Here is a 58,806-nt window from a genome sequence, read left to right as displayed (position 1 = left end):
ACACACACACTAGTGAGAATCCTCATATCGGCGTGGTGTTGTCGGCACCAGTTTTGCACCCTGGACATTAGTTTTGTGGGTGTGGTGGGTGAGCATTTTAGAAGTTAAAACACTTTGTGAAGAATTTGCTGTTAAATGAGATGAAAAAAAAAAGATTATTTTATACATGGCCTGCTGATTTTTGGTACAGTGTTTTCTAGCTAAATTATTTTGTCATGCACATATAAACATTTATTATGCACTACTTTTCTAAATATTTTTTTTTCTTTTTCCAACAGTCATTTTAGGCACATTTTTCACAAATGGGGAAACTCCTTTTTGCAATACCTCAATTTTTCACATTGTGAAAGGTAGCTTTTGTACTTTTGTTACTGAGAGATCTGCATATATGGAAATGTTCATTTTAGGAAAAACAAAAAAAAGTTGAGTGATTTCAATATATATTATTTTCAATTATGCTTTTTATACATTTCAGTGCTGAGGAATCTTTACAACTAAGTGCGCACTTGTGTTGATGCGACTTCAGATGTGCAGAGGAGAGACCAAAGAGTATCGCTCTCTTGGTCTTAGCTTTTCTTACACTAGATGTTTTCCAGTCGATCTGGTCAATAAGAGCATGGCGAGAAAAAAAAGGAAAGAAAGAAATATAATTTGGGATTGATGTTAATGTGTCTAAAAATGGCTATACTAGTTGGAAATGGTAACTTCTGTCTTGGTTTCCTCTCCATAGATGGAGCATAACTTATTATATAAGGAGAATGCAAAATTTGGTTCACGCTTAACGCTGAATCTCGTATCACAAGAATGGATGTTTGGTGTTTAGATATTTTAATATTTGAAAAAAAAAAGTATATATATATATTCTTGAACTTGCCAACTAGCACCTATTGTAATCCTTAGCATGCATGACAAAAAAAAAAGAAAATGACAAGTACAATGAATTAGCTATTACAATTAATTGTTGTGGTGTGCACCAAATGTTTCTCAACTATTAAGTTAAGGACACCCTGAACCCGCTCTCACCTCACCCCTCTTCCCCTGTTCCCGCCCCACGTGTCGATTTCCTCGCTTCCCCATTCGCAGACCTCTGCAGGATGCACGTGACAGAGAGATAAAAGAAACCTACCTTTGAATTGATTTGGCAGTGCAGGACTTTGAGCATCCTTTATATAGAGAACACTGTTTAAAAAGACTTGAGAACCTATCCCCGCTGTCTGTCGAGGTGATCTTACATAGACCTATCTGGAGGAAAGGGGAGCTTAAAGACTTGAATGTGGTAAATGTTGCAAGTTAACTTCAAGTTGTTATGTGCAATACTTCTTTTGAACCTTTTTCCAGATAAAGACTCTTTGCAATGTAATTCTTTAATGCCATTTTTAATTGCAGACATTTAATTAAAGAAGATGTTAATATGTTTTTCACAGTCATTTTCTACTGTTATTGTAATCCTTTTCATGCTGGTGTTTGTAAAAAAGAAAAGAAATCAAACTATTTGTACTAATATAAATAATTGAAGTTATTTTTAAAACATTAAAGGTTTTGTGCTCATTTGCTTATTTTGTTTATTTTAAGCTACTGTGATTGATTGCATTGTAATTATTAGGTCAACAATGTATTTAGCTGTTTATTGGTATATTTTTAATTGGAATGTATAATTGATTTTTATAATTTTGATCAGATTTTTGTTATATTTTTGAGGTGAAGCTTTTAATATGTTAAAGTGTCTAGTTTTTACTAATTGCTATATTGTGCTCCACAATATATGGTTCACATTTTCTGAAGGAAAATAAATATTTAAATATTTGTCTGTTAATGATGTTACTTAATGGCAAGATTTCAATAGTTTTTAACTGTGTATGGGAAGGTTGTTGTATTTATTAATAGCATTTTTTTACTTAAGATATCACCTTAATTTTTATTGTCATTTCACTTTATAAGTTCCTATTTTTGTATTTTCCTTTCTAATTAAGTTATGTAATACGGATATGTCCATATTTCTAGGAGTTGGTCTGTAGAAGTGCTAGTGAAACGAAAAAGAAAAATCTAATGTTATTTAATTGTTTGCAGCCAACTATTTATAACAGTATGCATAATTTTTAAATATTTGTAATGTGAAATGTTGAATGAAATAAATCTTAACTGTGATGAAAGCCTGTGTGTGATGTGATTATTTATGACTGTTGTGTTGTCAGCAGCGTGTCTGAGTCACAGCTTTAAACCTTCAGTGTTCAAATCTGGCTGAAAGTTGAATAATTAAAGAGTAGTGTCGATGCCTTCTCTGGCAAAAGGCATCCGCTGTCCGCCTGATCTTCTACAATTCACAAGAATTACCACTCCTAGAGAAAACTGCACACGACAGTCATCTGATGGCATTAGGCCGTATTTGTTGTTTTATGGGATTTTTCTCGACGACAAGAAAACTTTTGACTTTCTTTCAGTTTTTCACGCATTCAACAACTGAGAAGAAGAATGAGCTGAATGAGAGAATATTGTTTTCCTTCTTAATTTTTTTTTTTTATATTAAACAAAGATAACTGGAGAAATTCAACATGCAGGATTTTATTTGTTAAGGGAACAAAGTTGTCTAAACCTACCTGGCTCTGTGTGATAAAGTAATTACCCCCTAAACCTAATAGATGGTTGTTCCTTCCTTGGCAACATGAACTGCAATCATGGCTTTCAGTAACTGGTAATGAGTCTTTCACATCACTGTGGAGGAATTTTGGTCCACTCTTTTTTGCAGTGTTTTTTTTTGTTTGTTTGTTTGTTTGTTTTTAAATTCAGCCACATTGGAGAGTTTTCCAGCATAAATGGTTTTCACACCAGATGTAACTGGTGTAAAAGTTATACTTTTGTCCCATCAGTCCACAGAATATTTTCTCCAGAGTCTTGAGGATCATGAAGATGTTGTTTTTTTTTTTTGTTTTTTTTTAATATATATTTATTTATACAAGACGAGCCTTTGTGCTCTTTTTGGTCAGCAGTGATTTATTTCAAACTCTCCCATGGAGGCCATTTTTGCCCAGTTTCTTTCTTATTGTTGAATCGTGACCTTAACTGAGGAAAGTGAGGGCTGTAGTGCTTTAGATGTTGTACTGGCTCCTTAGAGATCGCCTGGATGAGCCGCTAGTGCTCTCCTGGAGTAATTTTGGTAGGTCGGCCACTCCTGGGAAGGTTCACCACAGTTCCAGGTTTTGTCCATTTGTGGGTAATGGCTTCTTCACTGTGGATTTCTTGTGATCAAAAGCCTTAGAAATGGCTTTGTAACCCCTTATAGACTTATAGATATCAATGACTTTGTTCATCATCTACTCTTATGTTTCTTTAGTTTGTAGGATGATGCAGGAAGGTTTGTATAATTTTGTTCCCTTAATGAATGAAATCATCATTTTCCTTCCATGATCTTTGTCTAATATTCAACGTTTGTTTGATTACCTAAAACATATAAGTGTGGCAAATAGAAAAAAATAAATCAGGAATTTTGTTCACACCTCTCTGTGTCTGGTATGACCTGTCAACATTTCTCCACTTTTCAACCTTGTAGTTCATGTTTGAGTATAAAAGGAGCCGGTCTACACTTTTTCTTTGTGAGTTCATTAATACCAATCTAATAACCCAGGCACGACTGGTTCTTTTGTTTTCTGAATATGTGTGACAGCTCGGTAACACCACCAGCTGGCTGCATCTTACTCTGATTTGTAACAGAAGCCCTCTTTCCATGTAAGGTGTGATTTTTGGTCAAAGAAATGTAAACTTTGTAGAGTAATAACTGTTTGACGTTTGATACAGTTAGGCCATAAATATTTGCACAGAAACAACTTTTTCTAATTTTGGTTCTGTACATTACCACAATTAATTTTAAATGAAAGGACTCAGATGCAGTTGAAATGCAGACTTAAAATAACTAAAAACAAAATGTTCATCTCTAATACTTTGTTGAAAGCCCTTTGGTGCCAATGACAGGTCTTGACAAGTCTTGAACATGGACACCACCAGATGCTGGGTTTCCTCCTTTTTAACGCTCTGCCAGGCCTTTACTGCAGCGACTTTCAGTTGCTGTTTGTTTGTTTGTGGGTGTTGCTGTCCAAAGTTTAGTCTTCAATAAGTGAAATGCATACCCAACTGGGTTACGGTCAGGTGACTGACTTGGCCAGTCAAGAATATTCAATTTCGTTGCATTAATAAACTCCTGGGTTGCTTTGCCGTATGTGTTGGGTCATTGTCCATCTGTATTATGAAACGCCGCCCAATCAATTTGACTGCATTAGCTGGATCTGAAAAGAGTGTATGTCTCTGTCTCATTTGGCTTCTGTCCTGTGTCACATCATCAACAAACAGTAGTGTCCCAGTGCCACTGGCAGCCATGCACACCCAAGCCATCACACTGCCTCTGCCGTGCTTCACAGATGATGTGGTATGCTTTGGATCATGAGCTGTTCCACAGCTTCTCCATACTTTTTTCTTGCCATCATTCTGGTAGAGGTTGATTTTGGTTTCATCTGTCGAAATAATTTTTTTCCAGAACTGTGCTAGGGTTTTGTTTTTTTAGAAGTTTTTATTTATTTATTTATTTTTTGAGCAAAGTCCAATCTAGCCTTTTTATTCTTGAGGCTTATGAGTGGCTTGCACTTTGCAGTGAACTCTCTGTATTTACTATCATGCAGTCTTCTCTTTACAGTAGACTTGGATATTGATACGCATACCTCCTGGAGAGTGTTGTTCACTTGGGTGATGTTGTGAGGTGGTTTCCCTTAACTGTGGAAATGATACTGCGATCATCCACCATTGTTGTCTTCCATGGACGTCCAAGTGTTTTTGCATTGCTGAGTTCACCAGTGCTTTCTTTCTTTGGATGTACCAAACTGTAGATTTTGCCACTGTTATTGTAGCAATTTCTCTGATGTTTTTTTTTTTTTTCTGTTTTCATAGCTGAAGGATAGCTTTGTTCACCTGCATGGAAAACTCCTTTGACCACATGTTGTCTTTTCACAGCAAAATCTTCTAAATGCAAGCACCACACCTCAATCAACCCCAGGCCTTTTGTCTGCATAACTGATAATGACTTTTAGTTAATTGTCCAATTACTTTTGGTCCCCTTCATCCAATTTGAATGTGGATACGCTCAAATGAAAGCTGAGAAACTACACATTCTGTCCATTATATAACTATAATTGGAATATGTTTGGATAAGCAGGTAAAAAAACAAAACTTGTGTCAATGTCCAAATATAATATGGAGCTAACTGTAGTTGTTAGTGTGATACAGCCTACCTTTTCAGGTGAGACTTGGCACCATTTTCTTTGAAGGAAGGGGAGGAAAGAACATGTTGTTATCAGGAAGACAAGTTTAGAATAACATAAAACATATCTCGTCCACACCCAGTAATATGAATATAACAAGATGACTGCAGTATTAAACTATCCTGGTGCTCGGCTTATAGGCTAAAAATCAATAAGTCATCATCTGATTCCCATGGACAAACAAACGGAGCTTGTTAGATTGTGTCAGGAAATTGTATGAAGAAATAATTTGTATTACCTCATACCACAGGGCAGCTGGAGGATGATATTTCTCCACTGCAAACAGAGCTCCAGCTTTGAGGTTCTCACAAAAGGAAATGATGTAATGGTTGAAAAAAATGTCTGCAAAATCACTTTAGGTGTATTGTGTCTCGCTTACAGTCAATTATCCCATTTTAGTCGGTTCCCTGAGAACCATAAAGGAGCTGCTTCCTAAACCTGAGAGGACGCAGTAGGAACATTACAGTAAGTATACAGAAACAGGCATCAGATTATATCTCTGTTCAGCAGCTGAATAATCAGGTAATCACCCATCACAAAAGGATGAAAGATGGTCATGCTCAGCTAAACTTCTAAATACTTATCCAATATGTTTGACGGCAGGGAAATAAATGGAAGCTCATCTTTAATCATCTGATGTGCTATAAAAAATATTATATTTGATCCATGGAGGAGTTAGGTGTTTATGTCAGCTGACTTGACAACCTCAGGAAAATCTGCAAGCACAGCAATGAAGCAGAAAAGTGCGTAAAAGAATAAAAGTTTCCCCTGTTGTGCCTCTATAGAAACGTGCTTGCTGGCCAGGAGGGTAGAGGAGGTGGTTAAACCACGGAGAAGGTGAAAAAGCATGAAAAAGTCACCACCTCTGTGAAATATGGCTGCCTACATACCGACTCTTGGGTTCCAAATGTCCCGTTAACGCTGCATACAGGTTACACGTCCCCACAAACCTGTGAAATATGATTATGATTATTATTAAAAATATTAATGATTAAATAATAGTGAATACCATTATTATTAGTTGTATTATTTGCAGCATTTGTACCTTTCCAGTTGTCTCCAGCAGCATTAGTAGTAATATTATTATTTTCGTTGGTAGGATTAGTAGAAGCAGTGATTATTTGCAATAGTGCTAGTTTTAGTAGTAATAGTAATAGTTAGTAATAGTAATAATAAGTCAGATTAAGTAATAGTAATACCTTTTGCAGTATTTATATCTTGTCAGTTGTCTCCAGCAGTATTAGTACAGGTGTTCTGGGAATCCATCCTACCTGAAAAAACATCCTACCTAATGTTTCTGCGCAGACGCGGCGCATGCGCACAAAACCAATGCCGAATTAACTTCTTTTTCTCTCACCCATCCGGAATACTTCTTAAGGTTATGGTTAGGGGTAGGGTTAGGTTTAGTCGCAAGTCACCGTCAAATTATAATACGGGTAGGACGTTTTGTCAGAGTAGGATGGTTTCTCAGAACACCGGCACTGATATTTTTGCCAGCAGGATGAGAAGAAATACTTACAGTAGTGTTTTAGAAGTAATAGTAGTATCATTTTCAGAATTTGTACCCTGCCAATTGTCACCAGCAGTAATGCTAGTAGTATTGGTATTTTTATTGGTAGGATTAGTAGAAGCAGTGATTATTTACAGTAGTGCTAGTTTTAGTAGTAACAGGATAGAATGGCGCTTTATTGTTATTTTATATGTACAATGAAATTAGTAGTATTACTTGCAGTATTTGTAGCTTGCCAGTTGTCTCCAGCGGTATTAGTATTATTCATATGATTAGCAATTGTATTTGATGTAGTGTTAGTTTTAGTAGTATCAGCAGTAGTAGTGTTTCTACCTTGTGCAGCCTCCAGCTGATAAATTATTACGGACACACCCTCTTTTGAAATATCAGCTGCACTGTTACACTGGCTGCGTGTCACTTGTTAAACCGCCAGGTGGCGCTGTAGGACCAAAGAAACCAGTTTGAGTCCCGCATGTTTCATGCTGCCTTCACGTGATGCGGGTAATGTTGCTTCTTTATGGAAAATGTCAGTTTTAAAACTGGGGAAATGAGAATTTTAAGCAACTTCTAAGTGATCGGGATGTCATATTCAGGGTGGAGAGCAAAATCAATCCGCCCCAAGCAGTCCACTTTTATTCTTCGGGTTAGATCTGTGTATTCACAACGCTACATTCCGACCCGCTTTAATTCATTTAACAAACAAAAGTGACCAAAATACTCTAAAATATGTTGCTGAAAAATCGGTCTTTACCAGGTAACTTGAAAGGCAGCGACAGTCCTGTTTACACTTTGGCAAAACAAACGAGACTCTTAAAGGAGGAAAAAAAACCCAAAACATCCCCCTAGTGGCAACTCCAGCGGCTTGGCGTTAGCAGCTCGGAGAGGAAGAGGCTGTTTGGATTAAGGGGGTTGGGCTGCCTGCTGGTAGGAAACCTGCCGCCAGACATCCAGTTTGTCTCCGGCGGTGCAGCGCAGCTTTCCCGCAGCATCAGCAGCAGCGACGCCGCAGAGCATCTTCCAGCCTCACCTGCTCCTCATCTGCGCTCCCTCCGCCTCTGTCCACACAAACAGTGCCGCAGCACGGAGGAAACGGGCGGACAAGGACGAGCAGCTGTAAGTATCAGCCTATTTTTTACGCGTTATTCGTTCATTTTCTGACTGTTGTGATGGAGAGAAGGTGCTGAAGACAGAATGCATATTTCCTATTTTCCCCCTCCTTGTTTTTCGGTAGTTTTCACTCAGATACATGTTTCAGTGCAAACGAAAAAAATTCCACTCCCTCCGATTTCCTGTTTTTACTCTAATCATTCACTAATCAATCATTCAAGCATTATTTGAGCACTTTTTTGTGCGTAAGCTGCCTCACAGCTACACTCCGCTTAATTCAACATTTTTATTCACCGTTTCATTAAAAATCTTCCCCCATCAATCAACCTGCGTTTGCCAGCTTTCATTGACTTGAGAGGCTGTAAAGGTGCAAAACTTCCTCTTTTCAGAAGCAGGCTTTGGGGAAATAAAGGAATACTAAAGGCTGAAGATGGTGAAACTGGGGAGTAATCTGCAGGACAAAGGCGCCAAACCTGTGAGCGTGGAGGACGGCTTTCAGAATGTGCCCCTCATCACTCCACTGGATGTTGGCAGCCTCCAGAGCCAAGCACCTGACAAGGTGAGAGACTGCCCACCAGCTTCTGTGCATCTTCTTCCCAAATCTGCCTTCGCTGCCATTGCCTCAGTGCTTTTGACCTGTGCCATCCTCCCACACACAGACAAACACAGCAAAGGAAAAAAAAGTGATATGATGGCTCTGTTAAGCTGTGGGAGGCATTTTGCTGTTATTGTTTGAAACCACTTGTCCCCCCCCACCCTCTTGAGGGGAGGATCACTGCAGATCAATACAAAGTTGATGTGAGTGTTCACCTTTATCTGGTGAGGAAGTATTTCACTCCTGATGGAGGTGGTCTCCTGTTATCCCAGGATTGCAGGACCTCATATTTGTAGTTCACAATGGGTCACTAAATGTCTCAAAATCACGTTGATTTATATTATGTCGATTTTTACTTTTATTTGCCATCCATATATGTGTGTGTGTGTGTGTATTATGTTTTCTTTCTCCATTTATTCACACATTCATTCATCTCATCTGTCTCCCAGCCATGTCCTTTGTCTTCCAGCTGAGATTAGGAGACAGATTTGGTGCCAGACAGACTGTCATTTGTCATCTTGACATCCCATAGTAACTGCGCCGCCGCTCGTTAATCCAGTTACCATGGTGGCAGTGCAGCGCCGATTGGTGTATGTGCCGGGTTGGAAGAGAGAGCAGCACTGATTGCGCATTATAAGAATTAATGGAATTAGGCAGCAAGGCGAGCTCATTGTCACTTTTTGCACACATGAAAGCTTTATTGTCGATTGTTTGTTTCGCTGTTTGGATGTGAGGATGAACATTTTCAGCTATATTAATCCATATTTCTCCTCTCACCAAGTGACCAATGAATTGTAGAAGTAAAACAAATCAAATTAGATACATTTTGTGAAATAAATCCATAATTTTGGACTGTAACTCCATATTTTTGTATTTTATTGGAGTTGGTAAACCAACAGAGAGCTATCAGCTTCATCTGTAGCTGTAAGGAGCTTTATGGCATGATTAATCCCCCCTATTTAGTTGCTGTTTAGCTGTTTTTAGTGAAAAGCCTCTAACAACCAAATGTACTTTATTCACATCACTGAATGACAGACACGAAGCAACTAGCTGGTGGTAGAGTGGAGCATTTAGGAGCTGGATATTTCCCTCTGGAGAACATCTGAGCTCAGAGAGAGTCAATATTGGAGCTACACAGCCAGAAATGGCCAGAAATACGACGACAAATGAATGAAAGTGTTGCTGCATAACAGCTGACGATGTTAATAAGTGTTTGGCTTCCATAGCTGGAATATTCCCATTAAGGGAGATGTCATTTCTCCGGACGTTTATACTGTATGTGGCAAATTTAAGAGGCTTATGCTGTGCGTTTAAATTTGAAGTTTAGCTGTGGTTGTGTTCTTCATATCATGGTCACCCCGTCTTTTGAAAAATGCGTTAACAAAGGATTTAAATTTTTGAGCGTACACACACAAAACTCCTCCGGGTGAAACGAGCTCCTGTTTGGCCTGCTGCGCAGAGAAACAGATAGCACAGCGCGGATTCTGCTGAGGGAAGCACAGTCGCTTTCCATTTCATTTACCTGTTAACTCAGGAGACCTGCCATTCACTGAGCTAATACACACACATGCGCACACACTTGCAATTTCATTCACGGTTGTGCTTGCGGGAATTCTAGCAGCGCATACTTACAACAAAGGCGGCACGTGCGTGCACGTGTGCGTGAGTGACAGGTCGTCTCTGTCACCAGTTTGTGAAATGACGTTCTTAGTAGAGCTGTCAGTCATTTTACTCTGATTAAATCAGTCCCAGCAGATTCACCAACACTGCTACGTACTGTAGATGAAGCTGCCTTTGCACTGTACTGTGTGACTACACAAATATGTCTTATGTTGATTACCTGAAAAGGGAGACTGACAGAGAGAATAACCTGAGTTGAGTATAAGTCCCCATCCAGTGACTTATTGCTGTTGACATTTAAGAGGAAAAGAGGTCAAACAGGATGGCTTGCAGTTTTTTTTTTTTTTTTTTAAATGTAATTTTTTTTCTGTTTGGCTTTGTTTTTGAATTTTTACATGCCTCAGGAGATGCATCCACAAAGATTGCATTTGCTTGCTGCTTTTGGATAAATCTGCTGACAGCTGATGCAGATTTTGCCGGCTTGCTCCCAGGACTGGGAAATTGTTAGTTCAGCCCCTCCGTGTGCTCATTTATTTTGTGCTCATTTGTGCATTCGGACACTAAGCAAACAAAACCGTGGCAAGTTTTTTTTTTGTGTGTGTGTGTTGCTTTTAATCTGTCACTATGCAAATGAAAATGGATCCATTTGTTAACAGTCAGGACAGTGTGGGAGTTGGAAAGGTCAATTTGCTGCTTAATCTTAGCATTTGTTTGGAGCTGTAAGTGTGAGAATTTTCCTCCTGGTAAGTGATGCATGAATGCAAGAGAGGCCAAGAAATAATGAAATCTTTAATTAGACATCAGATTTTATGGGGGGGTGTTGATGATTGCTAACGCAGTTAATTTAATTAAAGTTCTACATACAGCAGGTTAGCCTATATTATAAGCTTATTTGATGAAATCTCTAGAAAATTCATCTGTTTATATTTTAAGCTCTTATGCAACAACTTTATAATTCATTTGGAGTCCCTTTTCTTTGGAGTTCCTGATTTGCATAAAGCCACCAATCTTGCACATGAGAGCCAAAGCAGTCAAACTGTGGGTCAGACTGATAACATTAAGCTGAATCTATGCTATTCAGCTTTGGAAAGCACTGAGGACCAGACAGCTTGTTTCTCATTGTTATCACCAGTGTTGGGTGTAATAGATTACAAAGTAATCACATTGCTATTTTTTTCAGTACCACACGTTGATTAAATAACATTACGTTATTTCATTATTTGCACACAAATACATCAAATGTGCCCTTTTCTTCCTGCACACCTGCACTATAATCGGCTTTTTCCAGTTTAGCAGGGAGGAAGAAAAGGGTGGTGCAGCGTTTGGCTTTTGAGGAGTATAGGTCTGTACAAAAATACCAGAGCACGGTGGTAAAATGTAAGCTGGTGGTAAAATTGAAGCTGCACTCAGGACAGGAAAGAACCCAAAGTGACATTAAAGCTGAGGGTATGCGGAGTCTAGCCCAGCAGCCAGAGCCTGATCATAAACAACAGCACTGATGAGAAGTCTGACTTGTAGCCATGTAGCATCCATTTCTACCTTTTTTTGGACAGTAGAGTCATTGTAGCAATCACTTAAAAGTCTCTTTAGGCTGATTTTCAATGTTGTGTTGTTGACTTTGGTTTAACAGTTAAACAATCAAAGACAGACCACGTGTATGTTCTCATTAGGATAGGGATTTGTACCAGCATGTCATGCTGTAGTCTACAGTTTATATTGTTAACACACCAAGTGTGCTGCAAAAAAGCAACATAAAATTCTGAATGTTTCAGATCCAAACTTGTTGTGTAAAGTATACAACACATTGTGCTTCAGAAGGAAATTCGACCTCAAAAAATGCATTGTGAATAAAAGAACATCAAAAACAAGCCATATTGAGCTGGTTCTGATGTTTCTGAACAAGAAAAGGAAGAAACTGAGATTCTGGGTTCATTTAATTCTCACGAGAAGGCAGCAACATTGAGAATTTCATGGTTTTGTCCAAGAGTTGAAGCCGAATCACGGTCGCTTTCATGCATATTTCAGGATGTCAGTGGGGCAGTTTGAACTCTTGTTGGCAGAGCTGAGACCACATTTTAGGAGGCAGAAAAAAGATTTCAGAGAGCTGATTGATCCGGAGCAACGTCCAGCTATGAGTTTGAGGCAAAATTGTGTTATTTTACTATTTCCATGTCTCCAAGTCTGAGGCCATGATCTTCAGCCAGAAAAGGGTGGAGTGGACTCTATGTCCGAGATCTCGATTTAACGGTCGTTCTACGTTCTTACCTTCACCTATGGTCACGAGCTTTGGGTAGTGACTGAAAGAACGAGGTCGTAGATACAAGTGGCGGAAATGAGCTTTCTCCAAAGGGTGGCTGGCCTCGCCCTTAGAGACAGGGTGTGGAGTTCGGCCATCCAGCACTCACATTAGAACCGCTACTGCTCCACATCAAAAGGAGCCAGTTGAGGTGGTTTGAGCATCTGACAAGGTGTTCCGGGCATGTCCCACTCGGAGGAGGTACCGAGGCAGACCCAGGACACGCTGGAGAGATTATATCTCTTGGCTGGCCTGGGAGTGCCTTACACCTGGTGTTGTTGGAGGATGTGGCTAGGGAGAGGGAGGTCTGGGCTTCTCTGCTTAGGCTGCTGCCCATGCGAATAAGCAGAAGAAAATAGATGGATAGATGGATGAATATTCAATACTGGTGTCATGAGGTATGACTACACATGTTCCCAAATGCAGTGGTCTGATTGGTCAGATCTGTTTATTTTGATCTGAAAAATCAGAAAAATCGAGCTATAAATGCTGTAAATTTGTGCTGTGGATTTATGCAGTTGATGTGAATGACTTCATTAATAATAAAATATTCACAAAGATTTAAAGGCCTTAATCCACAGTAATGCAACAAGTAGTGTAAAGAATTACATTATTCAGGGAGTCATTAGGTAACGTAAAGTTAAAAAAAATGACAGGAATATGCAATACATCACCTTTTTTGAGTAAGGAACCTATACTGGTAATCATTTTGTTATTTGACGTTGATTATATCTGTAGGAAAACATTCCTTTGTCTAAATCAGAAACTGTAGACTCGACGCGGTGACAGGCTTCATAATCTCACTGAATATTGGGTTGCTGTTTTTGCCACTTGCCCTATCCAGAAAGAGTTCACTGGTAATCAGCTTTTATCAGTCGCTCAAAATCTGATCTGAGACCAGTTTTGTTCTCTTTGTCCTTTAAAGCCAAAGCGAGTTTTTAGTAGGTCATGCGACCCGACTAGTACCTCACATCAGCGTTGCAGTTGTGAGCGGCTTTACAAATACGAGTCCAGCTGTTTTCCCCCTGATCCCTGTCTGATGAGTATGTGACCTCGCCGGCTACAGGGTTACTCTGGGATATTTGCAGATATTTGCAGGGGCGGGGTAACTTTATGACAGTAAAGTTCATACACTTACAGGCACACCAACGCATGGGAGGAAAATGCTGCTGAGGCATTAGAAAAGCATTAGATTTGATTTCATTTGGGCAGAGATGCATCACGGCCTCTGCTGGGCCACCAATATCTTGATTGGATTTCTGGTAGTTTGAAAGAAAATCAACAACAACAACCAGAGGAGGGTGGCAAGAGGTGGACTGACTCTGAGAGAGACATGCACATCGTTTCTGTTTATCATTCCTCTAAGAACAAAGCTAAGCTACCAAGACTGGCTTCAAAGGCAGTAAGAGACTTACAATCACTCTCATCCTGTTTAACACACATCCTCATTCTTTTATTGTTCTCACTTCCCTCAGTTACTTCAGAGACGCTTTCAAGTCTTGTTCTTTCTTTTTACGATTCTTTGTTCTTATCCTCATAAATTAAAGAGGAATTCCTGGTATTGAGAACCCTCCATCAGGCAGTCAAATCAGTAATGGATCAGCGGATGATTTCTTATGCGTTGTGACGGCTTTGGGCCTCCTAACCAGATGAACCATCGCTCATGTTAATTTGCCAAATCGCCACAGATTATAAATACATTTTTTACACGTTCATCTGGCTGGATGTGCACAGAGGCTGTAGGCCAGATCAGATGAAACGCAAAGCCTACACAGTCTGTGTTTTTTGCTTAACAGTTTGAATAGCGAGCTTTAGCGGGGGATCATTTAGATATCTTTTTTTGTTTATGATTAGATTTAGATTCCATATAGAGTATTTCCCACTTGAAGAAATTAATCGTTTTGTCAATCATCTGTCATAACATGTTGGGAAACATGCATAAAAAAGGGTGACAGTCAGTTTACCATCACTATAGAGTGAACAGCTGGTACTGCTTTGACTGAACACTAGTTAGTTGATGAATACCTTAAGGATACCTAAGGATCATTAAATTAATGCAAAATAATAAACAGTGTCAGTTTATCTTCAGTATTTAAATGAATGAAATACATGTATGCATGTTCAGCCTTCAACAGTTTTGTGTTTATTTTATACTGTAGCAGCCATTCAGGGCTCATGCTTTCTTTCCACTGTGTAATCCAACAGTACTGCAGTGCTGCTGGTTGGTTGGACTGTTGCCCCTCCCGATTTAAAGCCCTGCTGGTTTATATTCTGTCTGTGTAACCACAGATTGATTTCTACCTCAGATGCTGGGGAATGCAAATAACTGTTCTTACTTTCCTGATAAGAGGACCAGCAGTACTCACTCTGACAGGCTAACAGAGACTTTCAGGATTGAGCCCCAGTAATTGTTGGGTCATGGTAATGGTGCAAAGTTTTTCTTTCATAGTTCGCCATGATTAAGATTTTTATTTTCATATGAACATATGAACTAAACAGCTGTGGTGATAAAAGGGTGGACATGGTCCGCAATAGTGCTCAGGTAGACTGTGGTGTTAAAACCATGCTCAGTTGGTAGTAAGTGTGCCAAGAACATATCCCCCACGCCATTACACCATGAGCCTGAATTGTTTATAAAAGGCATGATCCATGCTCGTTACCCGCCAATTCAGATGACCCTACCATCGTCACAGCAGAAATTGTGACTCTTTAAACCAGGCAACATTTTTACATTCTTCTGTTGTTTAATTTTGATGAGGCTGTGTGAATTGTAGCCTCAGTTTTCTGTTTTAAGCTGACAGGAACAGCACCTGGTGTGATCTTGTCCTTCCGCTTCAGGGTTCAATGTGTTGTGCGTTCATAGACGTTCTTCTGCATATCTTGGTTGTAGGGTCACAATACCAGAAATTGAGTAGTTAGTACCAAAACTAGTTGAATTACTGGACAGCCAATTCAATATCAAAAGAAAATTAGTATCCCACATACTTAAAGATGAACTTCTTGAAGTTCTTTTAAAAACACTAACATGGTGCCGGGTCATTTATTTTAAATCTTAACATTACATTTTGTTGACAAGACACTGACTGAAATATTAGAATATTTGCCATGTAGCATACTAATGTTAGAGTTACATCACATTATTATAAGCATTTAATATCGCATGGAACAAAGCTGATTTCACAATGTTAGCAGTCAATCTAAATAGCAGTGTGCATTTCAGGATAACAAAAAAAAGATAACACTTTGGATACTTTTAATTTAAACTGAAACTCACTCACCTTCAATTCTCTGAACAGATCTGGATGCCGGTCTTTTAGCTGCCTTTTGTCAATTAATTGTTCTTCTTCAGCAAGTAAGCATAGAGTAGAACACTTATAGCTGTATGCTGTATCAGTATCAGTAAGTATCAGTTCTGATGACATCCCTACATGGTTGTAACAAGCGGTTATTTGAGTTACTGTTGCCTTTTTATTAACTTGAAGTAGTCTGGCTTTTCTCTGTTGACCTTGGACATCAATAAGGCTTTTTCACCCAGAGAAATACTGCTCACTTTTTCTCTATTTTTGGATCGTTCTCCATAAACCTTCGAGATGATCGTGTAGGAAAATCCCTAACAATCACAAGTTTCTGAAAAACTCAGCCAAGCCTGTTAGGCACCAACAACCATGTTTACAGTCACTTAAATCACCTTTGTTCCCTATTAATTCCCTTAATTCAGTTAAAATTTCAGCAGGTTGTCTTGACCGTGTCTTGAATTCTTATATACTTGAATTCCTGCTGTGTGATTCGCTGAATACATTTTTGCATTAGCCAGGACTTGGACAGTTTTAAGTAACGAAGTGCATTGTAGTATGAAGTACTCAGATTTGATTTGCAGAGATCCCTGTATTTATGTGTTGAAGGCCATTATTAAAAAGGAAATGTAAATAGATTTTAAGATAATATAGGCTAATCTCCTCCTCCAGCAGGTGAAAAAGAAAAGTAACGTTATAACAGATTTACCTTATTTTAACTACTTAAGATAAAAAATGTGCTCACGTTAATGTCTGCTGTCATTTAAATTAAATATTAATCGACTTGATTTTAACATCAGTTCATCCTGTTATAACTCATGTTGTACAAATGTACTTCTCTATTTTTAATGGTTTTCATTCATTATTTTTATCACAAGGAATCACGAAGAATCAAAGGTGTCAAAAATGTATCTACAGCTGCTTTCCACGCTAAACTTCACCAAAGACCAACTCTCTCCCACAGCTCAGTTTTTAGGGATGAAAAACGAAACAGCATTCACTGTGATAACAGGTCTCACATACTGGGAAGATGGGCAAAGAAGAAATGTACTGACAGCTTTTCCACAGGGGATATCAAATCTGAAAAAAAGAAAAAAAAAATAATACTGTGACTGGAGATGGAACGATGGAGAGACACAAAGAGAGATTGGCAGGCTGAGTTTGACGAGCTTAAGCCATCTTTTCTGAAATGCACTTCATATACTTCTTCGTGCCTTATTCAATCACTTGCGCCTTCACTCAAATATAGAAATGTGTGTTTTTAAAAAACCCCACATATCTATAAATTCTGTTGGCAACCAAAGTGTCCATCGTCACATTGTGAGGCAGTCATCAGCTTACTGCACAGAGATATATTACAGATCTAAAAGTGACTCTTGAGTCAGACACAGAAGTATTAAAAGGTCACAGTGAAACAGGATGTTTACATAAAATATACATGACTAATTCAATATCTGTAAATAGATTCTCAAAGGAAATTGCTGGAGAGGCTGTACCCATGTAGGTGGGGGAATCATTAACCCGCCTCTTCCAGATATAGAAACGCCTGCCAGTGATATATTAAAGCAGTGCTACAGAAAACTCATGGTGATGTATTTTTAATACGGGTGGTTTAATTTGAAGTTTTATTCACAGATGCAGTAGAAGGAATGAAATATTAATAGCTAAAATAAATATTTTTTCATATAAAAACTGATAAATAAGACTCAAAATTTGGATAAAACTGTGTTAACGTGCAACGCTGGTATTCTGGAAATTAAAATTGTGTTTTCACACTTACAGGAGTGTGTTACCAAAACTGCAGGATGTGCTGCACCACTGCTGAGACAGAGAAGTACCATCATGAACAGTAATAATAGTACAATAGTACAACTACAAGGGACTAAATGGGTTGTGTGATCTCCCACTGAATACGTGTTTTCATGTACAAGCTACCTGTACCAAGTATTTGACCCCTTCCTGATTTCTAAGTCACACTTAAATGACTTTGATAATAAAAGAATAATAATAATAGAGGTTAATCTGAGTGAATACAAAAAATCCTGGCCATATGTGAAAAAGTAATTGCCCTCTCTTGTTAAATCATGAATTAATTGCATAGCTGAGTTCAATGTCATGAGCCATGTCCAGCTCTGCTTATTGCCAGACCTGTTGAATCAAGAAATCCCTTAAATAGGCTGAAAGAGCAACAGATCGTAATATGATTTAAAGAAACAAAGTCACCGACTTCCATTACTCTGGAAAGGGTTTCAAAGCCAGTTCTAAGGCTTTGGGACTCTATAGTGAAAGCCTTTATCCACAAAAGGAGAAAACTTGGAACAGTGAACACCTTCCCAAGACAGCCTACCGAAATTTATCAAGTCATGTAAAGAACTGCAGGCCTCACTTGCCTCAGTTAAGGTCAGTGTTCTTAGTTTAATGTAAGAAAGAGACTGGGCAAAAATGGCATACATGGAAGAGATCCAAGGCAAAAGCCACTGCTGACCAAAAAAGAACACAAAGGCTCGTCTCACATGTGCTAATAAACATCCCGATGATCCCAGAGACTTTTGGAAACTGACCAGACAGACGCTGAACATTCTGTTATGTTGTGAGTCCCGTAGATTCTGGCATAAAACTAACAGAAAAAGGAACATCATAGCAACACTCAAACATGGTGGTAGTGTGATGGTGTGAGCCTGCTTTGCTGCTTCAGGACCTGGAAGACTTGTTGCAAGTGATGAAACCATTAATTCCACTCTCTACCAGAAACTCCTGAAGGACAATGTCTGATCATCAGTTCGTGCCCTGATGCTAAAGTTCACTTGGGTTATGCAGCAGGACAGTCCACCTCGGAATGGTTCTTTGATTGTTGAAACATCTTCTGATAAGCATCTCTACAGCATTTTGTGGCGTTACACTTAATAGCTGTCATATTTATTTCTTCAAATGTAAAAAAAAGAGGAAAAGTCAAGGCATCACCAAAGCCACACTGGTTTATGTGCTGGGTAACTAAAATAGCTTTAGCAGCCTTTCATGAAAATCTGATATTTGCTAAGATATTTAATTTTGGCCACCTACCTGACTTTCACTGCTATCACAAACACTTCACTGCAGGCTATGCCAAAAAAGTGCACAATCATACTACTAACATAAAGAAATAAAAGGCCGCTCATGCACAATGATAATAATGCAAGCTGCAATTGCTCAATTGCTTTTTTCTCAGTCTTCATATCACATCTGCATTATTTATACACATTTACATCCAGTGTTAGTAATAAGAGTTTTCTGTTCATAAATTTAAGGTTTCCCAAAGAGTATTTAGACCTGTCTAATCAGAGATGGTGCCACTTTGTTCAGGGGATATCTACGAGCTGGCTGATAGCTAACAGCTGTGTAAATGAGGCAACGTTGATTGATGGCCACTTCATTAGGTAATATGAAATAAGGGAGTGAGATTTAGAGGAGGGGAAAGAGTAATGAAGCAAAATAAAGCGCTGGTGTGTTTGAGCCTAGGGGCCGCGAGCATGTTATTGTGAAATGAGTTGGAGAATGGGAAAGTTGAGCCAAAATTGAGACATTAGTTACAACTATAGCAAGCCTGACGTCTGGTGTTACTGCGCAGAAAGCCTTGGGGCACCAGCGCCTCAGGGGTCCAATCAAATGCACAGTATTCAGTACACCTACTGCGGCCTTCAACTGTTAGATAAGAGGCTTCTACAGCCAACTGACAGCTTTGTTATTCAGATAGTGGAGCCAGTTTGTGTGCGCAGCAGTTTCTGGCTTTGTCTCAAAGTGACGGAGAGCCGCTCAGAGGCAGCACAATTAGCCTCAAGGACACTGAGACATTGTTCTTGTTCTTTTTTTTCCTCTCCATCCAGCTCTCCTCTGCTCTGTCATTTGTACTCTATTCCCTGCCCTGTCTTCTGTGCATTAGTATACAGGAAACGCACAAAAACAGTAGGGACACTTTGTCTTTTTAGTAATTGCATTGGTGAAGTGCATGCAACCTGGTAAAAGCACTTCTTTTGTTGTTCATTTACACCAGGGCCACAAAAAGCACCACAGAGGAATCAAAACTAGCAAGAGGGGACTGTGCAAATATAGCCTCCAGACAATGTTAAGAACTGCTTATACATGTGCATGCAGCCAGACACTACTGCAGAAGTGCGACTTGCAATGCAAACTGTGTTTTTTATGTTTGAGTGTGCGTGGGTTGATATCTTCATCAAGAGAAGCTCAGCTGTAATTCCTGTTACTAAGGAAATCCCATCTGCTTTCTCCTCCCACGTGTTTTGAACGTGGACCTCCTACAACACAACTGGAAGTCAGAAAGCAAACCAGAGTTTTGAAGACTCTGTGTTTGGACTACAGCTCCAAACCTGTTTACTTGAGGAGTGCAAAATTGACACTACTGGGACAGTTTTTTGTTTCTTTTGTTTTGCTCTAGCTGCCAGCAGAAAGCAGCAAGACAGCTTAGTAAGCGGTAACAGGTGTCTGATATGAGCTTTCCAAATCCAAGGTTTAATTCAGCGCCAAAATAAGAGCGCTAACATTGTTGCCTTAGAATATAATTTTTGAACAGTTGACTGATGTGCTGTCATCTCATACACTGTCTAATATCAGCCTGCACTCTTGACCCCAACCAGTCACGGCAGATGGCTGTCCCTCCGTGAGCCTGGTTCTGCTGGAGGTTTCTTCCTGTTAAAAGGGAGTTTTTCCTTCCCACTGTCACCAAAGTGCTTGCTCATAGTGAGTCATATCATTGTTGGGTTTTTCTCTGTATGTATTATTGTAGGATCTACCCTACAATGTAAAGCGCATTGAGGCGACTGTTGTTGTGATTTGGCGCTGTATAAATAAAATTGAACTGAACTGAATTTTCTAACCCTTAAACCTGCTGCTAGTTAGAAAGATGTGGTCTTGTCCAAACATCCTATGACAATTATGCCTTTTACAGAGAAAACATAACTTGGGGTGGGGGGGTGACCTCTTTGTCATATCTTTATACAGGAATAGGAATTGTTTGTAGAGGAAGCGCTAAGCACAATATTATAATGTTATTACCATAAGATTTGTTACTTTATGACCAAGAAAATGTCTCTGTCAAAATATCTCAGAAGAGCTTCTGAATTTTGTGTTTTACACTGACCAGCCACAACATTAAAACTACCTGTCTAATATTGAGTAGGTCTTCCTTATGCCTTTAAACAGCTCAGATCTGGTAAGGCATGGGCACTGGATATTGGGCAATAAATGGTCCTGGGTCCTTTACTTTGGGTCCTTTGAGTTTTCCTTCTGGGGGCGGCTGCTGCTGCTGGAGAGTGACGTTGCCATGAGGGGAGTGCTTACATCCCATTTATGCTTCAGTGGGAAATCTATGCCGTAACGTAAAACATAACCTGCTCACACCTCCTGAGAAATGTAACTGCATGATGCTTCAACGCAGCCCCCAACTACTGTGATTGGCCTGTTCAGCACAGTTGATTCCTCATGTGCATTTCTGACTACCTTTTTGCCACAGTTTTTGAATTTATCAGTGAGAGAATAACAATCATCAGCCCAGTATAAGTAATATAAACAACAGCATTAATATTGGGACTCACAAATGTCTGTAGATTCCTGGAGGGAGATTGCTGAAACTATCAGAATGGATGTGAGGAACTGAACAAAGACGTGGAAAAAAACACAAAGGACAAATATCTTTACCCCTAAAAGAAAAAGAAAACTGACCACAACAAACAGTAGGGACCCGGCATTTTATTTTTGTCTGCTGGTTGGCACCACGTATGACGCATCAGGACATGACCACACGGTAATGAACATGTAATGCACCTGCGCAAACATAAACAACGTCGACCACTTACAGAGGTTACATTGTAGACTCTACAAAGATTCCCCACAGAAGTCTGAATCAGGCCTGCAGCAATATTGAAGGGGGTGCTACGTGTCCTGTTAATATGCAGATGAATTTCAGGACCAAAGACAGGTACAACACTGCATTGTAATTAGATGATCAATGATATTCACGCCATCTGTCAGCTGTTTGCTCATGCGGCCAAAGGACTGATGAACTTTTGCTATGTCAAGGCATCACCACTCCTCCTACAGCGTTGATCGTATTTTAGTGAAGTGACATTAATTTAATAGCATTGATCCTCGACTTTTCAAGTCTCCTTGACTTCTTTAATTCTCATTAGTTTGTGCAACAAAACCAACCACTAGTAAGAAAACACAACTTTCTTTCTGCACGCTACATTGTAGCTGAATACTTTGAATTCAGCTACAATGTTACTGACCTTCTGGTTTCAATTGGTTTTAATTTTGAAGGCAGTGGGAAACAAACAGAATATTAGTAAATGAAGAATGTTTCCTACTGGCTATTGCACATTTTTTCTAGACAAAATTTTTCATAATGTACATTACAGTCTACTGAATGTGGATATGTTTTGATACAGATTATTAACTAAGGATGATTCTGCACTTTGGCCCATTGTTTATTAAGCCAACATGTTTCCTCCGTCACCTTTTTTTTGCACTTGACCTGAATGAACTGATTATCTCAGGTGAAACCTCCTGCCATTTAATGCAGTTTGTAAGACCTTTGTGGCAAGACGCTAAACGTAAATTAACCTTTCCCTTCCACGGTAATACCCATCAATCCTTCACTGCCTTCAGCATCTTTGAGTATTTAACTGCTTTAATTTAGACTCTTCTTCTTCTTCCAGGTGGTGGTGAAAACTCGCACGGAGTACCAGACAGAGAAGAAACGGCTGAAGGTGCCCAAAGTGGAGGAGTTCACCATCAGTTTTACTGATGGAGTGTCTGAGAGACTTAAGGTAAGAATTTATATAATAGAAACTCACAGCGTGCTTAATTATCTTCGGGGTCTGTGATGCAGAAATAACAATTCTAATAATGGGTGTCCTGTGGGTTCTTTATCATCGCAGCTATAATTGCATGGAGAATATTGATTCATCTAACATGTTCCCCTTTGGCCTACCCAAATGAAATTCATGTGACCAGTTTGAACTGCTCGTTACATTTAGAAATGCAGCTGCAGTTGTAGTGTAAATACTCAGGAGGTAGACAAACAAATGAATGAATCTGGGTTATGATCAGCTCATGCAGACATGAGACTCCTGCTCTTTCAACAATCTTTCTCACTCACTGGCATGCAAACTCACAGTCTTCCCCGGTGACTGAAATAACAAGTTAGGTTCTATAAGCCAAAGTTTAAAAAGAAATTGTGTATATCGTGCAACAAGCTATACAGGCTTCATACAGTACATTAACATGAAATTGATTTAGCCACAGCTGCATCCGTGCTATCCACAACACTCAGGATAGTCATTTATTTCTTGCTTGCATAGCTGTAACTCTGCCTACCAACCACTACAAAAACACACAGATGTTCCAGGACAATAAAGTAACAGGTAACAGGATGCAATTCCTGTTCTGTCATTAATCTTTGCCAATACTGGTATTTGGTGAATTTGCGTTTATTATTATATTTGCAAAATACCACAGTTTTTGTCTTGGTCATATCATTTTATTTAGTTGTATTTATCCGCGACACCTTAAAGGCCGGTCCGTGAAAATATTGTCGGACATTAAAGCGGTCCGTGGCGCAAAAAAGGTTGGGGACCGCTGCTTTAAAGTATTCGTATGTAATTTATTGTCTTTGCAGAGTAGGCACTTCTGGATTATTTTTGGATAAGTGTCTCTTCCTGCAGGGCATTGCACCACCAAACCAAACTAAGGGATGTTTACAGACACTCTAATTGTGGAATAATTATAAACTTAGCACAAAAATTAAGGACATTTGTGTTTGGTTGATTATTTCTTATATCTTATACTGCTGGAAAGTCTCTTTATTCCCCCTTAAATGGTGCCACATTTATCAGGAAAATGTATTTGTAGGTTGAGCAGCAGAGTAGAGTGCGTGGGTTGTGTCCATGAAAATCTTCTCTGCCGATGCCAGACAGCTTATTCTGCTACTGACTAGAGCAGGGCAATATGGCCAAAAATATTTATCACGATATATATTTGAAAATTTGCAATAATGATATAATTGACGCGAGACAAAATACTTTACAACGCCTCAACTTTATTAGTGCAAAAAAACCCCCATCAATGTATTTTCACTTAAACAAGCAGCTGTTTTTTATGTGCATTAAAGCTATATAAAAATTTAACAGTGCAAATGCAAATTCCTTGCTGACAGTTTAACCAAAAGGCATTTCCAGTGGAAATTGGCCAACATATCCTGAGCATAACCATGTATAATATCCACAAAACTTAAAAAGAGGTTATACACACACAATACGGTAATATTATGTTGAAGCACGTTACGTATCACTCCGCGAGGCTCCTGCCTACGGTAGCCATAATGCTCCGACAATCCGTTAAGCGGTGCAGCTTCGTAGCTTACCAAAGTTGTACTAAAACATTTTTGACAGATTTTTTAACCGTGTATCACATAAAATCAGTTCAACGTCAGTAAGCACAACCAGAATTCATACATAAGGCACACCGGATTATAAGGGGCACTGTCGATTTTTCATAAAATCAAAGGATTGATTTTAAGTGTGCCTTATTTTCCGAAAAACACAGTAATAACGACGGCCCGCTAGCATGCTCTACCAAAAATAGTGCTTTGTTGTGTGTCTGACGGACGAAAGCTAAACCAGTTCCTCACCACTGAAGTTGCAGCATTTTTACAAACCAATTCTGGTTCATCGGTTTCATTCAAGGATCCGCTTTCGCCCTTCTCATTCTCCGTCGCCGCCATGCTTTTTCCGCCATGTGCGTATGAAAACAAAGGCACATGCGCGTTTTACCCATATTCTATTGCGATATTTCACTTTCTTATCATTGCCTAACATTATACCGGTATTACCATGAACGGTATGATATGGCCCAGTCCTACTACTGACTCCTGTTTTAAGATGGTTGAAGAATGGGATGCCATCCCACAGCATTGTGTGACCAAGCTGGTGACCAGCATGAGCAGGATGTGCCAGGCTGTTGTGGTTGTGTTTGGTTCTTTCATGTATTCCTGAGGTCCCTGTTTGTTAAATAAATAAATAGGGAAATTACCAACATGTCTTGTTTCTTTAGACTTCGATCATCCAGTCTAGTAACGACACCAAAAAAAGTCAAAAACAGAATAAGCTATTTGGTATTGGCAGAGATGATTTACCACACTTTCATGAGTGCAGCTCACATACTCAACTCTGCTGCTCAACCCACAAATTCATTTTCCTTACACATGTGGCACCATTTAAGGGGGGATAAACAGATTTTCCAGTAGTATAAGATTTATTGTCAAGAAGCATTGTTACAAGAAAGAAGTAATCGACCAAACCCAAATTTCCTTATGTACATAAGCTTAGAATTGGAAGGCCAAAGTCTACAGTAATAGGTAGATCTTTGAAAAGATGAGAGTAAAGCTGAGAGGAGGTGGGGGACTGTATTTTCTCACTATGCTGATGTTATTATGTTGATGTCATTTTAGATTTTTTTTTCTAATGTTCCCAATGTTATATCCTAGCCAAGCCTTAAATCCAGTGCTTCTGGTCGGGGCTTTATGTCACGTTTCTGAAATATAGGTGTCAGCATTTATAACGAAAACAGACTTACTTTCCATCGCAGAGAAGATTTGCCTTCATTTACATTTATCAATAATCTAATAATCCAGACGATTTATTGAAGTTGGTAACCACTAGACAAACTGCCTGGCTGTTTGCATTTTTTCTCCCTTTAATCTATATATACCAGTGCACAGTCAGAACGTAGAAAGCACACTATTTCATACAGCAATGACATGACATATGAAATCCTCAACAAAAACAACAACGGCCTTTCAAGAAAGAAAAACAACCACATGCAAATTATTCCACCGAAAAGCAGCCCTTTGAAGGTGGAAGCTACCCGAGCTGACAGGTACAGAGGTACGATTTACCCAGTAATGCTTTACAGGTATAGATATTATATTCAATGTTAATATAACCAGCTAAGGCATAACAGTCTACAGTGCCTACACAGTGTGCATTAAAATCTAATAGGACACATTTTCTGGCAAAGTGAGGACCTTTACTTGAATATTCAAGTACAAATAATTGATAATTCTTCATCTTCGGTTTTATTGGCATTTTAATCTAAGCGAGGGAGCTGTGTGCATCTTCCACCACCACCCTTCTTTGCCACAGGGTAGAACAGGTGACTTGAGCAGCACGAGTGTGAATCACAGCGCTCCAAAATCATCCACGGGCGCTGTCTGCTCTGTTTCGCTGTCGTTAGGGGAGACCAGAGAGATCTCATGTTGTCATGGCAGCAAAGAAAACCTCCCTCCATGGCAACCCTGACAGGGAGCAAGAGAGGAGGAAAAAGTGCACGAGCAGAGGTGTGTGCATGTTTAGGTGTAGGTGAGGGTGTGTAAATGAGGTGTAATACTGGTCTGAGATGTCCTTCGAAGCAGGAGAGAAGAGAATCGGATCCTGGAAAACATGAGATATGCTGTATGTTCAGACTGTACTGAAGCTGTGAAGTTTGAGCAGAAAAATGTGTCTTTAGATTATCCCATACCACATGGGGTGAGCTCGGTGACTTGGTAGAACATCAGACATAAGTTTTGTTCATGATATCGACTGAGTGCAGCTGCCTCTGGTTTCCCTTACTAGTTCCCAAGACGCCAATTAAAGGGCTTGATGCCTTTTGTGAGTCGCGTTTTAAGTGCTTATTGGCTAAGCATGTTTAGGAGGTGGTTTGAATAAATTTTGTGTGTCAATATAGTCTATACAGGATGCCATTTTTGTTAAAATGCTCTCTGTCTACATATAGCATACAGCACATTTTAGGAATTTCATTGAGAAACACTTTAAATGTGAGACGACCAAACAGACCCATCTAAGTATCTTTCAATTACAAGTAATTACCTTCCTTAACAACTCTTTGAGGAGGGAAGTTTTTAGGGCTCTGAATACATTACAATTGAATGTTGTATAAAAAGGTTAAGGACTGTTTTTATTGCATCACTGGTAACAAAATAACGTTTTTAGCATGGTTGTCCATTGATTTTCCTACACTTACCAATTCACAGTTGCGGGTGGGGGCCTGAGCCTATCCTAGCTGCCATAGAGTGAGATCCTGGATGGGTCACCAGTCTATCACAGGACTAACACAGAGAAACAGACGATTATGGCAATTTAGATTTAGCAATCAGCCTAATTGCCTACTAAATTTGTGTTTTTGGCCTGTTGGAGGAAGCCGGAGTACTGGGCGAGAAAGCCATACAGACACAGGGGCAACATGCAAACTCTACACAGAGGGGCCCAGCCAGATGTTGGAGTCAAATCCAGAACCTTCTTGCTGTGAGGCAACAGTGTTAACCACCATACTGGACTTTTACCATATTCCAAAATCATAGTTTAACCATGGCAGACCTACAAAAATAACATCTACAGTTACATAATTATGCAACCTAGTGAAATTCCCTGAACAGCCCTGTTTTATTTTCATTTGGAATTCCTTGGAATTCTCATTCACAGCTTTCCTTGACCTTATGATATCTTTTATCAAGTACAAGGAAAAGTGTGGTTTTAATATCACACTGGGTAGGTCTTTTGCACACGTTCCAATGTGTGGCCCCTTGTCGTATAGAGGAAACTCAAAAATGTACACAGTGAGATTGTTGCTCCTCTGAGCTGGCCAGAATGCTGCGGCAGACTCTACAGTCATCCCTGGCTTACCACACTACGTCAGCTTTTGTTAGCTAGATATGCGTTTCAGTCAGTGGGATTTTTATGGGATGTCGGGTAGTTTTGGGTGCTCAACTGAACCGACTCGCTTTGTTTGACTGACAGAGCCGATTCTGCAGCCGGGCACACATGCATATATGCAGAACAGAGTGCTGCACGCTGTGCAGTGCAGAGCAAACATTTCTAGATGAAAAGCTTGCACATCTCTTCCCTCTTCAAAGCTCTGCAGATTTTGTTGATGGATGAAGAGCTCAGAGTGTAAAATGCTCTCTAATCTGTCCCCCCCCCCACCGCCTTGTTTCTGCTTACCACTCACCATCCTGCTCCTGCTTCTTTATTTCCTCTCCTTGCCTCTTTCTGCTCGCAGCACTGATTTTGTTTTCTGGGTGGATTTAAAAAAGCTTTTATTTATTTTAGAAATTTGAAAGTGTTACTTGCCTGGACAGTGAATGAAAGATAGTCGACCTGAAAAAGTGAGTCGAAAGAATAGTTGATTCTTTTGTTACCTAAAAAGAAAAAAAAGCATAAAATAAATTTCATTATTTTTTGTGTCATGAGCATTACAACAGATACGTTTAGTAATTACTTTATTTTCCCATTATGCTTTCTCCTTGTCTGTGTCATTCTTTCCATCCTCCTTTTTCTTAAACATCCATCACTTTAGAACGCGTTCATGTGACATTGATTCCCGTTTCCTCGCCTTCTTCCCTCCCTCCTACTCTTGTTCTGTCCCTCGCCGTCTGTCTTTTACCCTCCTCCCTCCCTCATTTTTCCTGTCTTCCTGATTACTCACAGTAGAGATGAGCTGCAGTGTATTCCCTGTAGTTGTTTTGTTCCATGAATGAACCGAGGAGGGCACCTTTCCCACCTCATTAGCTATAATGAAGACGGACAATAGGTTTCTGAATTTCACTGCATGCCCCTGCTAGGTAGAGAAGGAAGATTAAAGTTGATACTACAGTTAGAGAAAGAGCTCATCATATTTCAGTATATCCAAGTATATTCCAAAAAATAAAACATACAAAGTACAAGTAAAGTATTGGGCCACACCTTTAATTTTAGGTGTTTTAGGTATATAAAATATCAAGCACCTAGCCAGCTTCTGTCGGTGTAATGTATAGGTGGCCCAGTATACATATTTCTTCCTATAGTAAGGAAGCCAGCTCCTGTATTGTGTTATGGTATAATGGAATATATTTCGTGTTTTTTTTTAATCATTTAAACAACATCAATCATCAAGTACTAATTGATGCCGTCTTAAAGGCTACTGTGCAATCACTTTAAAGCAAGAGAAAAGTTAAAATCCTTAGTTAGTAGTGTTTTACTTTGGTTGTTGTGGATCTTTGGTCTGGCTTCCAGTTTGCCCACTTACTCCCAGAATGACTGTGGAAAATTATGACATCCAACCAGTCTGTTTAGCATATTTGTTTAAATTAGAATCCAATAATGGAAATTTTCTCAGGAAGTGATTTTGTCACAGTTCAAATTCAAATTCACACTGAATTTTATATGCATGGAATGGTAGTTTATTAAAGCCTAATGTTTTAAGATCATCTATTGTGTGAGTTATTTCTATATATTACTCTTCTTAAATGCATTTTTAAATAATTTGCACATTAGCTCCTACTATACTAATTAGGAGTTGTACATTTTATGGTAATATACTGTCTATGGAGATTAGTAGATACATAACAGCTGATCAGACACTATTACTATGGGCTGTTGTTCTTGCTATGCTTTGCAATACTATGACGAATATCTGTGCAGTACTATACCTGTCTGACTAAGATAGGCGTACAGTGGATTTAAAAGTGTAGTGAAATATCTCATCTGATGCACAGTTTTAAGTAAAAGTGATGATTGACGGGATCATACAGCCTTAGACAGGGCTTCTTTTATAGCACATGACACAGTAACATGACCACATTAACAGAGATTTGTACACAGAAACAAACGCCTGCGGTCAAGAGGGTGGTTTGCGAATTTAAAAATGTATTTACAGCGTTTTGGATTTGAATTCACCTTACAGCCCTTGCTCCAAAAGATCTATCATTCTCAGCCACAAGACTGTCTCATAAAATGATAGTACGGAGATCATCTCTGGCAGTGTGGATTGGAAGAGGGGAAAAGATTAGTCTGGCACAGCAGGGCAGGGATTGAGAGATACAGGTGTATAGATTGATGAAGGGGAGAGTTGTGTTGTCCAGCTTGGTTTCTGGCTCGCTTGTTATTCAGAAAACATGGTGTAGTTGGCCAGCTTTTTTCCTCTTTACACACACTTCAAACCCACTCACATACATCAAGTGCTGACACACTCACACACCCAGATAAATGCCAACACAAACCCGCTCGTGCGCAAGCATACACGTGCATAGACACGGATAACATGGCGGTGCCACGACTGCCAAGCCGAACACGCTCTGTGCCAGCAGAATTTAGCAGGCCCGCGCAGGTAGCAGTGGGAGAGGCAGCTATCGTCCAGAACAATTATCCAGTTATTACCTCCATTTCGCCTTCAGATAAAAGCTTTGCTGCATTCTGCCGCCTCCACAGAAGGCCTTCACTGTTTGTCAGGTTGGAAGTAATTACTGCTGTGGTTTGACGCCTTACATGGCCTCCTGTTCCACGTATTGCTCTTCCTTGTTTTGTACGGATGACTAATAGTGCACTGATTGTAGGGAGTATTTGCAGCCTTCTTTTGATTAAACACCCACATTCATGCACACGCGCACATTCGAACGCCAAACCTTAAACGCCGGACCTTTAGTACTGTTTAAGCAAAAAAAAAAAAGAAAAACAAGAGGGAGGGAGGCAGGCCAGATGCTTTTTTGTTGATTAGGGAGAAATTTTCCAAAGCACACTTAATATTGTGTAGAATCATCAAAAATATCTGCAGCACAGCTGAGGCCAGAAATTCACATACACTTGTCATGGGGATGAATTTCTTGGTCATTTGGGGCTTTTAATGATTTTTTTCATGATTGTGCAGCGTACACCTTTAAATGAATTTAAAAAACACGAGTCGGGTGCACAAATTTGAATTTATTTTCGATTGTCTCCAATCCACACAGAGTCAAACATATACACACACTCTCTTAAATATTTTAAGCGAGTAAGTCGTGCTGAAGGTTTTACAATGTCTTTTAACTTCACAAGGCCTATTAACGTCTGGTTAGTGATCACGATTGATGGATTAGAACAATGGGAAAGTCCAAGGAGGTCAGTAAAGATCTATGATGAAGAATTAAGTAATTGTCAGGTACACAGTTCCTCCCCCCACTGACACCTGAAGTAGTTAACATGACACTGAAGGACACTTTAGGAGGAACTTAAAAAAGGGCACTGACGTCTTAAACAGTTAGAAATCTTACCTTGGCCAACGTACACGTTAGCATTAGCAACTTAATTATTAGCACTTACCCGTTAGCCGCCTTAGCCACCTGTTATCATAAACCTAGCGGCTAGCGGACTGACCGCACATATAATATTGAGCTGCAACGGAGCAAATTATGGACACATGGAGAACCGGGCGGGTTCCTGGCTGTGCAGAGCCAATTACTTTTTCTACTTTTACAATAATTTATTTTTAATAATTTGTTTCTTATTTTGTTGTTGCTGCTGTTTGCTGCTCCGTTTTTCTTTATTTTAGCAAAACTATACCACACATTATCCAAAGTTCATTTTTAACATTTTCATAATGGCCTTCTGTATTAATTAAACTATTTATTTTGTTTATTTATTAGTAGGTAATAAGCTGTTTGGCATTGGCAGAGAAGAGTTGGCATGTTTTTCATGGGTGCAATTCAAATACTCTGCTGCTCACACACATTTTCTTTACAACTGTGGCAACACTTAAGGGGAAATAAACAGGCTTTCCAAAAGTATTTATTACAGAGGAGCATTGTTTTAACAAACCAAACATATATTTCCTTAGTTTCTGGGCTAAGTTTATATGATACGGATGAGTCTACTCATCCTTGCTAAGTCGGGACTCCGCTACTGGCTCCACATTTAGGCTCCAAAAACACCTCAGAATTTCAGGCTTTTTTTTAAAACATATATATAGAGGCAGACTAGGAGTTTTTGCTCTTGTCCTTTGTTTGCCTCCCTACACCAACTTCCTCTTTTTTCTCCCCTTTCCATCGTTTCATAGCTAACCAACCACTGGCACCAGTGTGCTCACACTCTCAGCAAACTCTATGCTGGGAAGTAATTTTCACCAGTTCTAACACAACCACACTCACACTTCTAACTATGCCAGTTCCCACTGGCAGAATATCACAGACACATTATTATTTCAAAACTGGCTTCTGATAAAATAAGCCAGATGTGATACCTAGATCTTTAGTAGACACACATACACACACACACCTGAAGTACTTACACTCTGTCATTGTTAAATTATGAATTGGATCATGCTGTTGTATTCACTTTGGACCTGAAATGAATGTCTGATTGTTGTATTAGGTTAATGTGAGCTGAAAAGTCAGTTATTAGTAGGGATGGGTATCGTTTAGGTTTTATCCGATACCGGTGCCAAACCGGTACTTTTGAAACGGTGCCGGTGCTTAAACGGTGCTCAAACCGGTGCTTAAAGAATGGAGAACACAGAATTGGTCCAAAAACCTCTCATGTTCAGCTGTTTTTTTTGGGGTTTTTTTGTAAAAAGATAACAATGTTAGCCTTTTCTGCAGCTATAGGGCATATATGGTATCACTCTTGGTTGGAAGCAGTGCTTAATCAATGGAAAAAACACAAACTTTGTCCAAAAACCTCTCATGTTTAGCTGTTTTTTTGTGAAAAGATAACAATGTAAGCCTTTTCTTCAGCTATAGGGCATATATGGTATCACTCTTGGCTGGAAGCAGTGCTTAAACAATGGAAAAAAACACAAACTTTGTCCAAAAATCTCTCATGTTTAACTGTTTTCCACTTTTTCTTTGGTCATTTTAGCCTTTTTGGCCAGGGTGAAGGGAGTATCTGCCATCAAACAAGAAGACAGCCGCATGTAACTACTACGGTGTTTGCTAGTTCACCTTACGTGCATTAATGTAATAACGTGGTTAGCCTACTCAACGTAAATTACACACGAACAACATTAAGCTACTCACGCAGAGAAGAACGGCTGCTGCTGCCATCATCATCCTCATCATTTCTGCTACACTGGCAGGGCTCGGGGCCAGGACTCTACTCTTCGGGTTTTTGGGGGATGTTGCTAACTCCGGGTCCGATAACAGGCACCACACCCGCAGTAGATGTGCCGGTGTGAGGTCTCACAGCAAGCTATCAAACACGGCGCATTTCTCGGCTTTAAAAAAAACCGCTATGCGTCGCCAGGTGTTTCATCGGATTCGAGGTGTTACCTCCTTTGACAGTATCACAGTACCAGCTTAAAGCACTTGTTGCAGGCTGCTGAGTTTGCATCTTTTGCTGTGAAGTACAGCCAGACTTTGACCGCTTCGCCTTGGGCATTTTTAATCTGTAGCTCTGCTCTAAAAGAACGTACGTACCTGGACCCGCCTACTATCCTCGGAAACGTAAAATGATTGGCTAGAATTGGCTCAGGAAAAAAAAAGCACCGAAATAAAGCACCGAAATGTGCGCTGCTTTTCGGTCTGGTTACTACCGTTTATGTCAGAACCGGTACCCATCCCTAGTTATTAGTGTAAAATAGTTTGGTTACCTCTTTATGTCTAACCTTTTCACAGGGGTGTACGTAAGTCTTCATACGCCACTGATCAGGTCAGTCTGCTGTCTCAAAGGCCTCAAAGTCGACTTGAGTATGAGTCAGTTGTCACTGCAAGTACTGTAGGTCCCCTGTGTCAGCTACCATATGAGAGACTGACAAACAGGCTGGACAGACAGACAACTCCACGTCTGTAAGGGAGCAGCAACGAAAGGAAGACAGCCACGTAATGGACAGACATCGCTGCCCTGTGAGTGGTATTTAGGATGATTTAGAGGTCCAGATGGCTTCCCTTGTGCTCTACTTCTAGTTTCAGTTCCCATATCAATCAGTACCTCAAGGGAAGGTATACTTCAAATGCTGTCTCCCTATCAATTTCAGCAGATATAAGTATATATATACATAAATCATCTCTCTTATTTAATCAGTATACAAGGAATCAAAATTCAAAGTGCGTGTCCTTTTTTTATCTTAAAGGTCAAGGCGAAGAATTAATCCAATTTGAGAATGCAGAAAGCAAAAGTGAATCCATCCAACTTTGACCATCCTGTCTTGTTTTTATTCAAGGCTGCAGAGGCGGCTGCATTCATACTCTGTTGTTGGACATAATAACTCAGTTGTAAGGGGATGCCAAGACGAAAAAGGATGTCTGAGGCTGATCGATGGCCAACAAGTGCATGCAGTCTGACACTAACAAATCTCTTGGCATTCATATTGCGGTTTCAGCCTGACTTGTTTAAATGTTCTGTATCAGTTGGTTTTGTTTTTTAAGTCCACCACGGTACAAAAACGGCAGGAAATCCACGAGTTCATCGCTATGAAATCTTCCGATTCAGTTTTAGATGTAAAAGTTTCTTTAGGCCTAATTGGTTGGTTAGAGATTGCCTGCGAATGCAATTAGCATCTATCTCCTTTGTTTTGATAAATGGGAAAATGTGTCAGAGTATTATAACAAAATTTGGTTGAAAATGATTCCATTGCCCCAGGAAAAGTCCTCAGTTTTTGGCGCTGATCGAGTGGTTTAAAGGATTTCTTTGTATGGCAAAAAAGATGGCATTCTTTTAAAACCATGAATCTAAATCTGCATCTGAGTGTAAAATTTAAGATTAGTAAGTCAGATTTTTAACTGCCAGTGCAAACAGCCACTAATGCCTCAGAACTATGCAAAAGCAATTAAAGGTGAGCATCAAATACATTTTTAATGTAGCAGATTTATCCCCAAAAGAGTAATTTGATGAGGATACACAGTTGTTCCTAAAGGATTTGCTCACAACCCTGGCTTCCTCTTACCGAGACCATGTTATTTTGGTGCTTAAATTAAACCACACATTTACCATAATGCCATCAGATCAGAAAATCTTTTAAATTAGCTGCAGGAATTTGTTTGAGTTCTTATCTTTCACAAGAAATGCCAGATTTTAATGTAATCTTTACAATCAGGAATACAAGGCCTGTAAGACTCCTCCAGCGATCGCATTTCTGCTGCCTCTTAACTTCTCAGTGGCAGCTGATCGAGTTCACGGGCTGCCAATTTCTGCACATTGTGCAGCGTTAAAAACTTAAAAAAGATTAAATTGGAGAAAAAGCCAGGCTTTGATGTTTCCATGTTGGGGAGGCGAAAAAAAAATCAAGTGGAGGAAAAAAGTGAGTGGCCAGTGTGCTCCCTGTCCTCAGCCTGAGTCGTCCTCCTGGCTGCTGGTGTTCTGACAAGCTGAGCCATGGGAGCAATTAGGAGACAGACAGACTGCGGATGACTAGTCTGACCCTCCACTTTATACTTCTCTGTTGCTTCCTCTCACTTTAACATCTGTCCTCCAAATCGATCCACCTCTTACTTCCTTATGTTTTCCTCGTGGTGTTTTCAGACTACAGACACCAGTGGTATCACTCTTATTGCATCATCGCTGTAGGACACACAGGACTGTAAACTACAAGTGAGGAAGTAATTATTTGCTATTATTCTCTGGTAAAATATTTCTTAAGATAAGATAAGCAGAGCTCTGTGTAATAACAAAATTATTATAGTATGGGAGATATATAATAAAAATCCTACTGCTACTACAGCTCATAGATTTATATACTGCTGCTGAAAAATTAGGGCAGTGACTTTTTACAAGAGATGTAGAGAATTCAATTTAGGTTTATTTATGCAGCACTAAATTGTAACAGCAGTCACCTTAAGGCACACTATATATCGCCAGGTAAAGACCTACAGTATTCTGGAGAAAACCCTTAAAGTCAAACTGTTGTCTATGAGCAAGCATTTTGTGATGTGGGAAGGAAAAACTCCCTTTTAAAAGGAAGAAACCAGGCTCATCGATGGGAAGCCATCTGCTGTGACCGGTGTGTGGGATGAGGGGAAGGAGAAAAGAAAATAGAGAACATAGAGATGGAAACAAAACACTATGGGAGAGAGTTTCACTGTGATGCAAAGCATTGAAAGAGAAAGTAAGCAAGTACTTTAGGAAAGTAATCTCTAATAGAAGATAGAAATTTACATACAAAAACAAGAATGGGCTAATGACTTGTAATTGACAGCTAGTTAGCTAATCAGCATGCAGTTTCATACCACAGATAATCCTCGATTTTGAAATCAGGTAGATGTAATTTTGATTCAGTATGGCCCAAAATGTGGGTCTGAGACCATGAACTCAGCAGGAAAATGTTTACATAGGACAAAACAGAAATGTGTGAGTAATGTTTAAGCCACTTCTGCACTGGCTTCATTTTTCCTTTCTCAGAAGCTACGTCCACGTTTGATATTGTTATACTCAACAATACAAATAAAGTAATATATACTCAACTCCATTTTCGGTACTAAGGGGGGCAATAAATTGCAAAAAAAATTAAGAGGCAATATTTGCTTGCTCATAGGGGGTTTTGTGATTGTCGGGGTTTTTTCACCTTGACGTGACTGTTAATAAATAGAATTGATCATAATGCTGATTATCTTTCATGCCTAGCACCACGTTACCATTTGATTTAAAGCCATAGCTACTAACCACTACCTTAACCTTATCAGGCTGTTAACGCGGCTTTTGTGTAATTTAAGCATATTTAATTTTCATACCAGACTTGAACGACTCTACAACTTTGTGTCATGGCTGAACGGGTCGCCCTCAATGTTTTCTGCTTCTGTTGGGGTCCCGTCAGTGCACAGGTAAAGCATGTAAATCACACCCAAAGATCTCAAATAAATGACTACAATTAAAACTGTTTGAGCTTACTGTATGAAATCCCAAACTAAATCAAAATTAATATTTATTTTTTTAAATGGGTGAACATTTTCCAAAGATAAAAAATCCCAGGACATGTGGATACATTTTACTTTCACTGTGTTACACGTACACACAAACGCGTTCATGCACACACATCCGTGCGCATGCTGAACAAATGCAGGAACATAAAACGTACCCAGGAGACTGAGAGCTGGGGATACATTAGAGTAATGGACCTTGTCTTGCGAGGTAAACAGCTGTTTAGAGGTGCACTGTGTGTTAGCAGGCAGGTCCCATCATTAATAATATCTCCTCTCCTGCAGCATCTTCATCTAGCAGAGTAGGAGCTGATTAGCAAACCTAATCGAGAATTTCAGTCTCCTCAGGGATTTACTACGGATTCATGATTAGCATTTAAGTGTTTTTGTGTGTTCATATTATTGAGGATGCATTCAGATTTGTTATCATTACTGATTAGTGGCTCTCTTTCCGGTGGACTGTAGACTCACATTTTAGGGAAAACAGGTTTCTGGACTTTTATTCAGTTGTTTTTTACGTTGTGGGTTTGGTTTTTTTTGGCCTCTTTCACCCTTTCTGTCCATTTTTATTTCTGTCTTTTCTTTTTATTCTAACCCACCTGCTATTTGATTTGGACTCTATACTCTAAGAACCTTCTCCTCCATGTAACATCTCTAACTAATACGCAGTGCATACAGGCAAAACCTTTGAAGTTTTGTCTCCATAGAGACCTCGCCTAATTGGGATGCATTATCATAATTAGCACTCATCTCCCGCTGAACATGCACTGTCACACTCGCTACTGAGCTTGTGGATTCTGAGTGAGAAAATTTTGATGCTCTCTAATGACACATCTTACAGCAAACAGACGAGGAGGTGAAAAATTAACAATGACATTGTCTATAGACACACATCCAAAAAGAATAACAGATTAGTCCTGAGAAAGGGCTTTATCATCACTAAAGTTAGCTTGCTATAGTCCTAAATGTCCCATTTAAACACCAGTCTGTAAAGACTTTGTGCTTGTCTCCATAAAAATGGGCTGTGGACACTGCTACGTTATCTTTTAGTGAGCAGAACATAAGTCTTCCAACACAGCATGAGAGCTGTTGGATCCTTTGAGATTACATCAGAAATCTTTGATTATTATGAGTGGAAATGACTAATATGCAAGTGTATCCTGTGGTTTAACATGATTAAAAGATGAAAATTTCAAACTGTGATGACTACAATCTGCATAAAGCAGTTGTTACACATGTGATGTTCTTTTCATGGGCGAGGAGGGGGGGTTAGGATTTTAAAAGACTGCTAGTCTGTGCTTGGCTTGTGTACTTTCCTTTCAGCACATAATCCGAGGGATGCAAAGCCTTCTTCATCGTGTTCCTGCAATCCGTTGCAACCGCCAACCTGGTTCAGTTAAAAAGAAAATTCAGCAACTCTTGCTGTGCTTTAATGCAGGAGGCCGCAGAGGACATTGCAAGTGCAAGATGTTTGCAGCTCATTCACCCCCGGATATGCACAGTCAGAGAGAGGGAGATTATATTTGTTCTTACCAGACAGAATGCAGGTTTTAATCAGCGCAGTTTTTGCCATATATTTCTGTAAAACTTGAGTTTGGTGATCAAAGACTGCTGTCATGATTATACAGAATAAATAAAGTGACCTTTATTTAAAATTTGTAATAAATTCACCTCACATGCAGAGAAAAACAGCAGGGTTTCTGCATGATTAATCACTCCGCAGATGTTCTAGTCATTGTTTTTGAGAAACAGCGAACAAGTGTAACTTGTTGACCTCCCTCAAGGAATCTGGGTGCTCTGGGTAGGGGGACTTGCTCCTCTGTGCAGGCCTCAGCTGACCTCAATTCAGGGCAAAATCTTGCGTTTTCTCAGGTTGGCATTTCAATAGTTTGTGTTTTCGTCCAAGACATGATGCACCTCGACAGTGGAGTGTTTGGGCTCTGTTGCCACACTACTGAAGCTGCGCTCGTCTCAACCGGATAACCAGTTCTCGAGAGCCCAAATCCGCCTACATGGTCTCCTTGACATCCCGCTGCCCTGTCTCAGATACTCTGCTCTGAAGTAGCAGGCTCCCCAAACAGAGCTGGCTTTGAGGCTTGCCTTTGTTGTATATACTAAAAACAAAGTGAATTTTTCACCCGAGTTTCTTTGGAGAGAAAAACAGCGTGCAGGATTAGAAGGCACAATTGCCAAAATCCAAGTGGAAGAAAATCCATGAAAGAAGAGCTGTTCTTCCTAAATACTGCACAACATGGCTCGACTGTACTTGGAAAAAGAGTTTTAACAAAACCTTAAAAGTAGAGTGGAAGAAAGAAAGTGAGGATTTATCCATCCATCCATCCATCCTGTTCCACTTATCCTTATCAGGCTCGCTTGGGGGGCGGGGGGTACTGTAGCCTGTCCCACCTTCCATAGAGCAAGAGCCAGGGTACACCCTGGATACATCGCCGGTTTATCGCAGGGCTAACACAGATTGTGTCTGAGGTGCTGATAGTATTACTTTATATACGATAAAAAACACATTATTTACCTTAAAGTTTAATAATATGACCTGAAGCCTAGACGTCCGCTCCTATTTTTTCTTTTTCAACGATTTTAACCACATCACCTACCGTCCTTGAAGTATTCCGGTAATTTTCTGTCATCATTTATCTAATGGCCATGTCCACATTTATATCGCATATAGTGAAAGAGTATGTTTGAGTGGTCTATTTTGCATGAGGATCCAACCTGTGACCTTTCAGTTATCAGTGATAGCTTCCAACCAAATGCCTTAAAAGGTATCCGTTCACACATTTCATTAGTTTCTGCCTTACTGAACTGCCTTAAGAGGATAAGAGAATATTTAATTTAAAATTTTATGTAGCTAGCTGATCCATGGCTCAAAGCATTGTGCATGTGACATATAGGTGAAGGTTTTATTCTGGATTAGACACATGTTCATCTCCGCTCTTATATCTTTAGGCTAGATTGGATCGTATGTTTCCAAAGACGGCTGAAATGTTAATATATGAAAAAAATTATATATGAAAGAATATAAAAATAAAAGATTAGCTTTGCTAAATTGTGTATTTTTACATTCTTAACGTACTTACTTATCAACGGAACATGATCAGTAAACAACAAAAATTCAAACAGCCCTCGATGCAAGAATACCGTTTTTCTTTTCCACTTTGTTGCCACGAGTCAGTGTTAGTAGTCCAGTTCCAGTCGCACTTGTTCTGACCTTACTCATAAACAAAATGTTACTAAAGTTCAGATGATTCTGGATTTAATCTGAAAATTCTGTAAAGATTTGCATTGTGATTTTAGCTTTGTAATAAATTTTTAGTCACCGAGGTGACAAAACTTCAAGTCCAGAAGGATTTGGACAAAGACTACCTGTACTTAAATCATATTAGTTGTGCCGCATGTGTGATAAGAACACCACATCAAATAGGAAGAGCAAGCCGAGTTTCAAAGAGGATTTTGATCTGGAAACTTTCATGGATATTTATATTTGACATTTAAGCCGTCTAATTGCTCTTTTTTTGCCTCGTCTGATTTCTTTCTAGTGACGTAGTTTCAGAATTTAACCCACGGGCTGCGTTACGATGGATAAAAAGCACTGCTCAAGTTTTATAGCCAGATTTAGACTTTTTAAGGGCCCTTCTCCACATCCTTTATTTTTGGATGTTGAGTCTGATTGACATACTGGCATTTGCCGCTGACCAGTGACCTTTAAGCTTTTTAAAAAAAATTCATTTATTTTTGTAGGGGAGGCTTTCATTCTGCACTAACTCAGCCTGTCAACAACATAATTAATTTCATTAATCAACAAAATTTCCCTTGGGGCGTTTGAGATACTACAGCTAAGGTGAAACTTTTTAGCATTCGAACAGTCCCCATTCGATAACGTGGCTCTTTTTAATGTTTGTAGCGCCACATGCCCGTGCGAGCGCAGATTCATTCAGCTCACAGCTGAATGGAATATAATAGATGAAAATTTAAGAGATTGAGCTTCCTTTGTGCTGCTCTTGAGAAGATATCAGAGGGGTTATAGGAAGATGAATGAAAAGCAGTTATTCATGCTTTCTTCAGCACTGTATTGATCGATGCAACAACTGATATCCCATTGCGTTTGCTGCCCTCCCGCCTGCCTCTCTGTGTGTCTGTCTGTCCCTGCCACCTGCTACCAAAACAGGGAACAAGATTCTCCATCTGCCCCTGGATCTCTGTCATTCGCTGTCTGCCTTTTGCCTGCTGCTTTATTGCCTTTGTCATCTCTTTCTTTATTTCTCGCTTTGCTCCCTCTGTCACTTAGTTATCTGTTTTATCAGTGCCGTTTCTCTCTCCTGTCACACACCCACCTTTCTTTTCTCCCCTGCTCAGACGCGCACTTACATATTCTCCTCTGTTCCTCGAATGTGAGGAGGTGTCTGCTCCCCCCATATGGCCTGTCAACTTACAGCAGAGAGTGTGGGTGGTGTGTTGCATTCTAACCTAGCACGGCGTTGGAAAAAAAAAAAAAGGAGAGAAATCATATGTCAAATGGTGGGAAAACACACTGTGAAGAAGCACATCTATTTAGAAAACTCACTGCCTTTGAACTTGTGATGCACCGTGCAGCCATAAATAATAAAAGAGAAATGTATTTTGTGGAAAATATCTCACTTGCAATCAATTATTTTCTACAATCCAGAGGGAGTTTCAGAAAATAAGCAGGTGGTGTGTGTGTGTGTGTGTGTGTGTGTGTGTTATGAAAGATGTGGTAAACAATAGGTAAACTGTAGATGTGTAATCTGCAGTCAGTGATGAGAAAGCTGGGGAGCAGAGGAACAATCCTAATGGATCTTTTATAATCTGCTTTGTTTTTTGTCTTTCTCTGAAACTCACAACTGTCGACAGCTGCCTGTTGTAGAGAAGAATAAAAGGCAGATAGGGAAGTACAAGATTATAGATATATAAATATAAATATCTTTAAGCCTGATTGAAAGAAAAATCACCTGCAGGCCATTTTGAGCAAAAATGGCAAACAGGTCAACAGATTGAGGAAACTATCTCAAGTGGATGGTCTTAAACTACATTCTAGTTCATTCTTTATAACAACGTTTTTACCCCTCTGCCATAAAGGCTGATGAGGTATTGTCGTCACCCAACTGGGACGGCAGGTGGGCAGGCACCCAAGTTTGTGAACACAGTAACCCGAGAACGAGGCGATGAATTTAAATCTCAGTGACTTTGTCAAGGTCAGAGGTCAAATTTTCTGAAAATCACCTATAGGATTTTAAAATAATTATCACAGGCCGTCAGTATTTTTAAAATGTGAGCCGATTTACCAAAAAGATGATATCAATAGCCTTCGCTGAGTAGTTTCATAGTTTCTGACTTTATTCGTTTTATTTGATTTTGAATGAACAAATTAAATCTTTATTTAAACATATAACTAGCAAATGCTAATAAACATGAAAAAAAGTCATCTCAAACTGGGTGATGAGCAATGTTCCCTCTAAGCTGCGCACGTGTGCAATTGCGCACTGTTGGCACGCTCTCTGCGCACAGAAAATCTGCGTTGCGCACACAAAAAAAATTCTAACCTGAATTGAAATTAAAGTAAATATGTGCCGACACCTGCGTTTTAGCTAGCAAAGCGGTGTGGCTGATGTGGAGTGAAGCCACATTAATGACAACGTATACAACCTTTGAAGATGTGAGCAGGACAGACGGAACAATTAACGGAAAAAGTGTGGACTTTATACCAGTTCTTAAATTGTGTTGATAGGCCACGTAAAACCAGAGTTATGATAAAAAAAATATGCAATGTTTGGTTTCTTCCTGAATACTATTGTTGTTCATATTTACTGCGGGAAGAAAAGGTAAAAAGGGCGTTTTTCAAGGAAAACGCTCGAAAGCATTCTCCACCTGTGAGCAGTGATGAAACCAAAACACACCACCCTTTCCTATTGGTCGAAAAATCTACCATGTCGACCAATCAAAACATGGCATTTAGTTGTTAAGAAACGGGAGGAAGTTTTAGGAGTGAGGGCGGTGTTTTGAGATGTGAGAGATTTGCAACGTTTAGCGCAAATCTTGTGTAGTTAGTGTGTAGTGTAGTCAATAGTTTTGTTGTGTGTGTCAGAACAATGAGGCGACTGCTGAATGTTACAGGTGTTACAGGAGTGATACATCCAGGGGCGGATCTAGAGAAATTTTCTTAGGGTGGCATGAGGGTGGCAAAGAAATCAAATGGGGTGGCAAAATCGAAGCCCTTTTTTTCATACACATATGCAGGTGGTTATATATGGTTAAAATAATCCAAATGCAGTAAGTATACACGTTTTTCATATAAATAAAGTCTATAACTTAATTATTGTCTGTAGCCCACATAATTAAACACTTTAGTTACATAAAACATGTGAGGTTTGATGTTATGTACTGTATAGCCTGTATAATAAATAAATATGTAGCCCAATAAGTATAAAATCCAGAAAGCTACACAACATGGGGCGGTTCATTTACAAACACAAGTCTAACTGAAGTTTCACACTGTTTTTTGTTAGAAAACAATCACGTTGTTAGATGCTTAAATGACACAAAATGTCAGAAATCTGCACTGTCATGAACAAAAATTTAAACCTAATTTTTTCATGATTTGTTGGATTAACCAACTGAGGTCTGAAATACAACTGGCCATTTTTGATTCCTTTTGAGTTTACGTTTGTATTTCACCCTCAAATTGTTTCATTTTATTTATTTTTTTCTCCCCTTGCCTTGTTTGGTATCTTTTCAGCTCAACTGAATTTAGTTATTTTCACTGACATACTGCATTAGTATTACTGATCTGAAATCACACAAAGAACTTAAAATCCTAGTAGTATTTTTTACTGTAAAAAAAACCCACAGATATGTTGAGTAAATTTTTATAACTTGAAATGCAAATATAAATTGTACATTTTGTAAACATATACAACTATTTGTCTAAAAATGCAGCCAATACACCTGCCGTTTTTTTCATTTTGTATAAGAATTTAAAAATATTACTAAAACTAAAATGAGAGAACAATCAGATTTCGCAATGAGATGCCCCACAAATGATGTGTGCCAGTAAAAAATAAGTTTGTCCACCAAAAGACAGAACAGCACAGGGAAACCTGCAGGCCTGATAACAGGTGGTGTATCACTCCGCTGGGTTTCTACTTAGTGACAGTGTTTACACTGATGTGCCTTTGTGACATTCGTTAGTGCCCTCACTGAGACACAAAACAAAACAACAACTACACAACACAACAGCTACACAACACACTAAGTATACACTCCACACTAAACGTCACAAATCTCCCACATCTAAAAACTCTCTCTCTCTCTCTCTCTCTCTCACTCGCTCGCTCTGTCTCGCTGCCATTACCGTCACTCCCAAAACTTTCCCCTCTTCCTAAACAACCAAATCCCACATGTTGACTTTTTTTAAAATTGGTCGACATGGTACATTTTCCACCGATAGGAAAGAGGTGGCTTTTTTTCCTTTACTGTTTTCGCGCTGTCCTTAGAAAACGCTTAAAACACACAAAAACGTGACAACAGTATTTAGAAAAAAGTGTGGCTTATATATATTATCATAACTCTGGATTTACTGGCCTGTAATTAAAATTTAAAAACTTTGAAGTCCGAACTTTCAATGTGGGCTGAAGTAGAGACTCAGTGTGGCTGCAGCTTGTTGCTATGTCAGCTTAAAATAGTCGTGTGATTTAGAGGTGCAGCATGTCCGTGGACCACAGAGGGTTAATAACACTCACCTTCCTTCCATTTCCAGAGTTTAACATCCAATCACATGTGTAAAAAGCATAATTCCCACGGTGTTGGTCAAAATGTGCTCTGGCACAATCACAAGCATCGCTGGCTACTGAAAACAAGAAAAAAGCCGGTCCTGCTATGGGCTGAACCATTTGTTAACGGTGGAGGGGGGGAACACTATGCAATATATTCAGTTATAGCATTTATGTTCACTGTTGACTGTAACTACGCTCAAACTGTTAATGCTGTCTTATTTTAATAAACAACACTGTCATATGCAAAACTGGGGTGGCACTTGGGGTGGCAAGGGATCATTTTAGGGTGGCACTTGCCACCCCATGCCACCCTTCTAGATCCGCCCCTGGATACATCTCCTGTTGTCAGGCCTGCAGGTGTCAGGCTGTTGTTCTCCTTTATCTCATAGTGGACAGAAATTATTTTTTGGAGTGGCACAAATAATTTGTCTGGCATCAAATTTGATGCAGAACAGCTGATTGTTCTGTAAATAGTTTGAAATGTTTGTTTAAAAAAAAAGCCTTGGCTGCATTTTTAGGTAAACAGCTGCAAAAAACTTTGTTTGCAAAACTCAGTAACTTTTTTGAAGAAGTAACTATATAATTAATTGCCCTGCATTGGTCATTATATCCTGTATTTTGCAGACAGAGAGTTACAGGAGTCAGAGCTTTATTTAAAAAAAAAGAAAGTTGTGTTTTCCAAATTGGAGTTCAAGTTATTTTTACTTCCAATAGTGTTAAGATACTACACAAGTCATGAACAAGATTTATTTTTTAAAATTTTCATTGTAAATGGGCTAAAGCGGTTAATTAAACGTAGTCTAACAGAAATGTAAATACTGTAATTTTATTATTTTAATAAACCATGAAACTTGGAAGGATTCGACACTGGCGTGACCACAGTGCACACGTCTAATGTCGCTCACAGTGGTCCACGAGATCGCTCAGGGAGCTTGTGTGTTCGCTCAGACACATGAAAAATTAGAGGGAACATTGGTGATGAGCATGACATGAGTTCACTGTACTCAAATGGCCTCACCAGATCTCATCTAATAGAGCAACTTTGTGGTGGAGATTTCAATTATGAAAGTCCGTCAGGTAAGTCTACAGCAACTGTGCGATACTGTCATGTCATTAAAGACCAATATCTCTGCGGAGTGTTGCTACTGGTACTCATGAGGTGTCTGATAAAGTGTTTGATGAGTGTAGAGAACGCACATTTTAACTCGGAATAAAATTAATATAAATTCTACATATAAATTTGCTGAAAGTTTGCTTTTCTCAACCTTGTTGTACTTACTTAACTCATGAGTTCTTATTTGTCTTTAATGTGAGCAAACAGTGTGGATCCACAGGAAGCCTGTGATGCTTGTCAAATCTATTTTTAATTTTTTTTTTTTTTTTTGCTTTGTGTGGTTTTAAATGCAATCAGAATGTTTTTAATCTGTCTAAACAGACAGTTTGAGGTCTTTTTCCCTCGGCCCCACCCCCAGGGTGGATTAGGTGAAGTGATTAAAGCCCCAGCAGGCACAGTTACCTGTAGCCATCCAGCCTCTGCTCATGAAGCCAATCCTTGTTAAAGACACGCTGTTCTTTATTCAAAGCGCAACAACATGCTGCGCCTCTACCTGCATCCGAGACAAACAAGCGTTTGTCTGTTATCTGTGTTGCACAGCAAACGGGATGGCGGTTGTGTTGGTGGTGATAGTAGTGTAGTATGACACATACTGAAGTGCTAGTGACAAAACAGTCACATTGAGTATACTGAGAAGAAAATGGGATAACGCTGATGTGGGTGCCTTGCTAGAATAATTATAGTTTTGTAGTGACCAAATCAAAAAAGGCATTTCTCTGCTCTGTTATGTTCTGGTGTAGCTTGTTCTGTTCCATAAATGCGCATTTTGTTACGCTCAGATCAGATACATGAGTACAGTAGTGTCATCTTATAGCAGCGAAATATTACAGTAAGTAAATAAAAGTTTGAAGCCATTTCATGCATGGAGGGAGTCTTCTTCCCTCAGCTGAACCTTCTAAGGTTTACTGCAGAGTTCAGCCAGATTATGAATAATGGAGAAAGGTCAGGATAGATTTTTAATGGATTTGCACACCACATGGCCACAGCAGCTGCATCAACAGGGATTTTAGGGCGATCATTTCTGTCACCAAGGGTGGGCTAAATTCCTGCTTGAGTCGTCACTCCAACAACAATTAACATCAGAGAGAGATTGAACATAAACATCAACGCTACACACTCGGTGCAAGGGTTAATCCCGCTAATCTGTTTTATGTATGTAATATGTCACGACCTAATTTTAAAAGTGTCATTTAGTAAATAATCCGCTAAATGACTTTTTCAGACAAACGGTTCCAGCGCGTGCATGAAGACTCCTTAAATTCCCTCCATTTTAGCAGCACACAGAAGTGCAGATCTCTTCAGACTCCAGCCTTCTTTTCATGCTTCAGAGTTTTTAAGTTTTAAAGCCCACATGCATGAGCAACTCACATTGCTTTCTTCATGATATGAGGAGCTTTACAGTAATCCTTCTTCTTAATAAGCCCGTTTCATGTGCATCGCTATTCAGGACTTCAAAAAAAGGGGGTGGGTCCTTCGTCAGTCACTCCACGTCTGCCGCTGCTCCCTAAAGACGAGTTAGCCATGACTTTCAGCGCGTTCTTTTAACGTTTAGCAGTGCGGGAGATGTAATTTACAAAAAGTGTCAGCAGCAACCGAGGCTGAGAGTCATGTCCCCCGGTTGACACCAAGTAAACAGTCACTTAGCTTGCGTGTCCCTGTCCACCCGCATAATGCTGATGGAGACTGATGATTACACCCGCGCGTAATTGCTCTGACATCTAGCTGTGACAGATTGTATACAGAGCAGTAAATCGGGAATGGCTTTAACGTTGGTCTAGAAATGAAAAGAGAAAATTAGATACGTTCATCCATTATGGAAGATTCCATATTTCAGCTGACTCCCTGGGATAACTCTGACTTTTAATATTAACTTTTTTCTTTCTTTTTTTTAGGAGATACAGCTATGTTCATTCAGCTCACACTTACCTACAGCTATCCTTTGTACTCGATTTGCATAATTCTAATTAAATGCTCACTCAGAAGCACCCAATCAGGGTGTCAAGTAGAAAGTAGGAGGAAACAAATCCTTTTATATGTTAATCTACTTTACTACAACATTGTCTAGCCTGCCAGGGAAATGAATATTTCACACATCAAACTACACATTTGCATCAGCATGCAGAAATAAATGTATTACTTCCATCATTTTCGATTAGCTCTGCTTTGGGCTGATATTTGGGCATTTTTCACACTGCATAATGTTTTTGATTCCATACAAGTGCTTGTCCAGGCTGATAACATTTCATAGGCCCTTGTTATTGAAACTGACCCAAACATTATGCTTTGTTTCATTTTTTTTCTTTTTAATTATATTTCATTGAGATCAAGAATATGCAATTTATAATTCTCTTTTGCACACCCTGTTATTTACAGCGAAAAATGAAGGGCACTTTTCTTTCTTCTGCTTTTGGCAGTGAGCAGGTGGAAAATTTCAGAAATTAAATGGTGGGCTAATTGATTTCTCTCACTAACTCAAGCGCGCTGACAATTAGCGCAGGTTTGGTGGCGGGAAGGGTTCTGATTGATTCATGTGGATGACTCACAGACAAGACGTCCAAAAACCAATCGATAACATTTTTAACAACAGAGTGACTGCAACATATCTCCATGGATAAAAACAAAACAAGCAAACAGAAAAAAACAATACTGTTCTACTTTAGAAAAATGGAAAATCTGGTGTAAAGAACATGAAAACATGGATCCATCCTGCCTTGTTAAGCAATTCAGGCTGCTAGTGGTGATGTAATGGCATGGAGGAGGTTTTCTTGGCACACTTTGGGCCCTTTAGTATCAGCTAAGCATTGTTTAACCCTGGCTCTTTTTACAGGTGCTCTTTAACTGACTGTCACTCTTTTACTGTTTGTGCTGCAGATTAAATTAAAATGGCTTCAGAAAGAAGAGAAGATGAGCTTTACAGGGATTTTTGATGTATCACAGTAGCATAAAGCATTCACTAGGTTCTGCTGTCTGAACACAGACAGAAAAATCAGCTCTGCCTAGATTTTACCATGTGCACTTCACATTACCGTAACTCCTCAACTATTCTGGGCTGAGGAAAACATTCAAATGGTTCCTAAAAGATGAGATTTTTAAAATAGTTTTACAGCCAAAATTACTTATACTAAGTATAAGTCCTGGGTGATAGAGGGTGAAATGTCACAGCCTACCTGAGTGTTGTTGCTGACCATGTACAGTCCTTTTTGACCACAGTGTACCCATCTTCTGATGTTTTAAACTAACTTAGAATAGTTTCTTGAACATAGCAATAGTTCACTGTAATCAAATGTTTTTCACAGTCACCAGATCTCAATCCAACAGGCCACCTTTTTGGTGAAATGCACAATTTGTATAAGGGTTGTACAGCAACTGCGTGATGCCGTCAAGCCTGTGAGGAATGTTTCCAGCACCTTGTTGGATCTATGAAATAAGTATTCATAGATTCATATCTTTCAGGACCAATTTAACTCAATATCCTTGCGGGCTAATTTGCTTTGCATACAGTAGTCTAAAACAACATATACAGTACATCATGCACAAACAGAACAAATCTAAATCTTCTACCCCCAACTGGGGGTGAATGGAGGAAGACAGGACAAAGACAATGAATTCAGATGATGACAAAAGTTGCAGGGATCATTATCCCCAAATCAATTTTACCTGCTTTTCCTTTTATCTGTAACAGTGTTTACCCATCTGTTTACCCCGTTGTGGGTTGACTGTCAAGTAAAACAAGCATGCAGCTCACTAACATTATACTGTAGTTCTGCTGTGTGGGGTCACTAATATTTACATCCTGTCATGAACACAGCCTCTCGCCGTGGGTAGATATTCGCTTTTTGCTCTGTACTGATATAACTGGTGGGTGTAGTTTGTTAGAAATAGTTCCCACATGAAATTGCTCTCAACATGGATTGTGGGTTTATAAACCAAGTGCCAGTTTCATTATAACCAAGAGAGGACAGACATTTCTACAGCAAGGTCTTCGAAGGTGGGTAATTCACACCAAAGCGATCTAGATGGATATGTAGCACGACAGGCCAGGGATGGTATGTGGAGGCTCGCTGTCACACCTGTCACAGCTTACTGGGATGCTTGAACAGAAAAGAGCTTTGATTCAAACTGAGGTTTTGAAAAAAAAAACAGAGAGAGACCTTTTAGTGACAAAGGTGTTGGTACAAAATATGCATGTACTGTATCAGAGAAACACACATATATATACCTGAACAAAGGTAAACAGAACAGTGATTTACCTCGCTCACTTAATGTCTTATCTTTGCAGCATTGTCACCGTGGAAACAAGGTACTTTTTAATAGTGTCACCACTTGAGTCATTCATCACATATTTCAACAGGAACACCTTGCCTTGAGGAGCTTTTGACCTCAGTTAACAACATCTTACCATTTGTCATGACTACACATACACATGTAGACACACACTGGTGCATATGCTCAATCTTTCTCGCTGTCTAACCCCAAGCCTGCCTCACGAAAACTACAACCGTCCATTATTGCTCTGACCAGTGTTTGTCCTCCCTGCAGGTGACGATTCTGATCATCCTGGCCTTGGCCTTCCTTGCCTGCATTGTGTTCCTGGTGGTTTATAAAGCCTTCACCTACGACCACGCCTGCCCAGATGGATTCATTTATAAGGTAATACCCATAAATTGCCAGTGTTTCATTTTATTGCTCTACAGCACATTTATTAGGAGAGGTGTTTAACACAGTAGCTGGTTTGTGCTGGAATGTGGGTTGTAGATTAGCCTCTTCAGTGCTAAGCAAGCCTGCAGCACACGATAACTTATTATTATTGAGCCATTTCTTAGCATGTTTTTTTAAATTAATATGTCTATCTTAATTCTTGCACCTTCATGCCTTTTGTGAATACTCTTCCTTTTCACCAAAGCAACATATTTGAGGGTTATCAGTATGCTACAGTAGATCTTTTCCTGTCTTAGAGATTTCCAGGTAATATATCAAGTGGAAACACATCTGTCACATCTTAAATAGGATCATGTCAAGAAGAGATGAATAATCTCAATAGCACTGTGGTTTTTCACTACTTCTATAGCACTTGTCTGAATTAATCTGGTTGGTCTCAAAAGGACACACAGAGTCAAGTAAAAGCCCCACATAATATAATGTCATTTGGTTTATCATGCCTATCCAGGTGCACTTCTTCAAACTGGCCATTCATTCCTCTGTGAATATTGCTATATTTTGGATAACCTAATATCAGGTTTTTGCCTACTACAGGTAAACGAGTCCTTGGAAAAACAATCCCTATATCGTTTTATTTAAATACTTTTGAGTTTCTGAACTAATTTCTAAACAGTTAATGCAATATGTTTGTTAAACCCCTTGAATTTAAGCTTTTATTAAAATTGACTGTGGTAGTGTACAGAGGTGTACAAAAATCATATCATTATCCAAAATCACTCTTGGAAACACAGGATGTTTTGTAAATCCGATAACTGGAAGTCATGCTCACAGGATGTCAAGTGGGATGTACGAAATTATCTGATGTTTAATGAATCAATAAAGAGTGAGATTTGAACCATAATTCAATTAAATTTGTATTATATTGACATGTTTTTGCTGCAGTGCATTGTCATAAGAATAAACTGATCAAAATATGCAGCACGCGCTCAGTCAGAGGTACCTGAAAACTCTACCTAAGTAAAATATAGAAGTATTTGTACTTCGGTACGTCTCACCTCTGTGTTCTGTTAATTAGTAAGGCACATGAGCATACCTCCAAAACTCTTCCATTGTTTAGACATTCACTCCTATTAATTATGCATGCACTAAGAAAAAAATACTTGCAGTGTTCAAAGCATGGTCTTCAAGTCTTAAGCATACAGAAAATCAAACCTTTTAGTATTAAAGAACAGCATGGGAGCCACTTAACAGTAAGAACAGGTCTAACATATAATCTATGTCGTTCTTAAGATTTGGGTCCAAAGTGTCTCCCATCACCTCACAAACACTCGCTTAATTTTCTTTTAGTCCACAAAGACGCATCCAGATGTAAATAGTAGGTAACACACAAATGATGAAGCTCTGCTGTGTTTTCTTCAGTAGCAGATGTCTTGCTCTAAGTGAAATTCTCACAAGGTTTCCAAAGCCTTTTTGTTTAACCACGTTCTTTGTTTGGATCCTGGTGTGTACTGCTTAAAAGCTTGTCTCCTATGGATGGTGCATTACTGAGTGTAGTCATGGGTGGATTGGGAAAGATTTAAGTAAGTAACGTTTGTTTATGTAGCACTTTTCAAGAATAAATGTTGCAAAGTGTGTCGCAATATAAACAACAATTAAAATGCTATGAATGGATAAAAGTAGATAGAAGCAATCCTGCATATGTGGGTCATAAGCTTCTTTTTAAAGGTGTTGACAGAGAGCTGAAGTCGAATTAAAGCGAGTTCCACAACTTGGGAGCCACAAACTGAAAAGCGCCGTCTTAGTTTGTCCTTGACCTAGATCAAGGTACCACCAAATGGACTGATTAGCTGACCTCAGAGGCTTATTAGTTACGCATGGATGGAGAAGTTCACTAGGGGAAGCGTCTGACCATGAAGCGCTCTGAAAGTGATTACCAAAGTCTCACACTGAGCCCCAAACTTTACAGGGAGTCAGCATAAAGACGACAGAATTAGTGTCACACGGGACCTTTACAAGACCTGGTGAGAAGACTCACAGTAGATGGTTTGCTCAGGCAAAGGAGTAATGATATATTTAACCTCAGACCACCCAGGGTTGTCCGAAGATAGTTTGGGTTCGATTAAATGATTTGCTTAATCGAACTGAGACGTGAGTATTTTTAGTTGCACATTGCTTTCTAAACACATCCTAGCTATTGCAGCCTCGGTTTATGCTCATAGGTACAAAATCTGGATGTTATTTCTTGAACCTGCTTTTCCAAATCTCTCATCAGCACAAAATCTTCTTAAACACTCAACTATCCACAAGGTATATTGATTTTAAGCCCCCGTTATAAGAAACTGTCAGCCCTCAGCAAAGATTTTCTGGTTTATTGATGTGTGAAAGCTTTTTTTTTTTTAATGTGCAAAGATAGCCAAGTGGAGAAAGTTGATGTGCTTGTTTGAGGAGTGAGAACATAAAAATGTGTGAAGATGTTAATGCACTGTAAAACATTAGGGATCTAGCAATGGTAAGCTATGGATCCAGGTCTTTAAGGAAGAGATTTTAGTTATTTTTGTGATGATTGTGTGGTTTATGTCGTCTTTGTGTGTTATGTTGTTTAAATCAATATCAAGTGCTGTACTTTAACACCAAAATGTTCAATACTCTGCGGTGTCACATGTGTGGTTCTCATTTATCATTTTTTCCTCTTTGTTTGGTCGTTGCTGTTGTTTTTCAGCATGTGTGTAACTGAAAGATATCTCAGCGTGTGCAAAATCAATAGGCTCCAATGTCTAATCAAATTGTTTTGGAGGTGGAGCAGCTGTTGTTTGATTATATGCTCGCGTGCTCGTGCCTCTCCTGTACATACATCCCCTTCAGCTCATTTGTGCTACATCCTGAAGAAGGCATGAGCTGTGAAGAATATTTTAAGGTCCAGCTACGACATGTCACCATAATGAGATTTTCTTTCCATTCCTTTTTTTGTTTTTCTATTGAAGTTCCTCCCCTGACAGCGGGAGAAACTGGAGCATCCAAGTATTTTTCTAAAATTTCACAATAAATTTCTCTGTCATTGGCCATTCGTGATGGCAAATATTTGCTCTGCCATATAAACTGCAGAATCCTGTCCTCTCTTCTCTAACGTCCCACCTATCTAAATCAGGAAATAGAGGTGAGCACAGTCTCCCCTGGGTGAAGAAAAAAAACTTCTGCCCTACTTTTATTCATTTCTGAGTTCATGTTAACCGAAGAGGCTGATGAGGCTTATCTGTCAGGCAATAATCCATCAATGGCGTCAATGATTTTGTTATGACCGGTGTAATTTTATGCTTTTATTCTTTGACACAGAAGCCAAAAAGACACTTAATTTAGTCCTCTATCATATGTTAATAGCTTGGATGACAATTAGATGAAAATTAGAAAAATCAGACATGCTGAATATTTTATGGTAATTACCACATTATGACTGACTCCTGATCATTACGGCTGAGGTCGTAAAAGAAAATGTTTCACACTGATGTCCTTATGCAACAGTCTGTTTTAGGTTTTACAGTGTATGGATACAGACAGCCTCTTCTCTGCTGATTTCTACTGCCCTCTACTTATAAGTTTTACTCTACCTTGTAAGAGGTCACCTTGCAAGTCTGTGTCTCTAGACAGATGTAGTCTTTAAGGTGGAATAAATCTAGTTTGAGGCCCACAACCTCTGCAAGGGCTCTGACTGCAGTCTGCTGAGGTATTATTAGCAGTGTCACATCCACATTCACAAGGTGGAAAGGTGTCAATAGAAAGACACGCCTGCTCACACAGTGTGCCACACACAGCACAACTATGTGAGGCTTTAAATGGGTACACACTGGAGCACACTGAACTATAAATCTTATGCAGAGCTTTAGTTGTCTTCTTGTGTCTTCTGACTTTACCTCCTTATTACAACTAATATTAGAATCAGAATTAGAAGCCTTTTATTGACATTTTACAATGTATAATGAAAGCTGTAGCTGGTCAGCTATACCATCAGATAAAAGAGCAAACATACAGTTATTTACATAGAAAATGTAAAAAGGTAACTGCTTAATAAATAAGGTATTTCGATGAGGTAATGTGGTAACTAAAAAATCATTAATGTGACAGAGTACACACAATTTTACTGTGACTTACCTAATAAGAGACAATATTACAGTGTAATACTGTAATATTACAGTGTATACTTAAAAATTTGCGGGGAGAAAGTTGCGTATATTGTCTAAGGGGCTTGGAAAGAAAAGTGTCTGGATTTCTTTAAGTTTCCATGAAGACGTTTCACCTCTCATCCAAGAAGCTTCTTCAGTTCTAAGAGCAACTGGTGGAGAGCCCCAGATTTTATGCCCTATGGGAGTGTCCCCAAGAGGGTCATGGACCCACTATTGACCCCCTGTTAACACAGTGAATATTGTGTTAACATTGTTTTGGTTTCACAACAAGAATGTTTTAAGATCCTACAATAGCAGAAAGAAAGAAGTGGGAAGGAAAATCTCCCTTATAACAGGAAAACAGCACCAGCAGAAACAGGCACAGGTAGGGACAGACAGGGTGAGGGGAGGGAAACGGGACAAAAGATATGTCTGTGAAGGTTCTCAGTCATCCAGGTCACCATAGTCTAAGGAGCTTGGAAAGAAAAGCGTCTGGACTTCTTTACTTGAAGACGTTTCACCTCTCACTTGAGAAGCTTCTTCAGTTCTAAGAGCAATTGGTGTGAGCCCTATGGGAGTGTCCCCAAGAGGGTCATGGAGCCCCTATTAATCCTCTACCTAATCACACTACCAAAGGTGTGAAAACAGGTGTGGAACGCAATCTGCCATGGTTTCGGCTGAACCCATTGTGAAACCTAGTCCCACCCTATCCTGTGATTTACTGAAGTCAAATGGCCCAGGATGTGAGTGGGCATTAAGGCGTCTGGAAAGGGATCTCAAAACTGGATTTTAGATGGCAGACAGTTGGTGTTCATAAGGGTCGTTCACAGTGGACATAGATGGCTTCTTTTACTCCTCTTTCAAACCATCTGTCTTCTCCGCCCCATACGCATTTTCGCACCTTGGCTAGTGTGATTAGGTAGAGGATCAAGAGGTGGTCCATGATGCTCTTGGGGACACTCCCATAGGGCGTAAAATCTGGGACTCTCCACCAATTACCCTTAGAACTGAAGAAGCTTCTCAGATGAGAGGTGAAACGGCTTCAAGTAACTTAAAGAAGTCCAGATGCTTTTCTTTCCAAGCTCCTGGGACAAAAGATACACACTCGGAGAGAGAACCAGAGTTAAACAACTAGCTATAAGCTTTAAGAGGAAAGAGGAAAGCTTTAAGTCTTGTCTTAAAAGTAGAGCTGTCTCCCAGACCCAAACTGGGAGTCGGGTCCACTTTTAGATTGGGAGACAGAGCTGTCAGCTTGTTTAGAATGTGTTATTAGAACTGGAGCACAAGTGACTATAGTACAGAAGCAGCGCCATACTTGCTTTTCCTTGATGTAGTGTTATCTTTGAATATTTCTGATGTGGCCAATGCTAAGTATACAATCAGTGTAAAAACGTAATGAATGTGGTATAAACACATTTTGCCTGAAACTGTTGGGATTAACTGGATTGTAATTGAAGTTGGGATTTTAATGTTTTCCTTCAGGTTTCATTGCTTTAACTCTGTAAATGATTCAGCAGAGTTTTTAATTAGCATGCTACTCTCCTGCTAAATCACACCAACCTCACTGTTGTTCCCCCACAGCACAAGCGGTGTATCCCAGCCTCTCTTGAGGCCTACTACGCTGCCCAGGATGCCAACTCCAGGGGCCGTTTCTATACAGTGATCAGCCACTACAGCATGGCCAAGCAGACCACCTCGCACTCTGTCTCCCCCTGGCTGCCTGGAGGGTCAGGAGGGCGCGATGCCAAACCCCCGAGTGGCGGTGAGGGCCACTGAGCTAGCTGAATGGTTAAAGGATGTAAAGACACACATGCAGACATGAAGACGTACATGCAGACACAGGCCGACAACATGTCAGTGAATATTTAGACTTGTAGACAAAAGAGACAGATTCACACAAGAGTACATATATAGAGTGAAATCGTGCATGCAGACATTAAACCACACAAGCACATTTGTATTCAGATTAACTTGTCTGCTCTTTTATGTGCTCATTCTTATCGAGGGGCATCCGATCTCTTACTCTGTTGAGGTTATCATCATCTGCTGACGTACACCCACATCCACCTGCAGTCTGCTCTCTTGTTATCTTGTTTACTCCCTTCCTCAAAATGATTATTCATTGACTATCATGATTATTTATTTTTTACTGTAATCTATGGATGTTTTGTATGTGATTACCAGGTAACTCTTTGTACGAAGGCATGAGTTGACGCTGAGATTCACACTTCTTTGTGCGAGTCTCTGAAGTTTGAAGTCATTTTTTCCCCAGTGTGTATACTGTAGTTACTGTATAGTCATTCTCAGCCCCTCTTCTTTCTAGCTTTTTTTGTGCAGACTAGGCAACCTCAGGCATACCTGTCAAAAACTACACAGGCATATAACCCAAAATGTGTCAAAACTTCAGCTGGTCTGTCTGAGGCCAAGGCCCGCGTCAGTTCTGACTTGACCGAACGACTTTCCCCCCCTTCATTGCTGTTTAATAGCTCATACACAAGAAGAAGAACATTTTAAATGTGATGTGCCATACATTTTAAATCCTGAGATCCCACAGTGAGCTAAGCTGTACATAAAGATGTGCATTCAGGCTAGTTTTGTGTGTATGCATTGTAGTAGCTTTAGGGAGTTTTTCTTCTTCTCCTTTTTTTTTTTTTAAATTAGTCTTACAATTTCTTTATGTGAACTACATATTGCTTCAGTTGCCAGTCTTGTAGCTTCATTAAACACAATGTTGCAGATGGGAAACAAGATATTGTGCATACAACTGTCTCTTGCCAAAACTCTTTATTTGCCACTGTGTATTGTTCTGTTTATGGATGGGCTTCAGCTGCAGCCGAGTTCTCCTCCTGCACTCTTATTATTATTATTTTTTTCAATTTGGTAATGTTGGATCTGTTGTCAAGAGCGCTTTAATGAGATGTTGTGATGTTGTTAGTTGATATGTAGCGATACCTGGTGTAATTTATCCGTGTGCATCCTTGTCCCTCTTCTCTTGGTTCGAATTCAAAATAAAACAAGCTGTGACCTGTGCCGAGTGTGTCTGTCAGTCCCGCTCACCGCCGCATCTCTTTAGCGCTCACACGGCGTCTAATGTGGGCCCGAGGCAGAGCAACGTGAAAGAGAGCGATGGCTTTTTTGCACCATGTTATGTTATTGAGATGTACATACTCGGATTCAAACCACGTTGTTAAAGTTTCCAGAGCTGTGGGGCAAATTTGTCTGCTATAATAATGAGCACCTGTGATTGACAGTAAAATAAAATTACTAGGAAAAAAATACCTGTATGAATAATAACTACTGGATATATTACATGTCTCTATAGTCTTGTAAATGGCAGATAAGGCATTTCAGTGACATGAATAGCTGACTGTCCTAATTGGAAATGTGTATTCTAATGAATCTGTCAGCTGTTTATCACTTTTTCACTTGTGCAGAGTGAAAATGGTCCTGAATTCAACAGCTTTTTGAGAGCAAAGAAAGCACCATAAGACGAAAAGACAGCTATGTAGGATTTAAAGCAGAATAAACAAAGAAATAATAAATTCTGTGTTTAAAATATCCATGAAGTTTCAATACTTCAAATAGCACTGGGTTCATTTGATGATGCACATCATGCAGGGGCCATGGTTCATTATGTAAGAGGAGAAACTTGCCATTGGACCATGTTGATGCCCAGGGAGAAAAAGAGTGATTTGTGAAGGGAAGTGGAATAAATTTAATTTATTTAGAGGAAATAAACAAGTGCCGACTGTCACTTAAATTAATTTCTCATTTTTGTTAATAGTAAATACAGAGTTGTGGGGTGCGGGGATATGAACTTTCTTTGCAAGGAAGGCATGCAAGTAAAAGTTTGAGAAAACTGCATTAGCATAACAGGAATTAATTACTGTTGTTGATAGTGCTGTGGGATACCAAGTAAATACAGGACCAATATTGCCTATACTGATACTTTTAGCCTATAAAGGCAGCTTATGCAGGGGGAAGCAGATCAACAGGGAATATAAGCAGAATACAACCAATTGGCAATCAGTCCTCTATTGCAAAGAGATGTGTCAGAGGAGTGGCGCTCTTGGGGGCAGTCTGGTTTTAAATTAGACAGCGACTATTTGCAAATCAGTCTGAGAGTGATTGCTGTCAGTGTTAGTTGTTTTGTGGCGACAGGTTTCCTGTCACCAGCTGACCTGTGAAATCGATAGTGGTCGTCCAGAGGTTGAGGGTGTTGCACGCTTAACCTCTGGGTGACCAGTTGAATGGCAGAGCTGCTTGCAGTCAGTCGCTGAATCCCAAAATATTCAATGCAGTCACCTAGCAACCACAGATTTTCCTTAGTTACAGGGAGGTTACTTTTATTCTAGCGTGACTGAATCATGAGTCAACCATTTTATACCATCATTAATAACTTGTTTTCATCGGGAACAAATGCAAAGTGTTTCCTCTTGATTTTTGAAGACCAAGATAAAAAGTGAACATTTTCCCATTTAGAGAGAAAAATTAAGCTCTTTACAACACACGTCACAGGTGCTTCTTTGTCCTGTGTTCACACTACATAACTTATAATGCAAAGAGTACACAGACTTACTGCCAAACACAACACTGCTTGTTGAGCTAAAGAAACTGATAATTCAACCTTTCTTAATCCTCCTGTTAAACTGAAAACATATCTGTGTATG

The 58,806-nt window shown here is 39.5% G+C and overlaps 1 protein-coding gene across 2 annotated transcripts; it reads left to right on the top strand.

The window, feature by feature from the left end:
• The first annotated feature begins 7,672 nt into the window (after positions 1–7,672).
• Positions 7,673–57,165, top strand: nsg2 (neuronal vesicle trafficking associated 2). 2 transcript variants are annotated; one of them, XM_063487299.1, is made up of 5 exons: positions 7,673–7,923; positions 8,310–8,476; positions 22,429–22,539; positions 49,863–49,973; positions 55,718–57,165. In XM_063487299.1, the coding sequence occupies exons 2-5, from the start codon at positions 8,348–8,350 to the stop codon at positions 55,910–55,912; spliced, it is 546 nt and encodes a 181-aa protein (XP_063343369.1). In that variant the 5' UTR covers positions 7,673–7,923; positions 8,310–8,347; the 3' UTR covers positions 55,913–57,165. The 2 variants fall into 2 exon arrangements, with proteins under 2 accessions (XP_063343369.1, XP_063343368.1); XM_063487298.1 differs by having other exon boundaries at positions 7,674–7,923; positions 8,307–8,476.
• The last annotated feature ends 1,641 nt before the right edge of the window (positions 57,166–58,806 follow it).

The sequence above is a fragment of the Pelmatolapia mariae genome, linkage group LG10_11 (genome assembly GCF_036321145.2).
Source record: "Pelmatolapia mariae isolate MD_Pm_ZW linkage group LG10_11, Pm_UMD_F_2, whole genome shotgun sequence".
In the NCBI taxonomy this organism is placed as follows: domain Eukaryota; kingdom Metazoa; phylum Chordata; class Actinopteri; order Cichliformes; family Cichlidae; genus Pelmatolapia; species Pelmatolapia mariae.
The sequence above is the reverse complement of the archived record's forward strand: the minus strand, read 5'-3'. Positions and strand labels throughout refer to the sequence as shown.

Excerpts from the sequence above, each read along its gene's own strand:
- nsg2 (XM_063487299.1), top strand. The coding sequence starts at position 8,348 with ATGGTGAAACTGGGGAGTAATCTGCAGGACAAAGGCGCCAAACCTGTG. Across the intron at positions 8,477-22,428 it reads AGAGCCAAGCACCTGACAAG|GTGGTGGTGAAAACTCGCAC; the intron begins GTGAGAGACTGC and ends TTCTTCTTCCAG. Across the intron at positions 22,540-49,862 it reads GAGTGTCTGAGAGACTTAAG|GTGACGATTCTGATCATCCT; the intron begins GTAAGAATTTAT and ends TCCTCCCTGCAG.